Source organism: Paramormyrops kingsleyae, chromosome 17 (genome assembly GCF_048594095.1).
Source record: "Paramormyrops kingsleyae isolate MSU_618 chromosome 17, PKINGS_0.4, whole genome shotgun sequence".
In the NCBI taxonomy this organism is placed as follows: Eukaryota; Metazoa; Chordata; class Actinopteri; order Osteoglossiformes; family Mormyridae; genus Paramormyrops; species Paramormyrops kingsleyae.
The window spans coordinates 14,178,971-14,249,317 of NC_132813.1; the positions used below are offsets into that span (position 1 = coordinate 14,178,971).

At 47.0% G+C, this 70,347-nt stretch overlaps 10 protein-coding genes and 1 pseudogene across 10 annotated transcripts; all 11 read left to right on the forward strand.

Annotated features, from left to right (window-relative positions):
- LOC111841439 (olfactory receptor 8A1-like) overlaps nt 1–1,707 on the forward strand; it is a 5,876-nt pseudogene extending 4,169 nt beyond the window's left edge.
- Nucleotides 1,708–3,423: 1,716 nt separating this feature from the next.
- On the forward strand, nt 3,424–4,356 carry LOC111841438 (olfactory receptor 2G6-like). The gene has a single exon (XM_023807164.2). It carries the CDS (start codon nt 3,424–3,426, stop codon nt 4,354–4,356), a length of 933 nt encoding a protein of 310 aa, XP_023662932.2.
- Nucleotides 4,357–6,223: 1,867 nt separating this feature from the next.
- On the forward strand, nt 6,224–7,153 carry LOC140579149 (olfactory receptor 2C1-like). Its single transcript, XM_072701505.1, has one exon. It carries the CDS (start codon nt 6,224–6,226, stop codon nt 7,151–7,153), a length of 930 nt encoding a protein of 309 aa, XP_072557606.1.
- Nucleotides 7,154–16,327: 9,174 nt separating this feature from the next.
- On the forward strand, nt 16,328–17,341 carry LOC111841437 (olfactory receptor 1M1-like). The gene has a single exon (XM_023807163.2). It carries the CDS (start codon nt 16,328–16,330, stop codon nt 17,339–17,341), a length of 1,014 nt encoding a protein of 337 aa, XP_023662931.2.
- Nucleotides 17,342–20,050: 2,709 nt separating this feature from the next.
- Nucleotides 20,051–20,983, forward strand: LOC111841436 (olfactory receptor 1M1-like). The gene has a single exon (XM_023807162.2). The coding sequence runs from the start codon at nt 20,051–20,053 to the stop codon at nt 20,981–20,983; it is 933 nt and encodes a 310-aa protein (XP_023662930.2).
- A 6,420-nt stretch (nt 20,984–27,403) lies between these two features.
- On the forward strand, nt 27,404–28,336 carry LOC140579188 (olfactory receptor 1M1-like). The gene has a single exon (XM_072701585.1). It carries the CDS (start codon nt 27,404–27,406, stop codon nt 28,334–28,336), a length of 933 nt encoding a protein of 310 aa, XP_072557686.1.
- A 2,813-nt stretch (nt 28,337–31,149) lies between these two features.
- Nucleotides 31,150–32,082, forward strand: LOC140579175 (olfactory receptor 2A12-like). Its single transcript, XM_072701562.1, has one exon. The coding sequence runs from the start codon at nt 31,150–31,152 to the stop codon at nt 32,080–32,082; it is 933 nt and encodes a 310-aa protein (XP_072557663.1).
- Nucleotides 32,083–35,745: 3,663 nt separating this feature from the next.
- LOC111849664 (olfactory receptor 1M1-like) lies at nt 35,746–36,678 on the forward strand. Its single transcript, XM_072701617.1, has one exon. It carries the CDS (start codon nt 35,746–35,748, stop codon nt 36,676–36,678), a length of 933 nt encoding a protein of 310 aa, XP_072557718.1.
- A 21,356-nt stretch (nt 36,679–58,034) lies between these two features.
- Nucleotides 58,035–58,957, forward strand: LOC140579172 (olfactory receptor 7D4-like). The gene is given in 2 exon segments (XM_072701559.1): nt 58,035–58,794; nt 58,797–58,957. Coding segments are annotated over 2 exon segments (921 nt in total).
- A 2,808-nt stretch (nt 58,958–61,765) lies between these two features.
- LOC140579087 (olfactory receptor 2G6-like) lies at nt 61,766–62,704 on the forward strand. Its single transcript, XM_072701428.1, has one exon. It carries the CDS (start codon nt 61,772–61,774, stop codon nt 62,702–62,704), a length of 933 nt encoding a protein of 310 aa, XP_072557529.1. The 5' UTR covers nt 61,766–61,771.
- A 4,989-nt stretch (nt 62,705–67,693) lies between these two features.
- LOC111841434 (olfactory receptor 1L4-like) lies at nt 67,694–68,665 on the forward strand. Its single transcript, XM_023807160.2, has one exon. The coding sequence runs from the start codon at nt 67,694–67,696 to the stop codon at nt 68,663–68,665; it is 972 nt and encodes a 323-aa protein (XP_023662928.2).
- The last annotated feature ends 1,682 nt before the right edge of the window (nt 68,666–70,347 follow it).

The following is a 70,347-nucleotide window of genomic DNA, read 5'->3' on the forward strand; positions in this document are numbered from 1 at the left end:
CCCTGTGACCCTGAACAGGATAAATGTTTAGATGTAATGACCAATAGTTTCTTTTTAATGCATGCATGATCTCAGAAATCCCTTTACTTTAGTCTGCTTTTTGCTATAACAGAAATGGCTAACTATTTTACATTGATCCACTGCAGTTTACCAGTGAAAATACTGTAAAAAAAAAAAAGTCTGATTGACCATAATTAATGTAAAAACCTACAAGATGCCTGCAGTTCATGAGTCAAAGTCAAAGACATTTATGCAACTCAGGTCCAAAGACTATGCTGAAAAAAAATATGCAAAACCCTTTTGTAGAGCTTTAATAAAGTCTGAAATCTGATGAGAACAGTATTATCTGTCTTTGCATTACTGACTTGCTGGCCACTAGGAGGGACCTGCCTTTTCCCTCATGTTCCAGTGCTGGATGAGCGAGTCTCCCGATGGCATCAGGAGATTGGAGACAGGCTTTAGCTGCTGAGGCCTGGGACCCCTGCTTCTGAATCCTCCATGTTCAGGCTTCTTGAGGCTCTCTGACAGGTTCACTACCATTCTTAGTGTTCTTTATGGTCTGCTTCATCTAGAAAGCAATATAACTGCTTTTTGCACAAGAGAAATTCCCCATCTGAAATTGTATTGTTTGCATTATTATGCAAACAGATTTGATTTCAATTCATGTTTTTCTTGCATATTAAATATACTGCACTACTGACACACTTTGCTGTTATCTGTTACAGAAGCTGTGTGCAGTGTTGGCCAGTTTACTTTTGTAATGTATTCAATTACAGTTTACTGAATACATGCTCTAAAATGTAATTTGTAGTACATTCCGTTACATTATCTATGCTTAGTAGCGTAATCTAAATACTTAACACTTGTTACTGCCCATCTGACCTTCCAGTTTTCTCCATAGCGTGACCCTAGCAAGCCACACCTGGTGCTTATTTCTTGCCTCTAGTTCCTGCCCTTGTGTTGCTCACACTCAGCTGCCTTCTGTTTATCAGTCTTTTTAAATAAATCTCTTTGGGTTGCTCCACCTCACCTGCTCTCTGTGTCTTTTGTCCCGGCACACATGACAGAGTGACAGATCTCCCAAACAACCTCAGGAGCCTGTCCGCCTGCTCCAGTTTCCATGCCTCCCTGCATTCCACAGATCAGATACCCCAAGTGCTTTAGTTTAGGGGGTTGACGGGGTTGCCGTACCCGGCCCAGGAGAGACCACTGCCCCACTCCAAACCCCTGGCCCAGAGAGGACCACTTCACTCATGATCTAGGCTCCCAGCCCAAAGAGGGTCCCTTCACTCATCCTCCAATTGTCCTGGTTCTGTCCTGTTTGCCTCCTGTCCTCCTGGCTGCACCTTGCTCACCTGCAGGTGTCCCAGCTTCACTCGGCTCATTTATCACTGACCCATCAGATCCATCCCTGTCCCCTGACATCCAGCCAAGACCCGCCTCACTGTCCCCAGCTGTCCAGTGCCCACCTCATCACCTCCTGTTATCACCCAGGCATCCACCTTGTCTTCTACTGAGGTCCTGTCAGTGCCCACCTCATCACCTCCTGTTATCACCCAGGCATCCACCTTGTCTTCTACTGAGGTCCTGTCAGTGCCCACCTCATCACCTCCTGTTATCACCCAGGCATCCACCTTGTCTTCTACTGAGGTCCTGTCAGTGCCCACCTCCTCACCTCCTGTTATCACCCAGGCACCCACCTTGTGACCTCCTGAGGTCCTGCCTTCGCCCACCTCACCCCCTCCTCAGCTCCCGTTGGCACCCACCTTGTCACCTCCAGGTCACTTGGCTAAGCTCCGCTCACCTTGCCGGGCCCTGTTGTCCAGTCGGTGCCCAGCTCATCGTCTCCTGAGGTCTTGTTGGTACCTACCACATCTATTCCTCTCATCACCCAGACACCCACCTCATCTTCTCCTTTCGTTGCCCAGGCGCCTGCCTTGTCTTCTCCTGTCGTCACCCAAGTACCCGCCTCATGGTCTGCTGTTATCACCCACACGCCCACCTTGTCTTCTCCTGTCATTGCCCAGCTGATACCTGACTGCCCGGCCACAGCCAGCTCAGACTGGGTCGACGTTGACGATGCCCGGCCAGAGAACCTGGAGTGGGACCCTCTATTTTCCACCAGTGCAAAATGTGATGCGAAGTGGTTTTACTAGTTTCATACCAGCCCACTGCTCATTTTCAAGCTATGTGTGCAGGTTGTCAAAATAGCAAATGATTTTGCACCCGCTTTCCACTTTTAAAAAAGGCGTGACCGGACGCATTGTCGGAATGTTGCTATTTTCAGGCAGCAAAATAACATTGCGCTTTTTACCAACAAAAACCACGTCTAAAATCAATGGTGCATTATTAAATGGTATTTAAGTGGTGTGTTTTAGAAACGTGTGGGTGCACAACAATCGTTATTGACACAGGTATGTGCTTGTGATGAGGTGACGTGCCATTCCGTGCATGTTACACCCAAATCACACCTCTGAATAAATAAGAGAGTTAGGACAACCTCTTTGTGCCTTGCGCCTTCAAAATATCCACATTGATTTAGAGATGCCTATAAATGATAGTTGCGCTTTGTGCTAGATTGCTAAAATAGAGCTCTGACACTGATACAGCATCCTGAACATAGGCTGGCAAGCCATTACACAATATAGGGGCCCTGTAGCAGAAGGCTTTACCGCCAACTATAACTTTATTTATATGTGGAATGACAAGGAAACCTGCTCCTCTTCTTGGTGACAATTCGAGCTGCTGCATTTTGCATATGCTGCAAGTGTTTAATGTACGATGGATAAATACAATTTTGTCAGAATCATGATTCCATACACTAATAGTTAGATTAGTGTCAGTCACCCAGTCTTATTTAAAAAATGAAACATCCTTGAAAATGACAAATTTGACAATAACATGGCATTGATGTGGGCATATGTTAATGATCCTGGTACATGATAATCAAATAAGTTGCAGTTCAGGCCTCATTCAGATCTCCTGAATGATCACACCTCTGCAATTTCCCTGTGGAGCTAATTAGGACTGTGATTGTCATGTTTTCCTGGGTTTAACTGAGAAGTCACGTCATTCTTGTGCAACCTACTGTAGTAATTATTGAAGGCAAACAACAGAATCTTGAAGCATATAAAGGCCTACAGGTCTGCTCAACTGATAGAGGCATCAAACAGCCATACAGAGGAGGACATGGTAATACGATGTAATCTGGCAGAGGTTAATGCATCAGACAATCAGAACAGGATCCTTCTGACTTAATCCTACAGGCAGTTAATATGATGAGACAAAAGAATGTATCCTGACTGTACAGCATTGTGGTTCTTCTGAGCAGGTCTGTTAGCCATGCTCACCCTGCAAGCCAGACCCAGACGCTCAGTTAAGAAGAAGCTCCGTGTCTGTGAACGCCACGTCAAGTCAGTGCAGATGGAGAACTCTTCCAGTGAGCTTGTTTTTATGCTCCATGGATTGAATGAGACTAAAACAAAGAGACAGATATTTTTTGGTCTTTCCCTTCTTGCCTATATTTTCACCATTTTTGTGAATTTAACACTGATTTTGACCATATTGCTGGAAAAAATTCTCCATGAGCCCATGTTCATCTTCCTGTGTAATCTGTGTGTAAACAGCATTTGTGGTTCTACAAGTTTCTATCCAAAGCTACTGATTGACCTTCTGTCAGACTCTCATGTGATCTCATACACTGCATGTATAATTCAAATATTTGGAATCTACATGTATCTCTTTTGTGAAACTGCTAATTTATCAGTAATGGCTTATGACAGGTATGTTGCGATATGCAAACCGTTGGAGTATCACTCTATTATGACGCCTCGAAGAGTAGGAACATTGCTGCAAATAACATGGTTCTTAACTTTCATTGAAACAATTGTTGGCATTGTGCTTATAGTCAGGCTGCCCTTGTGTGGATCTAGAATTGATAAGCTTTATTGTTTTGACTGGGATGTGGTGAAGCTGTCATGTATAGATACCACCTTAAACAATTTATATGCCTTCTTTATCTTGGTTTTTCATACATTTCAAGATATGCTAATAATCATCTCCTATGGCCTAATCATCAGGAAATGTGTTCAGTCTCAGGCAGAGCGTAATAAGTTCATGGAGACCTGCCTGCCTCATCTTATCACACTGGGCATCTTGGCCATTTCTGTTTCTTTTGATGTTGTTTCAGCACGTTTCAGCTCAGACACCTCACTGCAGGCTCTCAGAAACAGCCTTTCTATAATGTACCTCATTGTTCCTCCTGTCCTGAACCCTCTCATTTATGGTCTGAAACTGAAGCAGCTTCGTAGGATTGTGTGGAGAAGGTTCAACAGCAAAATTACTGCACTGAAATAACCAAGGGTGACATGGAGGTTCATGGGGTCAGACTGTCACCTCTCACCTCCACGGTTGGTGATTAGAATCTCTGTTATCTGCTCTTTGTGGCTGGAGTTTGAATTGTCTCCCTGTGTTGTGTGGTTTCCTCCCACAGTCCAAAACAAGCCCTCAGGGGAACTGGTGTCTGTAAATGGCCTAAAGATTATAACCCTGGGCATGAAAGTTGCCTGTGAGGGACGGTGTCCTGTCCAGGATGCACTCTGCCTTGTGCGCTGTGCTACATAGAATTGATTCCTGGTTTACCCCTGTGACCCTGAACAGAATACATGGTTAGATAAAATAACCAACAGTTTTTTTCCTGCTTGATGATTTCTGCCTTTGTGGTTGATATGATACCATTATCTTAGATTAGGTGCAGCTAGAAAATAAATGGCTAGATATTTCACACTGTCCCAGTTCACACCACCAATATGAACAGCAGATGAGGTTTAAAGGGCCAATGATCAATGTAAAAAGCAGCACGATGTCGTGCTTTTAATATGCATTTAAGCTTGCATGTGCCTTTTATAGGTGTTAGTTGAACTAAAAATAACATCACTGTACGAAAAACGAAATCTTTAAATATAATTCACCAGATGTAGAAAATAAAAGTATTTCATATTTTATTCCCTAACCATATTTCTGTCTTCTACTTTTCTTAACTATGCCAAACAACACTTACTGCACTAGGATGCATTTGGACAGAGGGGCATCAGCTGGTGAGTCAAGATTAGGGCCGCAGAAAATGCTGTGAAATGCTTTTCTGAGTTTTTAATGCAGTGTAGCACCCTATAAGAGCATTATTACCAGTCTTTGCATCACTGACTTGCTGGCCACTAGGAGGGACCTGCCTTTTCCCTCATGTTCCAGTGCTGGATGAGCGAGTCTCCCGATGGCATCAGGAGATTGGAGACAGGCTTTAGCTGCTTCTGAATCCTCCATGATCAGGGTTCTTGAGGCTCTCTGACAGGCTCACTGCCATGCTGACAGTGTGGTCTTTGTGTTTTGCTGCATTTATAAAGTAATGTAACTGCTTTTTGCACAAGAGAAATTCAGGGTCTAGAAACGTGTTATGCAAATATTTTATGGTTATTGTTCATGATTTTCTTGCTTATTAAATATGTTACTCTCCCACTAAATTCTATCCTGTCCTCTGTTCTAGCAAGTTCAAATAGTGCAGTACTTAAAAAATTGCCATTTAATTTAGAAATTAAACAAAACATTGTCAGAGAGAAGACTGCATATTCAAATCGTTAGATGAAGTAATTTACTGGCACTGTTGTTTACTAAAGATGGATTCTTGTTGAAAAGTACACATTGATATTAACGTCACATTAGTGTAAATTATTAAATAAATGATCGTAGTACTTCATGATTAAATCAGCTGTGGTTCAGTTCCATCTCCTAATGACCACATCTATGCAAATTCCCTACTGAGCTCATTAGGGCTGTGATTGTCATGTTTTCCTGGGAGTTAATGTGGAGCCAGGTCATTCTTGTGTAACCGTGTAGTAGATACAGAAGCCAAACAACAGAATCCAGAAGCATATAAAGGCCTACAGGTCTGCTGAACTGACAGAGGCATCAAACAGCCATACAGAGGAGGACATGGTAATACTGTGTAATCTGACAGAGGTTAATGCATCAGACAATTAGAACAGGATCCTTCTAACTCAGTCCTACAGGCAGATAATATGATGACACAAATGTCAGCATTTATCCTGAATGTACAGCATTGTGGTTCTTCTGAGCAGGTCTGTTAGCCATGCTCACCGTGCAAGCCAGACCCAGACGCTCAGTTAGGAAGAAGTTCAACGCCTGTGAATGTCACATCAACTCAGCTCAGATGGAGAACTCTTCCAGTGAACTTGTTTTTGTGCTCCATGGATTGAATGAGACTACAACAAACAGACAGATCTTTTTTGCCCTTTCCATTCTTGCCTATGTTTTCACCATTATTGTCAATTTAACTCTGATTTTGACCATATTGCTGGAAAAAATTCTTCATGAGCCCATGTTCATCTTCCTGTGTAATCTGTGTGTAAACAGCATTTGTGGCTCTACAAGTTTCTATCCAAAGCTACTGATTGACCTTCTGTCAGACTCTCATGTGATCTCATACTCTGCATGTATAATCCAAATATTTGGAATCTACACGTATCTCATTTGTGAAACTACTAATTTATCAGTAATGGCTTATGACAGGTATGTCGCAATATGCAAACCGTTGGAGTATCACTCCATTATGACACCTCAGAAGGTAGGAATGTTGGTGCAGATGACGTGGTTCTTATCTTTCATTGAGACAGTTGTCGGTATTGTATTCACAGCCAGGCTGCCCTTGTGTGGATCCAGAATTGATAAGCTTTATTGTTTTAATTGGGACTTAGTTAAGCTGGCCTGTGTAGATACCACATTAAATAATGTATATGGCTACTTTTTTACTGTTTTTCACATATTTCAAGTTGTACTTATCGTAACCTCTTATATCCAAATCACCAGGACATGTATAGAGTCTCAGACAGAGCGTAATAAGTTCATGGAGACCTGCCTGCCCCATCTCATCACAATGAGTACCTTTGCCATTTCTGCGACTTTCGATGTTGTATCAGCACGTTTCAGCTCAGACTCCTCCCTGCAGGCTCTCAGAAACAGCCTTTCTATAATGTACCTCATTGTTCCTCCTGTCCTGAACCCTCTCATTTATGGTCTGAAACTGAAGCAGCTTCGCAGGATTGTGTGGAGAAGGTTCAACAAAATTACTGCACTAAAATAACTAAGGGTGGCGTGGTGGTTCGGGGGGGGGGGGGGTCACACTGTCGCCTCACACCTCCAGGGTTGGGGATTAGAATCTGTCCTCTGCTCTCTGTGTGTGTAGTTTGCATTTTCCCCCTGTGTTTTGTGGTTATTGTCCCACAGTCAAAGAGCAACGTTTAGGCTAACTGCTGTCTTTCAGTTGCCCATATGTTCTTTTGATTTTACGTTTTAATTTTCATATGTACATTTATCTTTCTGCATTTTATTTTTTATTGCATTTTCTGTAAAGTATTTTGAATTACCTTTGTGTTTGAAAATATGTCATACAGATAACTTGATTCGACAGAGATAATGAGCTTGTGCTTGTATGTGCACTGTGAGGGACTGTTGTCCTATCTAGGGAGTACCCCAGCCCTGTGCCCAATACTGCCTATGATAGGTTCCTGCCCCCCCCCTCCCTCCCCATGATGCTAATCAGAATAAGTGGTTAGAAGAAATAAACAAGTTCCTTCTTCTTCTGCGTGATGATTTCGGCCTGCATGGTCTCCATAATGCCATTAGCTTAGCATTGCGTTACCTAGAAAAGAAGGAGGAGCCAGACATGTTACAGTGTCCCAGTGCTGATATACAGCAGAAATGGCATATGAGGAATGAAGGGACAGTAATCCATGCTAAAGCCAGCAAGATGCCTTATGTTCTGTGTGCATTTGAGATTTGATATGCCTTATACACTCACCTAAAGGATTATTAGGAACACCTGTTCAATTTCTCATTAATGCAATTATCTAATCAACCAATCACATGGCAGTTGCTTCAATGCATTTAGGGGTGTGGTCCTGGTGAAGACAATCTCCTGAACTCCAAACTGAATGTCAGAATGGGAAAGAAAGGTGATTTAAGCAATTTTGAGCGTGGCATGGTTGTTGGTGCCAGACGGGCGGGTCTGAGTATTTCACAATCTGCTCAGTTACTGGGATTTTCATGCACAACCATTTCTAGGGTTTACAAAGAATGGTGTGCAAAGGGAAAAACATCCAGTATGCGGCAGTCCTGTGGGCGAAAATGCCTTGTTGATGCTAGAGGTCAGAGGAGAATGGGCCGACTGATTCAAACTGATAGAAGAGCAACTTCGACTGAAATAACCACTCGTTACAACCGAGGTATTCAGCAAAGCATTTGTGAAGCCACAACACGCACAACCTTGAGGCGGATGGGCTACAACAGCAGAAGGCCCCACCGGGTACCACTCATCTCCACTACAAATAGGAAAAAGAGGCTACAATTTGCACGAGCTCACCAAAATTGGACAGTTGAAGACTGGAAAAATGTTGCCTGGTCTGATGAGTCTCGATTTCTGTTGAGACATTCAAATGGTAGAGTCAGAATTTTGCGTAAACAGAATGAGAACATGGATCCATCATGCCTTGTTACCACTGTGCAGGCTGGTGGTGGTGGTGTAATGGTGTGGGGGATATTTTCTTGGCACACTTTAGGCTCCTTAGTGCCAATTGGGCATCGTTTAAATGCCACGGCCTACCTGAGCATTGTTTCTGACCATGTCCATCCCTTTATGACCACCATGTACCCATCCTCTGATGGCTACTTCCAGCAGGATAATGCACCATGTCACAAAGCTCGAATCATTTCAAATTGGTTTCTCGAACATGACAATGAGTTCACTGTACTACAATGGCCCCCACAGTCACCAGATCTCAACCCAATAGAGCATCTTTGGGATGTGGTGGAACAGGAGCTTCGTGCCCTGGATGTGCATCCCACAAATCTCCATCAACTGCAAGATGCTATCCTATCAATATGGGCCAACATTTCTAGAGAATGCTTTCAGCACCTTGTTGAATCAATGCCACGTAGAATTAAGGCAGTTCTGAAGGCGAAAGGGGGTCAAACACCGTATTAGTATGGTGTTCCTAATAATCCTTTAGGTGAGTGTATTTCTGCTTAGAGAATATTTACAAAATGTAATTCATCAGTCTACTAGAAATGTTTTGAAAATGTCTTTTATCTGATGGAGAAAATGAAACAAGTTTATATTATATTCCCTCACCATGTTCCTGTCCTTCTTGCGTATGCAGTACTATGTTTAATTGGGTAACTGCATTTAGGCAGAGTCTCTTTAAGAGACTGACTGCTTTGATGAATATTTGTTAATTATATTCTGCCTAGTGCTTTTTCCACATTATAAATTTAGTGCCTGGAATCCTTTTAGCCGAACTGATTTGTCTTAAAGGTTTTGTTACTGTTCATGTTTTTCTTGCTCATTAAATATATTGATCACTCACTGTAATTGTCACATCCAGCTCCGTCCGATCCTCGTGTGTGCCACGCCCACCTCATTACCTTGTGTCAATTCCTGATTGTCATCACCTGTTGCCTATTCCTTTAGCCTTGTCTTGTGTATTTAGTCCGAGTCTCAGTCAGTCTTCCCCAGATCAGTCATTGTGGTGTTATGTAGTGTCATGTATTGTTGTAAAGTGTGGTGTTTGATGCCAGTCCGACCATTAAACCCCTGATTACCCGTCAGTTCGGCTTACTCTCCTGCTTCCCTGCTCGCCTTCTTGCCGAATCGTGACAGTAATTTTGTCATCGGTTTTAGCACTAGCACAAATTGTTGTTTAATTCAGAAATTAAGTAACTCAATGGTTAGATTATGGAATATTGTGACCCTGTCATAACTCAAAAATGAAATGTCTTTGAAATGTACTGCATTTATGTCAGTGTGGCATTAATGTAAATGATCATAGTGCTTGACAATCAGTGATGGGAAACTTACTCAGGAAGTGTAATTAGTTACTTTTTACTTGTTGCTCCATTAAAAAGTAATAATATTACTGTACCTATTACTTGGTATAAAAAGCATTTAGTTACATTACTCATTATTAATTTTGCTACCCCCCTTTTCTGAAAAAGTGACATACACCCTATTTAGTCAACTTCATTTAATACTGAATCAACTTATTGGAACAATAATTAACCAACAATCAGCAAACCTGTGTAACTTCGAACACTTAATCCTCTTAAACCAAAAGAATACTGTATATCTATACATATGTCTTCATATATTTAAACATTAAAAAAATAAATAAAGCAACAATCTCTCCCACCTTTTTAACTAGTTTATATGAGGTTCTGAGGTCCCGGTACTCAAATGGGGTCACCGCTTCTGTCATCATCTGTGGGCTTTTGACAGGGAGTGTTAGTATCAAAAACAGTGGAGGGACCATGTTTTGAGTTATTTTTTTTAGCTATTTTTAGTATTGGCTTTATTTTGTGGTTAGTTATATGTGATGCCAGGCGAGGAAGGAGGAGGCAGACCCTGAAATGCAGTAGCCAACTGGTTTATTCAATAAACCGAGAGCAAACAAATCCAAAAGGGCGATCTAGGAGAATAGTCGAGAGGCAAGCGGAAGTCGGTCACCGGGGAGATCAGTCCTACACGTGACGGTCTGCATCATCCTATAATTCCATTAGCATAGTTGGGCTTTTGCTAGAAAATCATTGGCTAGATATTTTATGTTCCCTATGGGGGACTGATGGTGTGGTCTTGTTATTCTTCACGATTTTCTTGTTCGATTAAATATGTTACACACCTACTAAATCCCATCCTGTCCTCTGTTCTAGCATGTTGGCATAATGCAGTTCTTTTAAAATTGCCATTCAGTTTAGAAGTTACATAAAACATTGTCAGAGACAAGATTCCATAATCTAATGGTTAGATGAAGTAATATACCGACACTCTTGTTATCCAAAAAATGGATTCTCATTGAAAAGTCCATATTTGACATTAATGTGGCATTACTTTAAATGACTAAATTAATGATCGGAGTGCTTGGTGATTAAATCAGGTGTGGTTCAGGCCATTCTCATAAATTACCAGATCTATGCAAATTCCCTGCAGAGCTCATTAGGACTGTGATTGTCAAGATTTCCTGGGAGTTAACCCTAGGATGCACAAGTGGGTCAACTATGACCCAGTGAGGTCGTTTTCTTGCAATATCTTTGTAATGAAAAGTTTTTATCGTTTCATATTCCAGGTATTCCTCAAATAACATGTTTTTTTATATCATTCCATAAAAAAATTTAAGTTACCTGTTATACTTTTTAAGAAATTGTAATATTTGTATTACTACCCCAAGCTTCCATAAGTGGGTCAAACATGACCCACATGCATTTCCCATACAGTTTCATGGGAACCTGTGTTTCTTATCAGCTGTGGCTGTCAGGGATTTATTTACTATGGACCACACACCCTATGTCAGAAGTGTCACCGAACAGGAAGATTATTTTACACAGCAAGACCTGATGCATACATCCCATACGCAGTAGATGGGATTGTTTACACAGGGACACAACCAGGGGAAGAAGTTCAGAAGAATCTGGGGGAAAACATTGTCCGGCAGTTGTGCAGTAGATACAGAAGCCCAACAACAGAATCCAGAAACATTTAACGGCAAGTCTGCTGAACTGACAGAGGCATCAAACAGCCATACATTTCATACATTTCAATTACTGATGATCATAATTTCCTATGTCCTCATCATCAGGACATGTGTACAGTCTCAGGCGGAGTGTAATAAGTTCATGGAGACCTGCCTGCCCCATCTCATCACACTGTGTATCTTGGCTGTTTCTGTGTCTTTAGATTTTATATCAGCACGTTTCAGCTCAGACACCTCCCTGCAAGCTCTCAGAAACAGCCTTTCTATAATGTACCTCATTGTTCCTCCTATCCTGAACCCTGCCATTTATAGACTGAAACTGAAGCAGCTTCGAATGATTGTGTGGAGAAGGTTGAACAGCAAAACAACTGCGCTGAAATAACCAAGGGTGGCATGGAGTCTCAGGGGGGTCACACTGTCACCTCCCACCTCTAGGATTGGGGATTAGAATCTGTCCTCTGCTTTCTCTGCCTGCATTTTTTTCTCAGTGTTAAGTGGTGTTCCTTTCACAGTCCAAAACACACACTTGGAGTAACTGGTGTGTCTAAATTTCCCATAGATGTGCATCTGTGTGCCCTGTGAGGGTCTGCTGTCTTATGTAGAGAGAACCCCAGCCTTGTGCCCTTTGCTGCCTAGGATTGGTACCAGCCTCCCTGTTACCCTGAACAGGATAAGTGCTTAAATGTAATGACAGACAGTTAATATTTTTCCCACTTGATGATTTTGGCCTGCATGGTCGTATAATGCCATTAGCTTTGGTTAGCTCTTGATAGAAAATAAATGCCTATATATTTCACACTGTCCCAGTGCACCCCACCAATATGAACACCAGGTGAGGTTTTAAGGGCCAATAATAAATGTAAAATGCAGCACAATGCCGTTCCTTTAATATGCATTTAAGCTTGCATGTGCCTTTTATATGTGTTAGTTGAACTAAAAGAAAATGTACTGTAAGGCTGGAGGCCTTGCAGGCCCCGTCGGTCTGAGCTCTGGCAAGCCTGTAATGTTCCACCCAGGGTTCTGTGCAAAGGTCCACCGGCTCCGACAAGACTGGACCCAAATCACCAGATCACCACATCAAAAGGGACACCTCACCCCCACTGGGCGGCCAGAACCCCGCAGCCAAATTCCAGTGACAAGGCCTGGCTGCGTCAAGACACAGATGCATCCTACATTCACTAACTCACACTTACACAGGAGGTATACATTAGGGACACATACACCCATGTTTGGTCTCGTTTGAATGGTCACAGTACGACGGGCACAATACTCTCAACCTTAAAGCGGCATGTTTTCACATAAGAGAAATATAGAAAATAAGACTAAACCCACCAAAGTGGAGGATCTTATCACCTGGTAGAACAAAGGAATTGTCACATTCCTCCTAAAGCAATTTGATTGGCTGAGGACCTGAGAATTGATATGATCAGCAGTTCCCCAGAACATACATACAGGATCAAAGCAGACCCTAAAATAATCATTCACAACATCTGGTACAGCCTGTCACCTGGTTTGGAATACTTAAGGAAGAGCTCCAGAGTAGCACGGGGAGTCACTCTGTAATCAGAGCTCCCACATAGTGCTGTATGAATCTTCATCTGTAATCAGATATTTTCTGCAGTTACTATGTGTCTACTCAGCTGAGATATGGAACTGTTATATACTTTTAATTGGATTATATAGTTTAGGAATTGTGGCCACATGTTAGAATTACTATTATGTTATATTTGATAAAATTTATGTGATATATATTAATTGTGAATAAACTGTGTTTTGATTACTTCTTGGCTGTCTGACTTTGCTAAACCTCTGCATGTTCCTCAGAGACTGGGGTTATTCTAACACTCTCTTGCAGCCTCTGACTCGACCCCATTTCTCCGAGACCCAATGCGGCTGCCCAAGTTGAGTTGCGGTGAATGCCGGCTCAGCCTCTGAGGTGCGCACACGCTGGGTTACGGTAAAAGACCGGCTCAGCCTCTGAGGCGTGCACACGCTGAGTTACGGCACAAAGTCCGGCTCAGCCTCTGAGGTGCGCACACGCTGGGTTACGGTAATAGACCAGACCAGCCTCTGAGGCGTGCACACGCTGGGTTACGGTAATAGACCAGACCAGCCTCTGAGGCGTGCACACGCTGAGGTACGGCAGACATCGGCTTAACCTCTGTGGCCCTCACTAACTCAGATTCGGCAAGTGTCAGCTGAGCCTCTGGGGCGTTATGGGCCGCCGGGTCATGACGGGTATCTAGGCTGGCACTGTATCACATTGTAGTGGTTGTCTAACTTCTAAACCTACATACAGTAGCAGATCCACGGATCGCCTTATCGGCCGAGGCGAATCCGATGTGCCCCACCGTCCGGGATTAGTGGGAGTTCAGCAATAGAAGGCACAGCCCAGAAGTAATCTAAATAACAGAAATGTCATGACTAAAATTGCCATAAAGATCTTTAATTAAATTGGAGTCAGATATAATTTGGTCTTTACCTAAAACGGCTAAGTAACTTTACAGAAGCGCTCGGAAGGATCCACACGCATTTCAAGCCTTCGGCTGTCCAATTGGATTCTGCCACTGGGCCAGTGGACGGTTCCCCTACAAAAACATCAGTACATATTAAACTAAATCTTTAAATATAACTCACCTGATGTAGAAAATAAAACCATTTCTTTTTTATTTCCTAACCATATTTCTGTCTTTTACTTTTCTTAACTATGCTAAACAACACTGACTTCACTAGGTTTGCATCAGCTTGTGAGCCAAAGTCAGGGCCACTTCTCCACTGAAAGTTTTTAATGCAGTGTAACGCCCTATAAGAGCATTATTATTTCTTTGCATCACTGACTTGCTGGCCACTAGGAGGGACCTGCCTTTTCCCTCATGATCCAGTGCTGGATGAGTGAGTCTCCCGATGGCATCAGGATAATGGAGACAGGCTTTAGCTGCTGAGGCCTGGGACCCCTGCTTCCTAATCCTCCATCTTCAGGCTTCTCGAGGCTCTCTGCCATGCTGACAGTGTGCTCTTTATGTTCCGCTTTATTTACAAAGTACTATAACAATTTTTTGTGCAAGAGAAATTCAGTGTCTCTTTTGTGCAAGAGAAATTCAGGTTAAATTAAGATTTATCTGATCCTTTTTTTTTTTTTTTTTTTTACTCCCTCCACCACCCCCCCTCTGCGGAGGACTACTTTATTTATTTGTATTTATTTATTTATTTTTATTTTATTTATTCATTTATTTATTTATTTACTTACTTACTTCCTCAAGAGAAGGCGAGGGAGAGAGAAGGGGGGAAACAAAGGAGAAGAGGGGGGAAAGAGAGAGAGGGAGAGAGAGGAGAGAAAAGAAAAAAACAAAACAGATAATCTGCTTCCATGTCTGCTGAAAAGAGAAAGACAACATACAACATCTGTACTAATCACAACGACCACCAAACGTTAAATGTTGTTGAACAGCACACACAACCAGCCTTACAACACATGCCCAGAAGCAACAGCCGATCAAGACAGTGTGTGTCCGTGAGCACGCGTCCGAGAGCACCTGTGTGCACACCTGTGTGTGTCAGCGCGCTGGTGTTCCTAAGGTTTCTCCATGTAAATGTCTAGTAGTGTGTGTGGGGAGCCACAGCCCTGCCCACCCAGGACATGAAGTCGACACGGAGGAGACCCGGGCCCTAGACATCCAGAGGCCCCACAGGGCACGGGAACCCCAGGAGGACCACCGCAGGGACAATTGCAGCCCCCACCCAGAAAAGGGCAGAGGAGTGCTCCGGAGCGGGGCCATCCGGCAGCCACATCGCAGGCCCCAGCGGCGGCCGGCCACACCAGGGCAGACCGGACCCCGGGACCAGAGATCCAAGGGCCCCCCCACCCCCCAGCCGGGGCCCCAATAGAGCCGGAAGGGCCAGGCCCTGGCAGGCAACCGCCGAGAGTGAGCCAGCACACACCAGAGCATCCAGCCCCGGACATCAAGAACCCCCAACGCATCGGCAGCCGGGAGCCTCATCCACCGGCAGGGAGTGTGGGGGGGGGGGCAATAGAGCCTGAGATGTTATTCCAGGTGGAGTGTAAGACCCAACCTGACACATGCGTATAGACAAACAGACGTACACATACACAAGCATACGTTCCCACCCTCATGCGCACATAAATAAATATTCACACATGCGCCCAACATGGAGACACACAGAAATGAACGCTGTACACACATTCACACTCCCCATATATACTCTATAAGATTTAACTGATCCTGTCGTCATTCAGAAATTCATTCTTGGTGAAAAGTACACATTTGACATTAATGTGGCATTAGTGTAAATTAAATAGATCATGCTAGTGATACATGATTAAATCAGTTGTAGTTCAGGCTTTTCTCTTGAATGACCACACCAGTGCAATTTCCCTGCAGAGCTAATTATAACTCTGATTGTCATGTTCTCCTGGGTGTTACTGAGGAGTTATGTCATTCCTGTGTAGCATAGTGCAGTAATTATGGAAGGCAAACAACAGTATCTTGAAGCATATACTGTAAAGGCCTACAGGTCTGCTGAACTGACAGAGGCATCAAACAGCCATACAGAGGAGGACATGGTAATACTATGTAATCTGGCAGAAGTTAATGCATCAGACAATTAGAATGGGATCCTTCTGACTCAGTCCTACAGGCAGATGATATGATGAGACAAAAGTCAGTATTTATCCTGACTGTACAGCATTGTGGTTCTTCTGAGCAGGTCTGTTAGCCATGCTCACCCTGCAATCCAGACCCAGACGCTCAGTTAGAAAGAAGCTCCGTGTCTGTGAACGCCACGTCAAGTCAGAGCAGATGGAGAACTCTTCCAGTGAGCTTGTTTTTTTCCTAAGTGGCTTGAATGAAACTAGAACAAACAGACAGATCTTTTTTGGCCTTTCCCTTCTTGCCTATATTTTCACCATTTTTGCGAATTTGACTCTGATTTTCACCATATTGCTTGAAAAAATTCTCCATGAGCCCATGTTCATCTTACTGTGTAATCTGTGTGTAAATTGCATTTGTGGCTCTACAAGTTTCTATCCAAAGCTACTGATTGACCTTCTGTCAGACTCTCATGTGATCTCCTACAATGCATGTATAATTCAAATATTTGGAATCACCATATATCTTATCTGTGAAAATACCAATATATCAGTAATGGCTTATGACAGGTATGTTGCAATATGCAAACCATTGGAGTATCACTCTATTATGACTCCTGGCAGAGTAGGAATGTTGGTGCAAATAACGTGGTTATTGTCGTTCTTTGAGACAATTGTTGGCACTGTGCTTGTAGTCAGGCTGCCTTTGTGTGGATCCAGAATTAATAAGCTTTATTGTTTTGACTATGATGTGGTAAAGCTGTCCTGTATAGATACCACCTTAAACAATATATTTACCTTCTGCGTCATGCCTTTTCATATATTTCAACTCCTGCTAATTATAATCTCCTATGTCCTTATCATCAGGACATGTGTTCAGTCTCAGGCAGAGCGTAATAAGTTCATGGAGACCTGCCTGCCTCATCTTATCACCCTGGGTATCATGGCCATTTCTGCAACTTTTGATGTTGTGTCAGCACGTTTCAGCTCAGAAACCTCTATGCAGTCTCTCAGAAACAGCCTTTCTATATTGTACCTCATTGTTCCTCCTATCCTGAACCCTCTTGTTTATGGTCTGAAACTGAAGCAGCTTCGTCGGATTGTGTGGAGAAGGTTCAACAGCAAAATTACAGCCCTGAAATAACCAAAGGTGGCATGGAGGTTCAGGACATCACACTGTCACCTCTCACCTCCAGAGTTTGGGATTACAATTTGTCGTTTGCTCTTTTTGTGTGGAGTTTGCATTTTCGCCCTGTGTTCTGTGGCTTTCCTTCCACAGTCCAAAACATGCAATTAGGATAACTGGTGTCTTTACTGTATTTTGCCCATAGATAATGAGCTAGTGCAACTATGTCCCCTATGGGGGACTGGTGTCCTATCTAGCAAGTACCTCAGCCTTCTGCCCAATGTTGCCTAGGGTAGGCTGCAAGCCCATCCTTGCTGGATTGGGTCCTGTCTTGCCCTGTTCTGTCAATCTCCCTGTTTATGCCAGCAGGTGTCGCTACCATCCCCTTTCCCCTATTTTGGCATTCATTTTGTTCCCTAGTGTGTTCCCCTGCTCCCTGAGGTGTCACATGGCTGTGTTGGCTGAACATGCGTATGACTTCAGTGCTCCCCTATTGTCGAGGGTGCGAGAGTGGCCAGTCTCTGCTTCACTGGCCATTTTGAGTTTTGATTTCCTGCTCTCTGTTCACATTTATACATGTTTTTGTTCTTTTGTAATTTGTCCCTGTTTGTTTTTAGTTTTGTAGTATTTTCTGTAATCCCATTACCTTGTTCATCCTAGTGTTTGAGTCCTTAATGATTGTGACCCTCACCTGGTTCTTGTTACTCCTACTCTTTGGTTAATTGTCAGTTACCTGCATCTGCTTCATGTCTAGCCTTACATCCATAGCCAGTTTAGTTCTAGTTTTCTCTCCTGTCTTTGCTTTGACCTCTCATGGTCCCTTTTCTTCCTGCTAATGTGTATGTTCCCAGTAAAACCCCTTGTTGTCTCCAAGTCAGACTGTGGGTCGTTCCTTCCATCATGCCACGCCAAAACTCAACCCTTGACCCTGAACAGGATAAGTGTCTAGATGAAATGACTAACTGTTTAGGTCTTTTTTGCTTGATGATCTCGGCCTGCTTCATCCTATAATGCCATTAGCATAGTTTGGCTTTTGCCAGAAAACCATTGGCTAGATATTTCACATTGTCTAAGAACACAAAACCAATAAAAATTCCAGACAAGGTTATATTGGCCTATAATAAATGTAAAATTCAACAAGATGCCTTGCTTTTAAGATTTCTTGTGCCTTTTATATCTGTTGACTGAATGTAAATTACTCATCAGTGCAAAAAACACAAATCTTTAAAATGGCATTTATTAGAAGAAGAAAATAAAAACATTTCTTACTTTGTTGCCTTACTACACGTCTCCTATTGTTTCTTAACTACGCCATACGACACTTAATCCAGTAGGATGCTTAATGCATCTGGACAGTGGAGCAGCAGTTGGTGAACCAAGGTCAGGGCCAGTTACACATTGTCACTTGGAGGGACCTGGTTTTTCCCTCATGTTCCAGTGCTGGATGAGCGAGTCTCCCGATGGCATCAGGAGATTGGAGACAGGCTTTAGCTGCTTCTGAATCCTCCATGATCAGGCTTCTTGAGGCTCTCTGACAGGCTCACTGCCATGCTGACAGTGTGATCTTTGTGTTTTGCTGCATTTATAAAGCAATGTAACTGCTTTTTGCACAAGAGAAATTCAAGGTCTAGAAACCTATTATACAAACATTTTTCAGTTCTTGTTATTGTTCATGATTTTCTTGTCACAGACTTAGGGCATGAAAAAGGTTTTGATCCACCTGCGGCTCCACAAACAGGACTTTATTACAGATACTGAAAACACTACAAAACAAAAAATAAACCACAAGGGGTCAAAACTAAAACAGGAGAAGGATACAAACAGGTAACCGGGTCCAAAGTCACAACTACAGGGGTTACAGGCACACACTCAGCCCACAGAGCCATGCGGCAGTCAGGGGAGCTGGGGAAACACACTAAGGACTTGGACGACAGGGAGGACAGGGCAGTCAGCGACACCTGCTGGCCAAAAGGGGAGGATACACAAAAGATTGGGGGAGACGGGTGCAGACCGTGACATTTCTTGCTTATTAAATATGTTACAAACCAATTTGATCCTGTCCTGTTCTCTGTTCTAACACAGTCACATAATCCAGTTCTTTTAAAATTGCCATTTAAGTAAAAATTTTTATAAAACATTGTCAGAGACAAGATTTCGTAATATAATGATTAGAGGAAGTAACACACTGACAGTGTTTTTAACTTCAAATGGATTCTCGTTGAAAGGTTTACATTTTGACATTAATGTGGCATCATTTTAAATGATTAAATAAATGATCCTATTATTTCACGATAAAATCAGCTGTGGTTCAGGCTCTTCTCCTAAATGACACATCTATGCAAATTCCCTGCGGAGCTAATTAGGATTGTGATTGTCATTCTTCTGTAACAATGTACTAGATACAGAAGCCAAACAACAGAATCCAGAAGCATATAAAGACCTACAGGTCTGCTGAACTGACAGAGGCATCAAACAGCCATACAGAGGAGGACATGGTAATATTATGTAATCTGGCAGAGGTTAATGCATCAGACAATTAGAACGGGATCCTTCTGACTCAGTCCTACAGGCAGATAATATGATAAGACAAAATTTATTTATCCTGTCTGTACAGCATTGTGGTTCTTCTGAGCAGGTCTGTTAGCCATGCTCACCGTGCAAGCCAGACCCAGACGCTCAGTTAGGAAGAAGCTCCGTGTCTGTGAACGCCACGTCAAGTCAGCGCAGATGGAGAACTCTTCTAGAGAACTTGTTTTTGTGCTTAATGGCTTGAATGAGACTAAAACAAAGAGACAGATCTTTTTTGGTCTTTCCATTCTTGCCTATGTTTTCACCATTTTTGTGAATTTGACTCTGATTTTGACCATAGTGCTGGAAAAAATTCTTCATGAGCCCATGTTCATCTTCCTGTGCAATCTGTGTGTAAACAGCATTTGTGGCTCTACAAGTTTCTATCCAAAGCTACTGATTGACCTTCTGTCAGATTCTCATGTGATCTCATACACTGCATGTATAATTCAAATATTTGGAATCTGTACGTATCTCTTCTGTGAAAGTACCAATTTATCAGTAATGGCTTATGACAGGTATGTTGCAATATGCAAACCATTAGAGTATCACTCTATTATGACGCCTCGGAGAGTAGGAATGTTGCTGCAAATAACTTGGTTCTTAACTTTCATTGAGACAATTGTTAGCATTTTGCTTATAGTCAGGCTGCCCTTGTGTGGATCCAGAATTAATAAGCTTTATTGTTTTGAGTGGGATGTGGTGAAGCTGTCCTGTATTGATAACACCTTAAACAATGTATTTGACTTTGTTATTATGGTTTTTCATATATTTCAATTCCAGATAATCATAATTTCCTATGTCCTCATCATCCGGACATGTGTACGGTCTCAAGCAGAGCGTAATAAGTTCATGGAGACCTGCCTGCCTCATCTCATCATAATGGGTATCTTGGTTGCTTCTGCTACTCTTGATTTTATGTCAGCACGTTTAACCTCAGACACCTCTCTGCAGCCTCTCAGAAACAGCCTTTCTATAATGTACCTCATTGTTCCTCCTATCCTAAACCCTGTCATTTATGGACTGAAACTGAAGCAGCTTCGAAGGATTGTGTGGAAAAGGTTCAACAGCAAAATTACTGCACTGAAATAACCAAGGGTGGCATGGAGTCTCAGGGGGGTCACACTGTCACCTCCCACCTCTAGGATTGGGGATTAGAATCTGTCCTCTGCTTTGTCTGCATGCATTTTTTTCTCAGTGTTAAGTGGTGTTCCTTTCACAGTCCAAACACACACTTGGAGTAACTGGTGTGTCTAAATTTCCCATAGATGTGCATCTGTGTGCCCTGTGTGGGTCTGCTGTCTTATGTAGAGAGAACCCCAGCCTTGTGCCCTTTGCTGCCTTGGATTGGTACCAGGTCCCCTGTGACCCTGAACAGGATAAGTGCTTAGATGTTTTTTGTCACTGTATATATGTATCTGCCTGCACCGAGGTCCCCAGCTCAGTCATTAACGTGGTCTAAGTCCTGACAGTGGTTAGTGTTGCCTTTGCTCTGTTCCCCTTTATTTAGTCTGTAAGTGCGTCCATAGTCCTGATGCCCTGTACCTCACTCCCCTTGTTATCCAAGCCCCTAGACTCTCCTTATTGTCTCTCCCTGCTTTTGTTAGACCCCTCGTGGTCCTTTAGTTTCTTTTAGGTTGTGTGTCTGGACTCTCAATAAAGTCCTTCAGTTCGCCTGCATGCTGCATTTCAGGTCCTTTATCTATCCAGTTGTCACAATTCCGTAAGTTAATGGTTAGATTAAGAATTATACTGACCCTGTCGTCATTCAGAAATTCATTCTTGTTGAAAAGTACACATTTGAAATTAATCTGGCATTAGTGTAAATTAAATAAATGATGCTAGTGATACATGAATAAGTCAGTTGTAGTTCAGGGCTTTCTCATAAATGACCACACCTGTGCAATTTCCCTGCAGAGCTAGGACTTTTCCTATGCGTTAATATGAACGCAACGACAAGTGAGCACAGATGGAGAACTGTTCCACTGAACTTGTTTTTGTGCTCCATGACTTGAATGAGTCTAGAACAAAGAGACAGATCTTTTTTGGCCTTTCCCTTCTTGCCTGTATTTTTACCATTTTTGTGAATTGACACTAATTTTGACCATAGTGCTGGAAAAAATTCTCCATGAGCCCATTGTAACGGCAAGCCCGGGAAGGAAACACGGATCCAGAAGTGCAGGGCAAGTAGACGTTTAATAACGTGATTGGTATACGACAACAGGAGAAGGGGGTGAGCCGATGTCGAGTCCTGGTGGTAATCCCTACGGAGCGAACTCGAGGTGGGGCGAAGTCCCGGCCCCGGTGGAGCTGGTCGTAAGGGAGGTGATCGGCGCGCAGTAGTCGTTGTCGAGGTCCGGAAGCAAGGGTCGATGCCGGGGAAATCAGTCCAACGATGAGGCACACGACAGGAACACAGGGAAGCGGGCGGACGGGAGATGTCGGGCTGGACGGGATCGGTGGGTTAGTTGCGGGAACGGGACTGAAGAGGAAAGGTACACGGGTTAGGAGCAAACACAGGGCTAACTGGCAGGGCAAGGAGAATCGGGGAGACGGAGGACAAGAAGAGTGCTCGGTAAGGCGTGGATTCATCTGCGCAATACTTCGCATGGCAGAGCGGGTGCTTTTGCCTTTTGTAATGACGTTAATGACTTCCGGAAGGTTTGCACCTGTCTGTCTCCACCCCCAGTGACGTGACAGTACCCCCCCCCTGACGGCCGCCCCCTGGAGGCCGTCGACGTCGACGAGGGCGACCCCTAGGTCGAGGAGCCGGCATGTCGGGATGAGCTAGGTGGAAGGCGGTCGCCAAGGCGGGTTCGGAGAGGGAAGACGCCGGTACCCAGCTGCGTTCATCCGAACCAGCGCCCCCCCAGTCGACCAGGTATTGCAGCCGCCCTTGTCGCCTCCGGGAATCCAGAACGGATCGCTCCCGGGAAGCAGTCTCCTCGGCCACCGGAGGGGCCACGTCGTCAAGACGCTTGGGTGCCGGACGGAAGGAGCTGTATTTAACGGGTTTAAGGAGGGAAACATGAAAGGTAGGACAGATCCGATACATTCGAGGCAGCTGGAGTCTCACCGACACTGGTCCGATTCTTTTTTGTATACGGAACGGCCCGATGAAACGTGCAGACAGTTTACGGCACCCAGGGATCTTGAGGTTCTTCGTTGACAGCCACACGCATTGTCCCACTCGGTAAGGGAAACCAGGCTGCCGGTGTCGATCAGCATGAGTTTTCAGCCGATCAGCTTGGGTGTGCAGGGCTGTTTGGACTCGCCGCCAGGCTTGTTTGCTGTCTTGGTACCAGGCTTCTACACGAGGGACTGGTCCCGGAGGAGCATCCCAAGGGAACAAGGGAGGCTGGAAACCTAACACGCACTGAAAAGGGGTCAATTTCGTTATAGGACTTACCCGGGAATTCAAGGAATATTCCACCCACACCAGATGAGCAGACCACGCAGTCGGGTCGTTTCTACAGAGCAAGCGGAGGGCCTTCGAAATCTCCCGGTTGGTGCGTTCCGCCAACCCGTTTGACTGAGGATGGTAAGCCGACGTCAGACTGAGGGAGATGTTGAGCTTAGTGCAGAATTCCCGGAACACTCGAGATGCAAATTGTGGGCCCCGATCAGAGACGATGTCTTCGGGTATCCCCGTGAAGCGGAACAGCTCACGAACCAACACCTCCGCGAGATCAATCGCGGAGGGTAGTTTCGGTAGTGAAACGAGCCGACACATCTTCGAAAACCTGTCGACGATGGTGAGAATTATCGTTTTACCGGCCGAGTGAGGGAGGTCCGTAATGAAATCCATGGCGATGTGAGACCAGGGTCTGGAGGGCACAGGCAAGGGCTGTAGAAGGCCAGCAGGGCTGGAATTAGTGGATTTGCATCGGGCGCAATCGGGGCAGCTTTCAACAAAAGCCTGTACTTGCTGACGCCACTCAGGCCACCAATAGCGTCGGGCGATCAGGAGCTGGGTGGCCGATATCCCTGGATGGCAGGTACCAGGTATGGCGTGAACCCACTTCAGTAATCCAGACCTGTGGGAAGGAGGCACGAAGAACCTACCAGGTGGGCATTGAGGGGGGCGTTTCCGAAGCTCGTTCTCTGCCTTGATAGCTTCTTCGATCCCCCAGGAAATAGACGAGATGAAACAGGACGGGTTCAGAATGGGATAGGTTTTTTCTTCGTTGTCCGGGGGGTCATACTGACGTGACAAGGCGTCGGCTTTAACGTTTCTTTTACCCGGGAGATAACTCACCCTGAACGAAAAGCAAGCAAACCACTGTGCCCACCGAGCTTGACGAGAGGAGAGGCGCTTAGCTGAGTGGAGGTACTCCAGATTCCGATGATCGGTCAATATGAGGAAGGGGTGTCGCGCTCCTTCCAGCCAGTGTCTCCATTCCTCCAAAGCCAGTTTCATGGCTAACAGCTCTCTATCACCCACCTCGTAATGCCTTTCTGCTGCCGTCAATTTCCGGGAATAATAAGCGCAGGGGTGACGCCGTCCCGTATCAGGATCCCTCTGGATGAGGACCGCTCCTACTCCGGCTTCAGAGGCGTCTACCTCCACTTCAAAGGGAAGATCGGGTCGGGGTTGCGTTAGGACCGGTGCCGTGCAAAAGGCTCTTTTCAAACGGGAAAAGGCGAGCCCGGCTGCGTCTGTCCAGGTAAGACGAACCGGCTTTCCTTGAGTGAGAGAGCTGAGAGGTGCAGCAATACGACTGAAGTTCCTGATAAACCTGAGATAAAAGTTAGCGAAACCCAGAAACCTTTGCAGCTCTTTCAAGGTTCTAGGTTGAGGCCACTCACGTATAGCTTCGATCTTGTGAACATCCATAGCCACCGCCCCTGGTTGTACTACATAGCCTAGAAATTTCACTGTGGATCGGTGAAACTCACATTTTTCTCCTTTGGCGTACAGGTTATGATCCCGTAATCTCTGCAACACCTGCCGTACGTGTTGCCGGTGAACCTGCTTAGACGGAGAGTAAATCAGGATATCATCTATGTATACCACCACGAATTTATGAATCATGTCTCGGAAGACATGGTTCATAAACGACTGGAATATTGAAGGGCTGTTGGCTAATCCGTACGGCATAACTAAGTATTCGAACTGCCCCCTACTGGTGACGAAAGAGGTTTTCCATTCGTCACCGGCTCGTATTCTAACCAGATTGTAGGCACTGCGTAGATCTAATTTCGTGAAAATCACTGCGTCGCGTAACTGTTCCAAAGAGGAGGGGATTAAAGGAAGGGGTTCCCTTCTCTTGATGGTAATTGCGTTCGGGGAACGGTAATCCACCACCGGTCGCAGCCCCCCATCCTTCTTTTTTATGAAAAAGAATCCTGCCGTCACGGGTGACGTGGAGGGTTGAATTATGCCTTGTCTTAGACCGTCCCGAATGTACAGTAGGTCTCCAACGTCTCCTCTTCATGCAGTGAAACGGGGTACAATCGACCCCGAGGAAGGGTTGCGCCTTCCAGAAGATCGATGGCGCAGTCACAGTCTCTGTGGGGAGGAAGTTGGAAGGCTTTATCTTTACTGAAGACGTCTCGATATTCACTATATTCCGGAGGTATCATATCGAGATTTTCTGGTTCAGGACTTTCCACAGTAGTGGCTCTACAAGGTAGAAACATACACTCATGCAGACATCGGTCAGACCAGGCAGTGATATCCCCAGTCCTCCACTCGATTCGGGGGTTGTGCTTACGTAACCAGGGGAGCCCTAGAATTAGAGAATCCTTGGTCTGGGGTAACACAAAGACCTCGGCGGTCTCAATATGTAGAGCTCCCACCTGCATCACCAAAGGGTGGGTCCGATGTTGGATGGTTCCTTCCTGCATTGTTTCTCCCGTTACCCCCTGGACTGTAATGGGAGAAGCCAATCTCCGGAGAGGTAAGTGCAACCGGTGAGCTAGTTTGATGTCTATGAAGTTACCTGCTGCACCACTATCAATGAGAGCTTGTACCAAACATGTGCGCCCATGTCCTCCCAACATCACCGGTACCGTGAATTGTGACAAACTGGTAAGCGGTAAGGATGAAACACCTACCGGTACACAGGCTTCTTCGTGTTGGGGTCGAAGGGGGCAAGCGGAAATGGAATGAAAAAGCTGTAGAGCTTTAATAAAGTCTGAAATCTGATGAGAGCATTATTATCTGTCTTTGCATCACTGACTTGCTGGCCACTAGGAGGGACCTGCCTTTTCCCTCATGTTCCAGTGCTGGATGAGCGAGTCTCCCGATGGCATCAGGAGATTGGAGACAGGCTTTAGCTGCTTCTGAATCCTCCATGATCAGGCTTCTTGAGGCTCTCTGACAGGCTCACTGCCATGCTGACAGTGTGATCTTTGTGTTTTGCTGCATTTATAAAGTAATGTAACTGCTTTTTGCACAAGAGAAATTCAGGGTCTAGAAACCTGTTATACAAACATTTTTCAGTTCTTGTTATTGTTCATGATTTTCTTGTCACAGACTCAGGGCATGAAAAAGGTTTTGATCCACTTGAGGCTCCACAAACAGGAGTTTATTACAGATACTGAAAACACTACAAAACAAAAAAACACCACAAGGGGTCAAAACTAAAACAGGAGAAGGATACAAACAGGTAACCGGGTCCAAAGTCACAACTACAGGGGTTACAGGCACACACTCAGCCCACAGAGTCATGCAGCAGTCGGGGGAGCTGGGGAAACACACTAAGGACTTGGAGGACAGGGCAGTCAGCGACACCTGCTGGCCAAAAGGAGAGGATACAGAAAAGGTGGGGGCAGACGGGTGCAGACCGTGACATTTCTTGCTTATTAAATATGTTACAAACCAATTATATCCTGTCCTGTTCTCTGTTCTAACACAGTCACATAATCCAGTTCTTTTAAAATTGCCATTTAATAAAAAAATTTAATAAAACATTGTCGGAGACAAGATTCCGTAATATAATGGTTAGAGGAAGTAACACACTGACAGTGTTTCTAACTTAAAATGGATTCTCGTTGAAAGGTTTACATTTTGACATTAATGTGGCAACATTTTAAATGATTAAATAAATGATCCTATTATTTCACGATAAAATCAGCTGTGGTTCAGACTCTTCTCCTAAATGACCACATCTATGCAAATTCCCTGTGGAGCTAATTAGGATTGTGATTGTCATTCTTCTGTAACAATGTAGTAGATACAGAAGCCAAACAACAGAATCCAGAAGCATATAAAGGCCTACAGGTCTGCTGAACTGACAGAGGCGTCAAACAGCCATACAGAGGAGGACATGGTAATACTATGTAATCTGGCAGAGGTTAATGCATCAGACAATTAGAACGGGATCCTTCTGACTCAGTCCTACAGGCAGATAATATCATGAGACAAAAGTCTGTATTTATCCTGACTGTACAGCATTGTGGTTCTTCTGAGCAGGTCTGTTAGCCATGCTCACCGTGCAAGCCAGACCCAGACGCTCAGTTAAGAAGAAGCTCCGTGTCTGTGAACGCCACGTCAAGTCAGCGCAGATGGAGAACTCTTCCAGGGAACTTGTTTTTGTGCTAAATGGCTTGAATGAAACTAGAACAAACAGACAGATCTTTTTTGGTCTTTCCATTCTTGCCTATGTTTTCACAATTTTTGTGAATTTAACTCTGATTTTGACCATATTGCTGGAAAAAATTCTCCATGAGCCCATGTTCATCTTCCTGTGTAATCTGTGTGTAAACAGCATTTGTGGCTCTACAAGTTTCTATCCAAAGCTACTGATTGACCTTCTGTCAGACTCTCATGTGATCTCATACACTGCATGTATAATTCAAATATTTGGAATCTGCATGTATCTCTTCTGTGAAAATACCAATTTATCAGTAATGGCTTATGACAGGTATGTTGCGATATGCAAACCGTTGGAGTATCACTCCATTATGACTCCTGGCAGAGTAGGAATGTTGGTGCAAATAACGTGGTTATTGACGTTCTTTGAGACAATTGTTGGCATTGTGCTTATAGTCAGGCTGCCCTTGTGTGGATCCAGAATTAATAAGCTTTATTGTTTTGACTGGGATGTGGCAAAGCTGTCCTGTATAGATACCACCTTAAACAATTTATTTACCTTCGTTATCATGGCTTTTCATATATTTCAAGTCCTGCTAATTATAATCTCCTATGTCCTAATCATCAGGACATGTGTTCAGTCTCAGGCAGAGCGTAATAAGTTCATGGAGACCTGCCTGCCTCATCTTATCACCCTGGGTATCTTGGCCATTTCTGCAACTTTTGATGTTGTGTCAGCACGTTTCAGCTCAGACACCTCTCTGCAGGCTCTCAGAAACAGCCTTTCTATAATGTACCTCATTGTTCCTCCTATCATGAACCCTCTTGTTTATGGTCTGAAACTGAAGCAGCTTCGTCAGATTGTGTGGAGAAGGTTCACCAACAAAATTACAGCAGTGAAATAACCAAGGGTGGCATGGAGGTTCAGGACATCACACTGTCACCTCTCACCTCCAGAGTTTGGGATTACAATTTGTCCTTTGCTGTTTTTGTGTGGAGTTTGCATTTTCGCCCTGTGTTCTGTGGCTTTCCTTCCACAGTCCAAAACATGCAATTAGGATAACTGGTGTCTTTATTTTGCTCATAGATAATGAGCTAGCGCAACTATGTCCCCTGTGGGGGACTGGTGTCCTATCTAGCAAGTACCTCAGCCTTCTGCCCAATGTTGCCTAGAGTAGGCTGCAAGTCCATCCTTTCAGAATTGGGTCCTGTCTTGCCCTGTTCTGTCAATCTCCCTGTTTTTGCCAGCAGGTGTCGCTACCATCCCCTTTCCCCTATTTTGGCATTCATTTTGTTCCCTAGTATGTTCCCCTGCTCCCTGAGGTGTCACATGGCTGTGTTGGCTGAACATGAGTATGACTTCAGTGCTCCCCTATTGTCGAGGGTGCGAGAGTGGCCAGTCTCTGCTTCACTGGACATTTTGAGTTTTGATTTCCTGGTCTCTGTTCACATTTATACATGTTTTTGTGCTTTTGTAATTTGTCCCTGTTTGTTTTTAGTTTTGTAGTATTTTCTGTAATCCCATTAGCTTGTTCTTCCTAGTGTTTGAGTCCTTAGTGATTGTGATCCTCACCTGGTTCTTGTTACTCCTACTCTTTGGTTAATTGTCAGTTACCTGCATCTGCTTCATGTCTAGCCTTACATCCTGTGTATATGTATGCCTGCCCCTGCTTCTTTCTCGGTTATTGCATGTGCTGCATTGTGTTTGGTTCTGTGTTTTCCTTGCTTGTGTTTTTTTTTTCCGTGTCTTTAGTTATAGCCAGTTTAGTTCTAGTTTTCTCTCCTGTCTTTGCTTTGACCTCTCATGGTCCCTTTTCTTCCTGCTAATGTGTATGTTCCCAGTAAAACCCCTTGTTGTCTCCAAGTCAGACTGTGGGTCGTTCCATCCATCATGCCACGCCAAAACTCACCCTTGACCCTGAACAGGATAAGTGTCTAGATGAAATGACTAACTGTTTAGGTCTTTTTTACTTGATGATCTCGGCCTGCTTCATCCTATAATGCCATTAGCATAGTTGGGCTTTTGCTAGAATATCATTGGCTAGATGTTTCACATTTTCTGACAACACATAACCAATAAAAATACCAGACAAGGTTTTATTGGCCAATAATAAATGAAAAATTCAGCAAGATGCCTTGCTTTTAAGATTTCTTGTGTTTATTATATATGTGGATTGAATGTAAATTACTCATCAGTGCAAAAAACACAAATCTTTAAAATGGCATTTATTAGAAGAAGTAAATAAAAACATTTCTTACTTTGTTGCCTTACTACACGTCTCTTCTCATATCTTAACTACGCCATACGGCACTTAATTCAGTAGGATGCTTAATGCATCTGGACAGTGGAGCAGCAGTTGGTGAACCAAGGTCAGGGCCAGTTACACATTATCACTTGGAGGGACCTGTTTTTTCCCCTCATGTTCCAGTGCTGGATGAGCGAGTCTCCCGATGGCATCAGGAGATTGGAGACAGGCTTTAGTTGCTTCTGAATCCTCCATGATCAGGCTTCTTGAGGCTCTCGGACAGGCTCACTGCCATGCTGACAGTGTGGTCTTTGTGTTTTGCTGCATTTATAAAGCAATGTAACTGCTTTTTGCACAAGAGAAATTCAGGGTCTAGAAACGTGTTATGCAAATATTTTTCAGTTCTTGTTATTGTTCATGATTTTCTTGTCACAGACTCAGGGCATGAAAAAGGTGTTGATCCACCTGCGGCTCCACAAACAGGAGTTTATTACAGATACTGAAAACACTACAAAACAAAAAAACACCACAAGGGGTCAAAACTAAAACAGGAGAAGGATACAAACAGGTAACCGGGTTCAAAGTCACAAGTAAAGGGGTTAAAGGCACAAACTCAGCCCACAGAGCCATGCAGCAGTCGGGGGAGCTGGGGAAACACACTAAGGACTTGGAGGACAGGGAGGACAGGGCAGTCAGTGACACCTGCTGGCCAAAAGGAGAGGATACAGAAAAGGTGGGGGCAGACGGGTGCAGATCGTGACATTTCTTGCTTATTAAATATGTTACAAACCAATTAAATCCTGTCCCGTTCTCTGTTCTAGCACAGTCACATAATCCAGTTCTTTTAAAATTGCCATTTAATTAAAAATTTTTATAAAACATTGTCAGAGGCAAGATTCCGTAATATAATGGTTAGAGGAAGTAACAGACTGACAGTGTTTCTAACTTAAAATGGATTCTCGTTGAAAGGTTTACATTTTGACATTAATGTGGCATCATTTTAAATGATTAAATAAATGATCCTATTATTTCACGTTAAAATCAGCTGTGGTTCAGGCTCTTCTCCTAAATGACCACATCTATGCAAATTCCCTGTGGAGCTAATTAGGATTGTGATTGTCATTCTTCTGTAACAATGTAGTAGATACAGAAGCCAAACAACAGAATCCAGAAGCATATAAAGGCCTACAGGTCTGCTGAACTGACAGAGGCATCAAACAGCCATACAGAGGAGGACATGGTAATACTATGTAATCTGGCAGAGGTTAATGCATCAGACAATTAGAACGGGATCCTTCTGACTCAGTCCTACAGGCAGATAATATGATAAGACAAAATTTATTTATCCTGTCTGTACAGCATTGTGGTTCTTCTGAGCAGGTCTGTTAGCCATGCTCACCGTGCAAGCCAGACCCAGACGCTCAGTTAGGAAGAAGCTCCGTGTCTGTGAACGCCACGTCAAGTCAGCGCCGATGGAGAACTCTTCCAGTGAGCTTGTTTTTGTGCTTAACGGCTTGAATGAGACTAAAACAAAGAGACAGATCTTTTTTGGTTTTTCCATTCTTGCCTATGTTTTCACCATTTTTGCGAATTTGACTCTGATTTTGACCATATTACTGGAAAAAATTCTCCATGAGCCCATGTTCATCTTCCTCTGTAATCTGTGTGTGAACAGCATTTGTGGCTCTACAAGTTTCTATCCAAAGCTACTGATTGACCTTCTGTCAGACTCTCATGTGATCTCATACACTGCCTGTATAATTCAAATATTTGGAATCTGTACGTATCTCTTCTGTGAAAGTACCAATTTATCAGTAATGGCTTATGACAGGTATGTTGCAATATGCAAACCATTAGAGTATCACTCTCTTATGACGCCTCGGAGAGTAGGAACGTTGCTGCAAATAACGTGGTTCATAACTTTCATTGAGACAATTGTTGGCATTGTGCTTATAGTCAGGCTGCCCTTGTGTGGATCCAGAATTAATAAGCTTTATTGTGTTGACTGGGATGTGGTGAAGCTGTCCTGTATTGATAACACCTTAAACAATGTATTTGCTTTTGTTATCATGGTTTTTCATATATTTCAAGTCCTGATAATCATGATTTCTTATGTCCTCATCATCCAGACATGTGTACGATCTCAGGCAGAGCGTAATAAGTTCATGGAGACCTGCTTGCCTCATCTCATCACACTGGGTATCTTGGTTGCTTCTGCTTCTATTGATTTTATATCAGCACGTTTAAGCTCAGACACCTCTCTGCAGGCTCTCAGAAACAGCCTTTCTATAATGTACCTCATTGTTCCTCCTATCCTAAACCCTGTCATTTACGGACTGAAACTGAAGCAGCTTCGAAGGATTTTGTGGAAAAGGTTCAACAGCAAAATTACTGCACTGAAATAACCAAGGGTGGCATGGAGTCTCAGGGGGGGTCACACTGTTACCTCCCACCTCTAGGATTGGGGATTAGAATCTCCTCTGCTTTGTCTGCATGCATTTTTTCTCAGTGTTAAGTGGTGTTCCTTTCACAGTCCAAACACACACTTGGAGTAACTGGCGTGTCTAAATTTGCCATAGATGTGCATGTATGTGCCCTGTGAGGGTCTGCTGTCTTATGTAGAGAGAACCCCAGCCTTGTGCCCTTTGCTGCCTTGGATTGGTACCAGGTCCCCTCTGACCCTGAACAGGATAAGTGCTTAGATGTTTTTTTGTCACTGTATATATGTATCTGCCTGCACCGAGGTCCCCAGCTCAGTCATTAACGTGGTCTAAGTCCTGACAGTGGTTAGTGTTGCCTTTGCTCTGTTCCCCTTTATTTAGTCCACACAACCCATAATCCGTCCCTGGTCCTGATGCCCTGTACCTCACTCCCCTTGTTATCCAAGCCCCTAGACTCTCCTTATTGTCTCTTCCTGCTTTTGTTAGACCCTCCTGGTCCTTTAGTTTCTTTTAGGTTGTGTGTCTGGACTCTCAATAAAGTCCTTCAGTTCGCCTGCATGCTGCATTCCAGGTCCTTTATCTATCCAGTTGTCACAATTCCGTAAGTTAATGGTTAGATTAATAATTATACTGACCCTGTCGTCATTCAGAAATTCATTCTTGTTGAAAATTACACATTTGAAATTAATCTGGCATTAGTGTAAATTAAATAAATGATGCTAGTGATACATGAATAAGTCAGTTGTAGTTCAGGGCTTTCTCATAAATGACCACACCTGTGCAATTTCCCTGCAGAGCTAAGACTTTTCCTAGGCGTTAATATGAACGCAACATCAAGTGAGCACAGATGGAGAACTGTTCCACTGAACTTGTTTTTGTGCTCCATGACTTGAATGAGTCTAGAACAAAGAGACAGATCTTTTTTGGCCTTTTCCTTCTTGCCTGTATTTTTACCATTTTTGTGAATTGACACTAATTTTGACCATATTGCTGGAAAAAATTCTCCATGAGCCCATGTTCATATTCCTGTGTAATCTGTGTGTAAACAGCATTTGTGGCTCTACAAGTTTCTATCCAAAGCTATTGATTGACCTTCTGTCAGACTCTCATGTGATCTCATACACTGCATGTATAATCCAAATATTTGGAATGTACACATATATCTTCTGTGAAATTACAAATTTATCAGTAATGGCTTATGACAGGTATGTTGCAATATGCAAGCTGCTGGAGTATCACTCTATTATGATTCCTCGGAGGGTTGGACTGTTGGTACAGATGACGTGGTTCTTATCTTTGATTGAAACAGTTGTCGGGATTATATTGGCAGTCAGGCTGCCTTTGTGTGGATTCAGAATTAATAAGCTTTATTGTTTTACCTGGGACATGTTGAAGCTATCCTGTATAGATGCCACCTTATACAATCTATGTGCCTTCTTTCTCTTGGTTTTCCACATATTTCTATTCTTGCTAATTATTACCACCTATATCCTAATCATCAGGACGTGTACAATCTTAGACAGAGCAGAATAAGTTCATGGAGACCTGCCTGCCCCATCTTTTCACATTGGGTAACTTTGTCATTTCTGTGTCTTTTGATGTTGTATCAGCACGTTTCAGCTCAGACACCTCCCTGCAGGCTCTCAGAAACAGCCTTTCTATAATGTACCTCATTGTTCCTCCTGTCCTGAACCCTCTCATTTATGGTCTGAAACTTAAAAGGATTGTGTGGAGAAGGTTCAACAGCAAAATTACTGCACTGAAATAACCAAGGGTGACATGGAGGTTCATGGGGTCAGACTGTCACCTCTCACCTCCACGGTTGGTGATTAGAATCTCTGTTATCTGCTCTTTGTGGGTGGAGTTTGAATTGTCTCCCTGTGTTGTGTGGTTTCCTCCCACAGTCCAAAACAAGCCCTCAGGGGAACTGGTGTCTGTAAATGGCCTAAAGATTATAACCTTGTGCATGAAAGTTGCCTGTGAGGGACGGTGTCCTGTCCAGGATGCACTCTGCCTTGTGTGCTGTGCTACATAGAATTGGTTCCTGGTTTACCCCTGTGACCCTGAACAGAATACATGGTTAGATAAAATAACCAACAGTTTTTTTCCTGCTTGATGATTTCAACCTTTGTGGTTGATATGATACCATTAGCTTAGATTAGGTGCAGCTAGAAAATAAATGGCTAGATTTTTCACACTGTCCCAGTTCACACCACCAATATGAACACCTGATGAGGTTTAAAGGGCCAATGATCAATATAAAAAGCAGCACGATGTCGTGCTTTTAATATGCATTTAAGCTTGCATGTGCCTTTTATAGGTGTTAGTTGAACTAAAAATAACATCACTGTACGAAAAACTAAATCTTTAAATATAATTCACCAGATGTAGAAAATAAAAGTATTTCATATTTTATTCCCTAACCATATTTCTGTCTTCTACTTTTCTTAACTATGCCAAACAACACGTACTGCACTAGGATGCATTTGGACAGAGGGGCATCAGCTGGTGAGTCAAGATTAGGGCCGCAGAAAATGCTGTGAAATGCTTTTCTGAGTTTTTAATGCAGTGTAACACCCTATAAGAGCATTATTACCAGTCTTTGCATCACTGACTTGCTGGCCACTAGGAGGGACCTGCCTTTTCCCTCATGTTCCAGTGCTGGATGAGCGAGTCTCCCGATGGCATCAGGAGATTGGAGACAGGCTTTAGCTGCTTCTGAATCCTCCATGATCAGGCTTCTTGAGGCTCTCTGACAGGCTCACTGCCATGCTGACAGTGTGATCTTTGTGTTTTGCTGCATTTATAAAGTAATGTAACTGCTTTTTGCACAAGAGAAATTCAGGGTCTAGAAACGTGTTATGCAAATATTTTATGGTTACTGTTCATGATTTTCTTGCTTATTAAATATGTTACTCTCCCACTAAATTCTATCCTGTCCTCTGTTCTAGCACGTTCAAATAATGCAGTACTTTAAAAATTGCCATTTAATTTAGAAATTAAACAAAACATTGTCAGAGAGAAGACTGCATAATCAAATCGTTAGATGAAGTAATATACTGGCACTGTTGTTTACTAAAGATGGATTCTTGTTGAAAAGTACACATTGATATTAACGTCACATTAGTGTAAATTATTAAATAAATGATCGTAGTACTTCATGATTAAATCAGCTGTGGTTCAGTTCCATCTCCTAATGACCACATCTATGCAAATTCCCTACTGAGCTCATTAGGGCTGTGATTGTCATGTTTTCCTGGGAGTTAATGTGGAGCCAGGTCATTCTTGTGTAACCGTGTAGTAGATACAGAAGCCAAACAACAGAATCCAGAAGCATATAAAGGCCTACAGGTCTGCTGAACTGACAGAGGCATCAAACAGAGGAGGACATGGTAATACTATGTAATCTGGCAGAGATTAATGCATCAGACAATTAGAACGGGATCCTTCTGAATCAATCCTACAGGCAGTTAATATGATGAGACAAAAGGCAGTATTTATCCTGAATGTACAGCATTGTGGTTCTTTTGAGCAGGTCTGTTAGCCATGCTCACCCTGCAAGCCAGACCCAGACGCTCAGTTAGGAAGAAGCTCCGTGTCTGTGAACGCCACGTCAAGTCAGCGCAGATGGAGAACTCTTCCAGTGAACTTGTTTTTGTGCTCCATGGATTGAATGAGACTACAACAAACAGACAGATCTTTTTTGCCCTTTCCATTCTTGCCTATGTTTTCACCATTTTTGTGAATTTGACTCTGATTTTGAGCATATTGCTGGAAAAAATTCTCCATGAGCCCATGTTCATCTTCCTGTGTAATCTGTGTGTAAACAGCATTTGTGGCTCTACAAGTTTCTATCCAAAGCTACTGATTGACCTTCTGTCAGACTCTCATGTGATCTCATACACTGCATGTATAATTCAAATATTTGGAATCTACATATATGTCTTCTGTGAAAGTACCAATTTATCAGTAATGGCTTATGACAGGTATGTTGCGATATGCAAACCGTTGGAGTATCACTCTATTATGACTCCTGGCAGAGTAGGATTGTTGGTGCAAATAACTTGGTTCTTAACTTTCATTGAGACAATTGTTGGCATTGTGCTTATAGTCAGGCTGCCTTTGTGTGGATCCAGAATTAATAAGCTTTATTGTGTTGACTGGGATGTGGTGAAGCTGTCCTGTATTGATAATACCTTAAACAATGTATTTGCCTTCATTATCCTGGTTTTTCATACATTTCAAGTCCTGATAATCATAATCTCCTATGTCCTTATCATCAGGACATGTGCACAGTCTCAGGCAGAGCGTAATAAGTTCATGGAGACCTGCCTGCCTCATATTATCACCCTGGGTATCTTGTCTATTTCTGTGTCTTTAGATTTTATATCAGCACGTTTAAGCTCAGACACCTCCCTGCAGGCTCTCAGAAACAGTCTTTCTATAATGTACCTCATTGTTCCTCCTATCCTGAACCCTCTCATTTATGGTATGAAACTGAAGCAGCTTCGTACGATTGTTTGCAGAAGGTTCAACAGGAAAATCACTACACTAAAATAACTCAGGCTGGCATGGAGGTTCAGAGGTCACATTGTCGCCTCAGACCTCCGGGATTGGGGAATAGAATCTATCCTCTGCCCTCTGTGTTTGCAGTTTGCGTTTTTTTCTCTGTTTTTCTCTTGGTGTTCCTTTAACAGTCCAAAACACACAATTGGAGTAACTGGTGTGTCTAAATTTCTCATAGATGTGCATATATGTGCCCTGTGAGGGTCTGGTGTCTTATGTAGAGAGAACCCCAGTCTTGTGCCCTTTGCTGCTTGGGATAGGTACCAGCCTCCCTGTTACCCTGAACAGGATAAGTGCTTAGATGTAATGACAGACAGTAATATTTTTCCTGCGTGATGATTTTGGCCTGCATGGTCATATAATGCCATTAGCTTAGGTTAGCTTTAGCTAGAAAATAAAAGGTTAGATATTTCACACTGTCCCAGTTCACACCACCAATATGAACACCAGATGAGGTTTTAAGGGCCAATAATCAATGTAAAATGCAGCACGATGTCGTGCCTTTAATATGCATTTAAGCTTGCATGTGCCTTTTATAGGTGTTAGCTGAACTAAATAAAACATCCGTGCACGAAAAAACAAAATCTTTAAATGTAATGTAAAATAAAAACATTTAATATTTTATTGCCTAACCATATTTCTGTCTTCTACTTTTCTTAACTATGCCAAACAACACTTACTGCACTAGGATGCATTTGGACAGAGGGGCATCAGCTGGTGAGTCAAGGTCAGGGTCACTTCTCCATTGCAAAAAAAATGCTACAAAATCCTTTTTAAGTTTTTAATGCAGTGTAACACCCTATAAGAGCATTATTACCTGTCTTTCCATCACTGCCTTGCTGGCCACTTGGGGGGACCTGCTCATGATCCAGTGCTGGATGAGCGAGTCTCCCGATGGCATCAGGACATAGGAGACGGGCTTTAGCTGGTGAGGCCTGGGACCCCTGCTTCTGAATCCTCCATGTTAAGGCTTTACAATTTACAGTATCAGTCAAAAGTTTGGACACGCCCAGCCACCCACAAAGGAGAGTGATAGCATGTCACGTCACATGACCTGGTCGTCTGACCTAAACACAGCAGAAATAGTTTTGGAGGAGTTTGACTGAAGAGAGAAAGAAAACTGGCCAATGAGTTATTGTACTAATATTATAATAATTATTTGAATAAAAATTAATATCCTATACACTCACCTAAAGGATTATTAGGAACACCTGTTCAATTTCTCATTAATGCAATTATCTAATCAACCAATCACATGGCAGTTGCTTCAATGCATTTAGGGGTGTGGTCCTGGTCAAGACAATCTCCTGAACTCCAAACTGAATGTCAGAATGGGAAAGAAAGGTGATTTAAGCAATTTTGAGCGTGTCATGATTGTTGGTGCCAGACGGGCTGGTCTGAGTATTTCACAATCTGCTCAGTTACTGGGATTTTCACGCACAACCATTTCTAGGGTTTACAAAGAATGGTGTGCAAAGGGAAAAACATCCAGTATGCAGCAGTCCTGTGGGCGAAAATGCCTTGTTGATGCTAGAGGTCAGAGGAGAATGGGCCGACTGATTCAAGCTGATAGAAGAGCAACTTTGACTGAAATAACCACTCGTTACAACCGAGGTATGCAGCAAAGCATTTGTGAAGTCACAACACGCACAACCTTGAGGCGGATGGGCTACAACAGCAGAAGACCCCACCGGGTACCACTCTTCTCCACTACAAATAGGAAAAAGAGGCTACAATTTGCACGAGCTCACCAAAATTGGACCGTTGAAGACTCGAAAAATGTTGCCTGGTCTGATGAGTCTCGATTTCTGTTGAGACATTCAAATGGTAGAGTCAGAATTTGGCATAAACAGAATGAGAACATGGATCCATCATGCCTTGTTACCACTGTGCAGGCTGGTGGTGGTGTAATGGTGTGGGGGATGCTTTCTTGGCACACTTTAGGCCCCTTAGTGCCAATTGGGCATCGTTTAAATGCCACGGCCTACCTGAGCATTGTTTCTGACCATGTCCATCCCTTTATGACCACCATGTACCCATCCTCTGATGGCTACTTCCAGCAGGATAATGCACCATGTCACAAAGCTCGAATCATTTCAAATTGGTTTCTTGAACATGACAATGAGTTCACTGTACTACAATGGTAGTACCCCATAGTCACCAGATCTCAACCCAATAGAGCATCTTTGGGATGTGGTGGAACGGGAGCTTCGTGCCCTGGATGTGCACCCACAAATCTCCATCAACTGCAAGATGCTATCCTATCAATATGGGCCAACATTTCTAAAGAATGCTTTCAGCACCTTGTTGAATCAATGCCACGTAGAATTAAGGCAGTTCTGAAGGCGAAAGGGGGTGAAACACTGTATTAGTATGGTGTTCCTAATAATCCTTTAGGTGAGTGTATTTTACAATAGTTTGGCATAGTGGTGGTCTAATGGTTATGGAAGCGCACTTGTGATTGAAAGGTTGCTGGTTTGAATCACCGACCAACAACATACTACCCCCAAGCACTGCTCCCTGGCTGCTCAATTAGCTGTTACCTGCCACCTGACATCACATGTGGGTTATATGCAGAGGACAGATTTAATTTTTGTGTGGTGTGTCACCAATGAGAAGTTTTCACTTCACTTAATTTCACCTCTGTCCCTGAAACTTGCAAACCATCATGTCTGGGCCAGGAGTGGAGTTCATGTGATTTCTGGCCCCACAGTGGAGGTCATATGATTTCCAGTCCTGTGTTGGACATCCTCTCGTTCTGCAGACAGATCTTTCTCATCATAAACCAAAATAGAATGTCTTTGAATAGTATTCTTTTGACATTAATGTGGCATTAGTGTAAATTATTAAATAAATGATCCCAGTACTTCATGATTAAATCAGCTGTGGTTCAGGCCCGTCTCCTAATGACCACATCTATGCAAATTCCCTGCAGAGCTCATTAGGACTGTGATTGTCATGATTTCCTGGGAGTTAATGTGGAGCCAGGTCATTCTTATGTAACAGTGTAGTAGACACAGAAGCTAAACAACAGAATCCAGAAGCATTTAAAGGTACAGAGGCATTTAAAGAAGCCTTTAAAGGCACATTTAAACTGACAGACGCATCAATCAGCCATACATTTCATACATTTCAAGTCCTGCTGATCATAATTTCCTATGTCCTCATCATCAGGACATGTGTACAGTCTCAGGCGGAGTGTAATAAGTTCATGGAGACCTGCCTGCCCCATCTCATCACATTGGGTATCTTTGCTGTTTCTGTGTCTTTAGATTTTATATCAGCACGTTTCAGCTCAGACTCCTCCCTGCAGGCTCTCAGAAACAGCCTTTCTATAATGTACCTCATTGTTCCTCCTATCCTGAACCCTCATTTATGGTCTGAAACTGAAGCAGCTTCGAAGGATTGTGTGGAGAAGGTTCAACAGCAACAAGGTTTTAAGATGACTGAAGGGTTCTTGCCAGCACTCAGGAAGGATGTCAAAGGTGTGGCTACTGTGCAGAAGCCACAGATGAACTGAAAAAGTTGAAGAATCCAAGGAAATGCTGCAGTTCCTTCACTGTCTTGGGTTGAGGCCACTCAGTCACCCATCAGACCTTCTCCTCATCCATTTCGACTCCTCTGGGATGAATGTGGTAACCGAGGAATTTAATTGTGGGCCAATGGAATTTGTACTTCTCACCAAAAAGTTGGTGATCTTGGAGTTTCTGCAGCTCTTTCCGGACATGTTGGATGTGTTGATCAAGGAACTTGGGGTGTATCAGAATATCATCTCTGCAGAATATCACACAGTGGTTAAACATGTCTGAAACCACTTTATTCATGAAAGTTTAAAAAACTGTGGGGCTATTAGTTTAGTCGTAAGGCATCAAAAGACACTCAAACTGTCCTTCCCTTTTGGTGATGAACAAAGTCTTCCTTTTGCCTAGAGTGCGAATTACCCCTCCATAATTGGGGGGTACTGCCTTCATAACACTTCTATGACCATTATGGTCCGCTACCGCGTCAATACGAATAGTCGCCACCAGGATCAATGTTAAGAGTGCAAGATGCGCTAGGGGTGTTTACTAACATGTATACAACACACGGTCATGGTCTGGACATGCGACACAATGAGAATCAATACAGAAGATCTCATTATCCTTATTCCTATCCAAAAGAATTTGGTTTTGATAACTCCCAGGAATTATCCTAGAAGAAGTATACTAATAAAAGTAATAAGCCTATACATTTACAAACAGCCTGGTCTGGTCCAGCAGTCTGGTGATATTCCTGCCCTCTCAGTCCCCCGCAGCTCCAACAGCCTTCAGAAATGAATATTTGCCTATTAGGCTAATATCTGTCTTGATTATACAGTAGATCTTAAAGTACAGCCTAATTTCTAACTCACCTCTTGGTCTTGCGCTCTGTCCTCATCCTGCCATCTTCCTGCTGCCTGCACACTGTCCTCATCCTGCCATCTCCCTGCTGCCTGCACACTGTCCTCATCCTGCCATCTCCCTGCTGCCTGCACACTGTCCTCATCCTGCCATCTTCCTGCTCTCTGTCCTCATCCTGCCATCTTCCTGCTCTCTGTCCTCATCCTGCCATCTTCCTGCTCACTGTGCTCATCCTGCCATCTTCCTGCTCTCTGTCCTCATCCTGCCATCTCCCTGCTGCCTGCACACTGTCCTCATCCTGCCATCTCCCTGCTGCCTGCTCACTGTCCTGCACACTGTCCTCATCATGCCATCTTCCTGCTCACTGTCCTCATCCTGCCATCTTCCTGCTCTCTGTCCTCATCCTGCCATATTCCTGCACACTGTCCTCATCCAGCCATCTTCCTGCTCACTGTCCTCATCCTGCCATCTTCCTGCTCTCTGTCCTCATCCTGCCATCTTCCTGCTCTCTGTCCTCATCCTGCCATATTGCTGCACACTGTCCTCATCCTGCCATCTTCCTGCTCACTGTCCTCATCCTGCCATCTTCCTGCTCTCTGTCCTCATCCTGCCATATTCCTGCACACTGTCCTCATCCTGCCATCTTCCTGCTCACTGTCCTCATCCTGCCATCTTCCTGCTCTCTGTCCTCATCCTGCCATCTTCCTGCTCACTGTCCTCATCCTGCCATCTTCCTGCTCTCTGTCCTCATCCTGCCATCTCCCTGCTGCCTGCACACTGTCCTCATCCTGCCATCTCCCTGCTGCCTGCTCACTGTCCTCATCCTGCCATCTCCCTGCTGCCTGCTCACTGTCCTCATCCTGCCATCTTCCTGCTGCCTGCTCACTGTCCTCATCCTGCCATCTCCCTGCTGCCTGCACACTGTCCTCATCCTGCCATCTCCCTGCTGCCTGCTCACTGTCCTCATCCTGCCATCTCCCTGCTGCCTGCTCACTGTCCTCATCCTGCCATCTCCCTGCTGCCTGCTCACTGTCCTGATCCTGCCATCTCCCTGCTGCCTGCACACTGTCCTCATCCTGCCATCTACCTGCTGCCTGCACACTGTCCTCATCCTGCCATCTCCCTGCTGCCTGCACACTGTCCTCATCCTGCCATCTCCCTGCTGCCTGCTCACTGTCCTCATCCTGCCATCTCCCTGCTGCCTGCACACTGTCCTCATCCTGCCATCTCCCTGCTGCCTGCACACTGTCCTCATCCTGCCATCTCCCTGCTGCCTGCACACTGTCCTCATCCTGCCATCTCCCTGCTGCCTGCACACTGTCCTCATCCTGCCATCTCCCTGCTGCCTGCACACTGTCCTCATCCTGCCATCTCCCTGCTGCCTGCACACTGTCCTCATCCTGCCATCTCCCTGCTGCCTGCTCACTGTCCTCATCCTGCCATCTTCCTGCTGCCTGCTCACTGTCCTCATCCTGCCATCTCCCTGCTGCCTGCACACTGTCCTCATCCTGCCATCTTCCTGCTGCCTGCTCACTGTCCTGCACACTGTCCTCATCCTGCCATCTCCCTGCTGCCTGCACACTGTCCTCATCCTGCCATCTCCCTGCTGCCTGCTCACTGTCCTGATCCTGCCATCTCCCTGCTGCCTGCTCACTGTCCTCATCCTGCCATCTCCCTGCTGCCTGCACACTGTCCTCATCCTGCCATCTACCTGCTGCCTGCACACTGTCCTCATCCTGCCATCTCCCTGCTGCCTGCTCACTGTCCTCATCCTGCCATCTCCCTGCTGCCTGCTCACTGTCCTGCGCACTGTCCTCATCCTGCCATCTCCCTGCTGCCTGCTCACTGTCCTGCTCACTGTCCTCATCCTGCCATCTCCCTGCTGCCTGCTCACTGTCCTGCACACTGTCCTCATCCTGCCATCTCCCTGCTGCCTGCACACTGTCCTGCACACTGTCCTCATCCTGCCATCTCCCTGCTGCCTGCACACTGTCCTGCTCACTGTCCTCATCCTGCCATCTCCCTGCTGCCTGCTCACTGTCCTGCACACTGTCCTCATCCTGCCATCTCCCTGCTGCCTGCACACTGTCCTCATCCTGCCATCTCCCTGCTGCCTGCACACTGTCCTCATCCTGCCATCTCCCTGCTGCCTGCACACTGTCCTCATCCTGCCATCTCCCTGCTGCCTGCAGACTGTCCTCATCCTGCCATCTCCCTGCTGCCTGCACACTGTCCTCATCCTGCCATCTCCCTGCTGCCTGCACACTGTCCTCATCCTGCCATCTGCCTGCTGCCTGCACACTGTCCTCATCCTGCCATCTCCCTGCTGCCTGCTCACTGTCCTCATCCTGCCATCTCCCTGCTGCCTGCACACTGTCCTCATCCTGCCATCTCCCTGCTGCCTGCACACTGTCCTCATCCTGCCATCTTCCTGCTGCCTGCTCACTGTCCTCATCCTGCCATCTCCCTGCTGCCTGCTCACTGTCCTCATCCTGCCATCTCCCTGCTGCCTGTTCACTGTCCTCATCCTGCCATCTCCCTGCTGCCTGCTCACTGTCCTCATCCTGCCATCGCCCTGCTGCCTGCTCACTGTCCTCATCCTGCCATCTCCCTGCTGCCTGCACACTGTCCTCATCCTACCATCTTCCTGCTGCCTGCTCACTGTCCTCATCCTGCCATCTCCCTGCTGCCTGCTCACTGTCCTCATCCTGCCATCGCCCTGCTGCCTGCTCACTGTCCTCATCCTGCCATCTCCCTGCTGCCTGCTCACTGTCCTCATCCTGCCATCTTCCTGCTGCCTGCTCACTGTCCTCATCCTGCCATCTCCCTGCTGTCTGCACACTGTCCTCATCCTGCCATCTTCCTGCTGCCTGCTCACTGTCCTGCGCACTGTCCTCATCCTGCCATCTTCCTGCTGCCTGCTCACTGTCCTCATCCTGCCATCTTCCTGCTGCCTGCTCACTGTCCTGCGCACTGTCCTCATCCTGCCATCTTCCTGCTGCCTGCTCACTGTCCTCATCCTGCCATATTCCTGCTGCCTGCTCACTGTCCTCATCCTGCCATCTCCCTGCTGCCAGCACACTGTCCTCATCCTGCCATCTCCCTGCTGCCAGCACACTGTCCTCATCCTGCCATCTCCCTGCTGCCAGCACACTGTCCTCATCCTGCCATCTTCCTGCTGCCTGCTCACTGTCCTCATCCTGCCATCTTCCTGCTGCCTGCTCACTGTCCTCATACTGCCATCTTGCTGCTGCCAGCACACTGTCCTCATCCTGCCATCTCCCTGCTGCCAGCACACTGTCCTCATCCTGCCATCTCCCTGCTGCCAGCACACTGTCCTCATCCTGCCATCTTCCTGCTGCCTGCTCACTGTCCTCATCCTGCCATCTTCCTGCTGCCTGCTCACTGTCCTCATCCTGCCATCTTCCTGCTGCCTGCTCACTGTCCTGCGCACTGTCCTTATCCTGCCATCTTCCTGCTGCCTGCTCACTGTCCTCATCCTGCCATCTTCCTGCTGCCTGCTCACTGTCCTGCTCACTGTCCTGATCCTGCCATCTCCCTGCTGCCTGCGCTCTGTCCTCATCCTGCCATCTCCCTGCTGCCTGCACACTGTCCTCATCCTGCCATCTTCCTGCTGCCTGCTCACTGTCCTCATCCTGCCATCTCCCTGCTGCCTGCACACTGTCCTCATCCTGCCATCTCCCTGCTGCCTGAACACTGTCCTCATCCTACCATCTTCCTGCTGCCTGCACACTGTCCTCATCCTGCCATCTCCCTGCTCACTGTCCTCATCCTGCCATCTTCCTGCTCTCTGTCTTCATCCTGCCATATTCCTGCACACTGTCCTCATCCTGCCATCTTCCTGCTCACTGTCCTCATCCTGCCATCTTCCTGCTCTCTGTCCTCATCCTGCCATCTTCCTGCTCTCTGTCCTCATCCTGCCATATTCCTGCACACTGTCCTCATCCTGCCATCTTCCTGCTCACTGTCCTCATCCTGCCATCTTCCTGCTCTCTGTCCTCATCCTGCCATATTCCTGCACACTGTCCTCATCCTGCCATCTTCCTGCTCACTGTCCTCATCCTGCCATCTTCCTGCTCTCTGTCCTCATCCTGCCATCTTCCTGCTCACTGTCCTCATCCTGCCATCTTCCTGCTCTCTGTCCTCATCCTGCCATCTCCCTGCTGCCTGCGCTCTGTCCTCATCCTGCCATCTTCCTGCTGCCTGCTCACTGTCCTCATCCTGCCATCTCCCTGCTGCCTGCACACTGTCCTCATCCTGCCATCTCCCTGCTGCCTGCACACTGTCCTCATCCTGCCATCTCCCTGCTGCCTGCACACTGTCCTCATCCTGCCATCTCCCTGCTGCCTGCACACTGTCCTCATCCTGCCATCTCCCTGCTCACTGTCCTCATCCTGCCATCTTCCTGCTCTCTGTCCTCATCCTGCCATCTTCCTGCTCTCTGTCCTCATCCTGCCATATTCCTGCACACTGTCCTCATCCTGCCATCTTCCTGCTCACTGTCCTCATCCTGCCATCTTCCTGCTCTCTGTCCTCATCCTGCCATATTCCTGCACACTGTCCTCATCCTGCCATCTTCCTGCTCACTGTCCTCATCCTGCCATCTTCCTGCTCTCTGTCCTCATCCTGCCATCTTCCTGCTCTCTGTCCTCATCCTGCCATATTCCTGCACACTGTCCTCATCCTGCCATCTTCCTGCTCACTGTCCTCATCCTGCCATCTTCCTGCTCTCTGTCCTCATCCTGCCATATTCCTGCACACTGTCCTCATCCTGCCATCTTCCTGCTCACTGTCCTCATCCTGCCATCTTCCTGCTCTCTGTCCTCATCCTGCCATCTTCCTGCTCACTGTCCTCATCCTGCCATCTTCCTGCTCTCTGTCCTCATCCTGCCATCTCCCTGCTGCCTGCGCTCTGTCCTCATCCTGCCATCTTCCTGCTGCCTGCTCACTGTCCTCATCCTGCCATCTCCCTGCTGCCTGCACACTGTCCTCATCCTGCCATCTCCCTGCTGCCTGCACACTGTCCTCATCCTGCCATCTCCCTGCTGCCTGCACACTGTCCTCATCCTACCATCTTCCTGCTGCCTGCTCACTATCCTGCGCACTATCCTCATCCTGCCATCTCCCTGCTGCCTGTTCACTGTCCTCATCCTACCATCTTCCTGCTGCCTGCTCACTGTCCTGCGCACTGTCCTCATCCTGCCATCTTCCTGCTGCCTGCTCACTGTCCTCATCCTGCCATCTCCCTGCTGCCTGTTCACTGTCCTCATCCTGCCATCTTCCTGCTGCCTGCTCACTGTCCTCATCCTGCCATCTCCCTGCTGTCTGCACACTGTCCTCATCCTGCCATCTTCCTGCTGCCTGCTCACTGTCCTGCGCACTGTCCTCATCCTGCCATCTTCCTGCTGCCTGCTCACTGTCCTCATCCTGCCATCTTCCTGCTGCCTGCTCACTGTCCTGCGCACTGTCCTCATCCTGCCATCTTCCTGCTGCCTGCTCACTGTCCTCATCCTGCCATCTTCCTGCTGCCTGCTCACTGTCCTCATCCTGCCATCTCCCTGCTGCCAGCACACTGTCCTCATCCTGCCATCTCCCTGCTGCCAGCACACTGTCCTCATCCTGCCATCTCCCTGCTGCCAGCACACTGTCCTCATCCTGCCATCTTCCTGCTGCCTGCTCACTGTCCTCATCCTGCCATCTTCCTGCTGCCTGCTCACTATCCTCATCCTGCCATCTTGCTGCTGCCAGCACACAGTCCTCATCCTGCCATCTCCCTGCTGCCAGCACACTGTCCTCATCCTGCCATCTTCCTGCTGCCTGCTCACTGTCCTCATCCTGCCATCTTCCTGCTGCCTGCTCACTGTCCTCATCCTGCCATCTTCCTGCTGCCTGCACACTGTCCTGCGCACTGTCCTTATCCTGCCATCTTCCTGCTGCCTGCTCACTGTCCTCATCCTGCCATCTTCCTGCTGCCTGCTCACTGTCCTGCTCACTGTCCTGATCCTGCCATCTCCCTGCTGCCTGCGCTCTGTCCTCATCCTGCCATCTCCCTGCTGCCTGCACACTGTCCTCATCCTGCCATCTTCCTGCTGCCTGCTCACTGTCCTCATCCTGCCATCTCCCTGCTGCCTGCACACTGTCCTCATCCTGCCATCTCCCTGCTGCCTGAACACTGTCCTCATCCTACCATCTTCCTGCTGCCTGCACACTGTCCTCATCCTGCCATCTCCCTGCTCAATGTCCTCATCCTGCCATCTTCCTGCTCTCTGTCTTCATCCTGCCATATTCCTGCACACTGTCCTCATCCTGCCATCTTCCTGCTCACTGTCCTCATCCTGCCATCTTCCTGCTCTCTGTCCTCATCCTGCCATCTTCCTGCTCTCTGTCCTCATCCTGCCATATTCCTGCACACTGTCCTCATCCTGCCATCTTCCTGCTCACTGTCCTCATCCTGCCATCTTCCTGCTCTCTGTCCTCATCCTGCCATATTCCTGCACACTGTCCTCATCCTGCCATCTTCCTGCTCACTGTCCTCATCCTGCCATCTTCCTGCTCTCTGTCCTCATCCTGCCATCTTCCTGCTCACTGTCCTCATCCTGCCATCTTCCTGCTCTCTGTCCTCATCCTGCCATCTCCCTGCTGCCTGCGCTCTGTCCTCATCCTGCCATCTTCCTGCTGCCTGCTCACTGTCCTCATCCTGCCATCTCCCTGCTGCCTGCACACTGTCCTCATCCTGCCATCTCCCTGCTGCCTGCACACTGTCCTCATCCTGCCATCTCCCTGCTGCCTGCACACTGTCCTCATCCTGCCATCTCCCTGCTGCCTGCACACTGTCCTCATCCTGCCATCTCCCTGCTCACTGTCCTCATCCTGCCATCTTCCTGCTCTCTGTCCTCATCCTGCCATCTTCCTGCTCTCTGTCCTCATCCTGCCATATTCCTGCACACTGTCCTCATCCTGCCATCTTCCTGCTCACTGTCCTCATCCTGCCATCTTCCTGCTCTCTGTCCTCATCCTGCCATATTCCTGCACACTGTCCTCATCCTGCCATCTTCCTGCTCACTGTCCTCATCCTGCCATCTTCCTGCTCTCTGTCCTCATCCTGCCATCTTCCTGCTCTCTGTCCTCATCCTGCCATATTCCTGCACACTGTCCTCATCCTGCCATCTTCCTGCTCACTGTCCTCATCCTGCCATCTTCCTGCTCTCTGTCCTCATCCTGCCATATTCCTGCACACTGTCCTCATCCTGCCATCTTCCTGCTCACTGTCCTCATCCTGCCATCTTCCTGCTCTCTGTCCTCATCCTGCCATCTTCCTGCTCACTGTCCTCATCCTGCCATCTTCCTGCTCTCTGTCCTCATCCTGCCATCTCCCTGCTGCCTGCGCTCTGTCCTCATCCTGCCATCTTCCTGCTGCCTGCTCACTGTCCTCATCCTGCCATCTCCCTGCTGCCTGCACACTGTCCTCATCCTGCCATCTCCCTGCTGCCTGCACACTGTCCTCATCCTGCCATCTCCCTGCTGCCTGCACACTGTCCTCATCCTACCATCTTCCTGCTGCCTGCTCACTATCCTGCGCACTATCCTCATCCTGCCATCTCCCTGCTGCCTGTTCACTGTCCTCATCCTACCATCTTCCTGCTGCCTGCTCACTGTCCTGCGCACTGTCCTCATCCTGCCATCTTCCTGCTGCCTGCTCACTGTCCTCATCCTGCCATCTCCCTGCTGCCTGTTCACTGTCCTCATCCTGCCATCTTCCTGCTGCCTGCTCACTGTCCTCATCCTGCCATCTCCCTGCTGTCTGCACACTGTCCTCATCCTGCCATCTTCCTGCTGCCTGCTCACTGTCCTGCGCACTGTCCTCATCCTGCCATCTTCCTGCTGCCTGCTCACTGTCCTCATCCTGCCATCTTCCTGCTGCCTGCTCACTGTCCTGCGCACTGTCCTCATCCTGCCATCTTCCTGCTGCCTGCTCACTGTCCTCATCCTGCCATCTTCCTGCTGCCTGCTCACTGTCCTCATCCTGCCATCTCCCTGCTGCCAGCACACTGTCCTCATCCTGCCATCTCCCTGCTGCCAGCACACTGTCCTCATCCTGCCATCTCCCTGCTGCCAGCACACTGTCCTCATCCTGCCATCTTCCTGCTGCCTGCTCACTGTCCTCATCCTGCCATCTTCCTGCTGCCTGCTCACTATCCTCATCCTGCCATCTTGCTGCTGCCAGCACACTGTCCTCATCCTGCCATCTCCCTGCTGCCAGCACACTGTCCTCATCCTGCCATATTCCTGCTGCCTGCTCACTGTCCTGCGCACTGTCCTCATCCTGCCATCTTCCTGCTGCCTGCTCACTGTCCTCATCCTGCCATCTTCCTGCTGCCTGCTCACTGTCCTGCGCACTGTCCTTATCCTGCCATCTTCCTGCTGCCTGCTCACTGTCCTGATCCTGCCATCTTCCTGCTGCCTGCTCACTGTCCTCATCCTGCCATCTCCCTGCTGCCTGCACACTGTCCTCATCCTGCCATCTCCCTGCTGCCTGAACACTGTCCTCATCCTACCATCTTCCTGCTGCCTGCACACTGTCCTCATCCTGCCATCTCCCTGCTGCCTGCACACTGTCCTCATCCTGCCATCTCCCTGCTGCCTGCTCACTGTCCTCATCCTGCCATCTCCCTGCTGCCTGCACACTGTTCTCATCCTGCCATCTCCCTGCTGCCTGTTCACTGTCCTCATCCTACCATCTTCCTGCTGCCTGCTCACTGTCCTGCGCACTGTCCTCATCCTGCCATCTTCCTGCTGCCTGCTCACTGTCCTCATCCTGCCATCTCCCTGCTGCCTGTTCACTGTCCTCATCCTGCCATCTTCCTGCTGCCTGTTCACTGTCCTCATCCTGCCATCTCCCTGCTGTCTGCACACTGTCCTCATCCTGCCATCTTCCTGCTGCCTGCTCACTGTCCTGCGCACTGTCCTCATCCTGCCATCTTCCTGCTGCCTGCTCACTGTCCTCATCCTGCCATCTTCCTGCTGCCTGCTCACTGTCCTGCGCACTGTCCTCATCCTGCCATCTTCCTGCTGCCTGCTCACTGTCCTCATCCTGCCATCTTCCTGCTGCCTGCTCACTGTCCTCATCCTGCCATCTCCCTGCTGCCAGCACACTGTCCTCATCCTGCCATCTCCCTGCTGCCAGCACACTGTCCTCATCCTGCCATCTCCCTGCTGCCAGCACACTGTCCTCATCCTGCCATCTTCCTGCTGCCTGCTCACTGTCCTCATCCTGCCATCTTCCTGCTGCCTGCTCACTGTCCTCATCCTGCCATCTTGCTGCTGCCAGCACACTGTCCTCATCCTGCCATCTCCCTGCTGCCAGCACACTGTCCTCATCCTGCCATATTCCTGCTGCCTGCTCACTGTCCTGCGCACTGTCCTCATCCTGCCATCTTCCTGCTGCCTGCTCACTGTCCTCATCCTGCCATCTTCCTGCTGCCTGCTCACTGTCCTGCGCACTGTCCTTATCCTGCCATCTTCCTGCTGCCTGCTCACTGTCCTGATCCTGCCATCTTCCTGCTGCCTGCTCACTGTCCTCATCCTGCCATCTCCCTGCTGCCTGCACACTGTCCTCATCCTGCCATCTCCCTGCTGCCTGAACACTGTCCTCATCCTACCATCTTCCTGCTGCCTGCACACTGTCCTCATCCTGCCATCTCCCTGCTGCCTGCACACTGTCCTCATCCTGCCATCTCCCTGCTGCCTGCTCACTGTCCTCATCCTGCCATCTCCCTGCTGCCTGCACACTGTCCTCATCCTACCATCTCCCTGCTGCCTGCTCACTGTCCTCATCCTGCCATCTCCCTGCTGCCTGCACACTGTCCTCATCCTGCCATCTCCCTGCTGCCTGCACACTGTCCTCATCCTGCCATCTCCCTGCTGCCTGCTCACTGTCCTGCACACTGTCCTCATCCTGCCATCTTCCTGCTCACTGTCCTCATCCTGCCATCTTCCTGCTCTCTGTCCTCATCCTGCCATATTCCTGCACACTGTCCGCATCCTGCCATCTTCCTGCTCACTGTCCTCATCCTGCCATCTTCCTGCTCTCTGTCCTCATCCTGCCATCTTCCTGCTCTCTGTCCTCATCCTGCCATATTCCTGCACACTGTCCTCATCCTGCCATCTTCCTGCTCACTGTCCTCATCCTGCCATCTTCCTGCTCTCTGTCCTCATCCTGCCATATTCCTGCACACTGTCCTCATCCTGCCATCTTCCTGCTCACTGTCCTCATCCTGCCATCTTCCTGCTCTCTGTCCTCATCCTGCCATCTTCCTGCTCACTGTCCTCATCCTGCCATCTTCCTGCTCTCTGTCCTCATCCTGCCATCTCCCTGCTGCCTGCGCTCTGTCCTCATCCTGCCATCTCCCTGCTGCCTGCTCACTGTCCTCATCCTGCCATCTCCCTGCTGCCTGCACACTGTCCTCATCCTGCCATCTCCCTGCTGCCTGCACACTGTCCTCATCCTGCCATCTCCCTGCTGCCTGCACACTGTCCTCATCCTGCCATCTCCCTGCTGCCTGCTCACTGTCCTCATCCTGCCATCTCCCTGCTGCCTGCACACTGTCCTCATCCTGCCATCTCCCTGCTGCCTGCACACTGTCCTCATCCTGCCATCTCCCTGCTGCCTGCACACTGTCCTCATCCTGCCATCTCCCTGCTGCCTGCACACTGTCCTCATCCTGCCATCTCCCTGCTGCCTGCACACTGTCCTCATCCTGCCATCTCCCTGCTGCCTGCACACTGTCCTCATCCTGCCATCTCCCTGCTGCCTGCACACTGTCCTCATCCTGCCATCTCCCTGCTGCCTGCACACTGTCCTCATCCTGCCATCTCCCTGCTGCCTGCACACTGTCCTCATCCTGCCATCTCCCTGCTGCCTGCTCACTGTCCTCATCCTGCCATCTCCCTGCTGCCTGCACACTGTCCTCATCCTGCCATCTCCCTGCTGCCTGCTCACTGTCCTCATCCTGCCATCTACCTGCTGCCTGCACACTGTCCTCATCCTGCCATCTCCCTGCTGCCTGCTCACTGTCCTCATCCTGCCATCTCCCTGCTGCCTGCTCACTGTCCTCATCCTGCCATCTCCCTGCTGCCTGCTCACTGTCCTCATCCTGCCATCTCCCTGCTGCCTGCTCACTGTCCTCATCCTGCCATCTCCCTGCTGCCTGCACACTGTCCTCATCCTGCCATCTCCCTGCTGCCTGCTCACTGTCCTCATCCTGCCATCTCCCTGCTGCCTGCACACTGTCCTCATCCTGCCATCTCCCTGCTGCCTGCTCACTGTCCTCATCCTGCCATCTCCCTGCTGCCTGCTCACTGTCCTCATCCTGCCATCTCCCTGCTGCCTGCTCACTGTCCTCATCCTGCCATCTCCCTGCTGCCTGCACACTGTCCTCATCCTGCCATCTTCCTGCTGCCTGCACACTGTCCTCATCCTGCCATCTCCCTGCTGCCTGCTCACTGTCCTCATCCTGCCATCTCCCTGCTGCCTGCACACTGTCCTCATCCTGCCATCTCCCTGCTGCCTGCACACTGTCCTCATCCTGCCATCTCCCTGCTGCCTGCACACTGTCCTCATCCTGCCATCTCCCTGCTGCCTGCACACTGTCCTCATCCTGCCATCTCCCTGCTGCCTGCACACTGTCCTCATCCTGCCATCTCCCTGCTGCCTGCTCACTGTCCTCATCCTGCCATCTCCCTGCTGCCTGCTCACTGTCCTCATCCTGCCATCTCCCTGCTGCCTGCTCACTGTCCTCATCCTGCCATCTCCCTGCTGCCTGCACACTGTCCTCATCCTGCCATCTCCCTGCTGCCTGCACACTGTCCTCATCCTGCCATCTCCCTGCTGCCTGCACACTGTCCTCATCCTGCCATCTCCCTGCTGCCTGCTCACTGTCCTCATCCTGCCATCTCCCTGCTGCCTGCTCACTGTCCTCATCCTGCCATCTCCCTGCTGCCTGCTCACTGTCCTCATCCTGCCATCTCCCTGCTGCCTGCACACTGTCCTCATCCTGCCATCTCCCTGCTGCCTGCTCACTGTCCTCATCCTGCCATCTTCCTGCTGCCTGCTCACTGTCCTCATCCTGCCATCTCCCTGCTGCCTGCTCACTGTCCTCATCCTGCCATCTCCCTGCTGCCTGCACGCTGTCCTCATCCTGCCATCTGCCTGCTGCCTGCACGCTGTCCTCATCCTGCCATCTCCCTGCTGCCTGCTCGCTGTCCTCATCCTGCCATCTCCCTGCTGCCTGCACACTGTCCTCATCCTGCCATCGCCCTGCTGCCTGCACACTGTCCTCATCCTGCCATCTCCCTGCTGCCTGCTCACTGTCCTCATCCTGCCATCTCCCTGCTGCCTGCACACTGTCCTCATCCTGCCATCGCCCTGCTGCCTGCACACTGTCCTCATCCTGCCATCTCCCTGCTGCCTGCTCACTGTCCTCATCCTGCCATCTCCCTGCTGCCTGCACACTGTCCTCATCCTGCCATCGCCCTGCTGCCTGCACACTGTCCTCATCCTGCCATCTCCCTGCTGCCTGCACACTGTCCTCATCCTACCATCTTCCTGCTGCCTGCTCACTGTCCTGCGCACTGTCCTCATCCTGCCATCTCCCTGCTGCCTGTTCACTGTCCTCATCCTACCATCTTCCTGCTGCCTGCTCACTGTCCTGCGCACTGTCCTCATCCTGCCATCTTCCTGCTGCCTGCTCACTGTCCTCATCCTGCCATCTCCCTGCTGCCTGTTCACTGTCCTCATCCTGCCATCTTCCTGCTGCCTGCTCACTGTCCTCATCCTGCCATCTCCCTGCTGTCTGCACACTGTCCTCATCCTGCCATCTTCCTGCTGCCTGCTCACTGTCCTGCGCACTGTCCTCATCCTGCCATCTTCCTGCTGCCTGCTCACTGTCCTCATCCTGCCATCTTCCTGCTGCCTGCTCACTGTCCTGCGCACTGTCCTCATCCTGCCATCTTCCTGCTGCCTGCTCACTGTCCTCATCCTGCCATCTTCCTGCTGCCTGCTCACTGTCCTCATCCTGCCATCTCCCTGCTGCCTGCACACTGTCCTCATCCTGCCATCTCCCTGCTGCCTGCACACTGTCCTCATCCTACCATCTTCCTGCTGCCTGCACACTGTCCTCATCCTGCCATCTCCCTGCTCACTGTCCTCATCCTGCCATCTTCCTGCTCTCTGTCTTCATCCTGCCATATTCCTGCACACTGTCCTCATCCTGCCATCTTCCTGCTCACTGTCCTCATCCTGCCATCTTCCTGCTCTCTGTCCTCATCCTGCCATCTTCCTGCTCTCTGTCCTCATCCTGCCATATTCCTGCACACTGTCCTCATCCTGCCATCTTCCTGCTCACTGTCCTCATCCTGCCATCTTCCTGCTCTCTGTCCTCATCCTGCCATATTCCTGCACACTGTCCTCATCCTGCCATCTTCCTGCTGCCTGCACACTGTCCTCATCCTGCCATCTTCCTGCTGCCTGCACACTGTCCTCATCCTGCCATCTCCCTGCTGCCTGCACACTGTCCTCATCCTGCCATCTCCCTGCTGCCTGCACACTGTCCAGCACACTGTCCTCATCCTGCCATCTTCCTGCTGCCTGCTCGCTGTCCTCATCCTGCCATCTCCCTGCTGCCTGCACACTGTCCTCATCCTGCCATCTTCCTGCTGCCTGCACACTGTCCTCATCCTGCCATCTCCCTGCTGCCTGCACACTGTCCTCATCCTGCCATCTTCCTGCTGCCTGCTCACTGACCTCATCCTGCCATCTTGCTGCTGCCAGCACACTGTCCTCATCCTGCCATCTCCCTGCTGCCAGCTCACTGTCCTGCGCACTGTCCTCATCCTGCCATCTTCCTGCTGCCTGCTCACTGTCCTCATCCTGCCATCTTCCTGCTGCCTGCTCACTGTCCTCATCCTGCCATCTTCCTGCTGCCTGCTCACTGTCCTGCGCACTGTCCTTATCCTGCCATCTTCCTGCTGCCTGCTCACTGTCCTGCTCACTGTCCTGATCCTGCCATCTTCCTGCTGCCTGCTCACTGTCCTGCTCACTGTCCTGATCCTGCCATCTTCCTGCTGCCTGCTCACTGTCCTCATCCTGCCATCTCCCTGCTGCCTGCACACTGTCCTCATCCTGCCATCTCCCTGCTGCCTGAACACTGTCCTCATCCTGCCATCTCCCTGCTGCCTGAACACTGTCCTCATCCTGCCATCTCCCTGCTGCCTGAACACTGTCCTCATCCTGCCATCTTCCTGCTGCCTGCACACTGTCCTCATCCTGCCATCTCCCTGCTGCCTGCACACTGTCCTCATCCTGCCATCTCCCTGCTGCCTGAACACTATCCTCATCCTACCATCTTCCTGCTGCCTGCACACTGTCCTCATCCTGCCATCTCCCTGCTGCCTGCACACTGTCCTCATCCTGCCATCTCCCTGCTGCCTGCTCACTGTCCTCATCCTGCCATCTCCCTGCTGCCTGCACACTGTCCTCATCCTGCCATCTCCCTGCTGCCTGAACACTATCCTCATCCTACCATCTTCCTGCTGCCTGCACACTGTCCTCATCCTGCCATCTCCCTGCTGCCTGCTCACTGTCCTCATCCTGCCATCTCCCTGCTGCCTGCTCACTGTCCTCATCCTGCCATCTCCCTGCTGCCTGCTCACTGTCCTCATCCTGCCATCTCCCTGCTGCCTGCTCACTGTCCTCATCCTGCCATCTCCCTGCTGCCTGCACACTGTCCTCATCCTGCCATCTCCCTGCTGCCTGCTCACTGTCCTCATCCTGCCATCTCCCTGCTGCCTGCTCACTGTCCTCATCCTGCCATCTCCCTGCTGCCTGCACACTGTCCTCATCCTGCCATCTCCCTGCTGCCTGCACACTGTCCTCATCCTGCCATCTTCCTGCTGCCTGCACACTGTCCTCATCCTGCCATCTCCCTGCTGCCTGCACACTGTCCTCATCCTGCCATCTCCCTGCTGCCTGCACACTGTCCTCATCCTGCCATCTCCCTGCTGCCTGCTCACTGTCCTGCTCACTGTCCTGATCCTGCCATCTTCCTGCTGCCTGCTCACTGTCCTCATCCTGCCATCTCCCTGCTGCCTGCACACTGTCCTCATCCTGCCATCTCCCTGCTGCCTGCACACTGTCCTCATCCTGCCATCTCCCTGCTGCCTGAACACTGTCCTCATCCTGCCATCTCCCTGCTGCCTGAACACTGTCCTCATCCTGCCATCTTCCTGCTGCCTGCACACTGTCCTCATCCTGCCATCTTCCTGCTGCCTGCACACTGTCCTCATCCTGCCATCTCCCTGCTGCCTGCACACTGTCCTCATCCTGCCATCTCCCTGCTGCCTGAACACTATCCTCATCCTACCATCTTCCTGCTGCCTGCACACTGTCCTCATCCTGCCATCTCCCTGCTGCCTGCACACTGTCCTCATCCTGCCATCTCCCTGCTGCCTGCTCACTGTCCTCATCCTGCCATCTCCCTGCTGCCTGCACACTGTCCTCATCCTGCCATCTCCCTGCTGCCTGAACACTATCCTCATCCTACCATCTTCCTGCTGCCTGCACACTGTCCTCATCCTGCCATCTCCCTGCTGCCTGCTCACTGTCCTCATCCTGCCATCTCCCTGCTGCCTGCTCACTGTCCTCATCCTGCCATCTCCCTGCTGCCTGCTCACTGTCCTCATCCTGCCATCTCCCTGCTGCCTGCTCACTGTCCTCATCCTGCCATCTCCCTGCTGCCTGCACACTGTCCTCATCCTGCCATCTCCCTGCTGCCTGCTCACTGTCCTCATCCTGCCATCTCCCTGCTGCCTGCTCACTGTCCTCATCCTGCCATCTCCCTGCTGCCTGCACACTGTCCTCATCCTGCCATCTCCCTGCTGCCTGCACACTGTCCTCATCCTGCCATCTTCCTGCTGCCTGCACACTGTCCTCATCCTGCCATCTCCCTGCTGCCTGCACACTGTCCTCATCCTGCCATCTCCCTGCTGCCTGCACACTGTCCTCATCCTGCCATCTCCCTGCTGCCTGCACACTGTCCTCATCCTGCCATCTCCCTGCTTCCTGCTCCTGTGCCTCTCCTGCCTTCTGCTGATCACCACTTTCCTTCATACACATTAACAGTTTGTAAAACTGCACCTATACTTTTGGTGTAATGTTCTGTAGCTCTTAACACTAATATTTCCTACTTACTCTTCTTTTACCACCAAAAAAGTGCCTGATGTCTCCATCTTTCCTTTTCCTCATAGTGTGTCTGTGAATAAAATCTAATCTATGTTTAACAAAACAGTATCTGGGCTATCAGATGCTTCTGAAAATGTCTATAAATGTGAAATTGTGGAATAAGGATTCTCATTGAAAAGTCCATATTTGACATTAATGTGCCATTAGTGTAAATCACTCAATAAATGATCCAAGTGCTTGATGATTAATCAGGTGTGGTTCAGGCCATTATCATAAATTAACAGATCTATGCAAATTCCCTGCAGAGCTAATTATTTTTGATTATCATGTTTTCCTGGGTGTTATTGTGACGTCACATCATTCTTCTGTAACAGTGCAGTAATTACTGAAGCCAAACAACAGAATCCAGAAGCATATAAAGGCCTACAGGTCTGCTGAACAGATAGAGGCATCAAACAGCCATACAGAGGAGGACATGGTAATACTATGTAATCTGGCAGAGGTTAATGCATCAGACAATTAGAATGGGATCCTTCTGACTCAGTCCTACAGGCAGATAATATCATGAGACAAAAGTCTGTATTTATCCTGACTGTACAGCATTGTGGTTCTTCTGAGCAGGTCTGTTAGCCATGCTCACCCTGCAAGCCAGACCCAGACGCTCAGTTAGGAAGAAGCTCCGTGTCTGTGAACGCCACGTCAAGTCAGAGCAGATGGAGAACTCTTCCAGTGAACTTGTTTTTTTGCTCCATGGTTTGAATGAAACTAGAACAAACAGACAGATCATTTTTGGTCTTTCCATTCTTGCCTATGTTTTCACAATTTTTGTGAATTTAACTCTGATTTTGACCATATTGCTGGAAAAAATTCTCCATGAGCCCATGTTCATCTTCCTGTGTAATCTGTGTGTAAACAGCATCTGTGGCTCTACAAGTTTCTATCCAAAGCTACTGATTGACCTTCTGTCAGACTCTCATGTGATCTCATACACTGCATGTATAATTCAAATATTTGGAATCTGCATGTATCTCTTCTGTGAAAATACCAATTTATCAGTAATGGCTTATGACAGGTATGTTGCGATATGCAAACCGTTGGAGTATCACTCCATTATGACTCCTGGCAGAGTAGGAATGTTGGTGCAAATAACTTGGTTCTTAACTTTCACTGAGACAATTGTTGGCATTGTGCTTATAGTCAGGCTGCCCTTGTGTGGATCCAGAATTAATAAGCTTTATTGTTTTGACTGGGATGTGGCAAAGCTGTCCTGTATAGATACCACCTTAAACAATGTATATACCTTCGTTATCATGGCTTTTCATATATTTCAAGTCCTGCTAATTATAATCTCCTATGTCCTAATCATCAGGACATGTGTTCAGTCTCAGGCAGAGCGTAATAAGTTCATGGAGACCTGCCTGCCTCATCTTATCACCCTAGGTATATTGGTCATTTCTGCATCTTTTGATGGTGTGTCAGCTCAGACTCCTCCCTGCAGGCTCTCAGAAATAGCCTTTCTATAATGTACCTCATTGTTCCTCCTATCATGAACCCTCTTGTTTATGGTCTGAAACTGAAGCAGCTTCGTCGGATTGTGTGGAGAAGGTTCAACAGCAAAATTACAGCCCTGAAATAACCAAGGGTGACATGGAGGTTCAGGACATCACACTGTCACCTCTCACCTCCAGAGTTTGGGATTACAATTTGTCCTTTGCTGTTTTTGTGTGGAGCTTGCATTTTCGCCCTGTGTTCTGTGGCTTTCCTTCCACAGTCCAAAACATGCAATTAGGATAACTGGTGTCTTTATTTTGCCCATAGATAATGAGCTAGTGCAACTATGTCCCCTATGGGGGACTGGTGTCCTATCTAGCAAGTACCCCAGCCTTCTGCCCAATGTTGCCTAGAGTAGGCTGCAAGCCCATCCTTGCAGGATTGGGTTCTGTCTCGCCCTGTTTTGTCAATCTCCTCGTTTTTGCCAGCAGGTGTCACTACCATCCCCTTTCCCCTATTTTGGCATTCATTTTGTTCCCTAGTGTGTTCCCCTGCTCCCTGAGGTGTCACATGGCTGTGTTGGCTGAACATGCGTATGACTTCAGTGCTCCCCTATTGTCGAGGGTGCGAGAGTGGCCACTCTCTGCTTCACTGGCCATTTTGAGTTTTGATTTCCTGCTCTCTGTTCACATTTATACATGTTTTTGTGCTTTTGTAATTTGTCCCTGTTTGTTTTTAGTTTTGTAGTATTTTCTGTAATCCCATTACCTTGTTCTTCCTAGTGTTTGAGTCCTTAGTGATTGTGACCCTCACCTGGTTCTTGTTACTCCTACTCTTTGGTTAATTGTCAGTTACCTGCATCTGCTTCATGTATAGCCTTACATCCTGTGTATATGTATGCCTGCCCCTGCTTCTTTCTCAGTTATTGCATGTGCTGCATTGTGTTTGGTTCTGTGTTTTCCTTGCCAGTGTTTTTTTTTCCGTGTCTTTAGTTATAGCCAGTTTAGTTCTAGTTTTCTCTCCTGTCTTTGCTTTGACCTCTCATGGTCCCTTTTCTTCCTGCTAATGTGTATGTTCCCAGTAAAACCCCTTGTTGTCTCCAAGTCAGACTGTGGGTCATTCCTTCCATCATTCCACGCCAAAACTCACCCTTGACCCTGAACAGGATAAGTGTCTAGATGAAGTGACTAACTGTTTAGGTCTTTTTTGCTTGATGATCTCGGCCTGCTTCATCCTATAATGCCATTAGCATAGTTGGGCTTTTGCCAGAAAACCATTGGCTAGATATTTCACATTGTCTAAGAACACAAAACCAATAAAAATTCCAGACAAGGTTATATTGGCCTATAATAAATGTAAAATTCAACAAGATGCCTTGCTTTTAAGATTTCTTGTGCCTTTTATATCTGTTGACTGAATGTAAATTACTCATCAGTGCAAAAAACACAAATCTTTAAAATGGCATTTATTAGAAGAAGAAAATAAAAACATTTCTTACTTTGTTGCCTTACTACACGTCTCCTATTGTTTCTTAACTACGCCATACGACACTTAATCCAGTAGGATGCTTAATGCATCTGGACAGTGGAGCAGCAGTTGGTGAACCAAGGTCAGGGCCAGTTACACATTGTCACTTGGAGGGACCTGTTTTTCCCCTCATGTTCCAGTGCTGGATGAGCGAGTCTCCCGATGGCATCAGGAGATTGGAGACAGGCTTTAGTTGCTTCTGAATCCTCCATGATCAGGCTTCTTGAGGCTCTCTGACAGGCTCACTGCCATGCTGACAGTGTGGTCTTTGTGTTTTGCTGCATTTATAAAGCAATGTAACTGCTTTTTGCACAAGAGAAATTCAGGGTCTAGAAACGTGTTATGCAAATATTTTTCAGTTCTTGTTATTGTTCATGATTTTCTTGTCACAGACTCAGGGCATGAAAAAGGTTTTGATCCACCTGCGGCTCCACAAACAGGAGTTTATTACAGATACTGAAAACACTACAAAACAAAAAAACACCACAAGGGGTCAAAACTAAAACAGGAGAAGGATACAAACAGGTAACCGGGTTCAAAGTCACAAGTAAAGGGGTTAAAGGCACAAACTCAGCCCACAGAGCCATGCAGCAGTCGGGGGAGCTGGGGAAACACACTAAGGACTTGGAGGACAGGGAGGACAGGGCAGTCAGCGACACCTGTTGGCCAAAAGGAGAGGATACAGAAAAGGTGGGGGCAGACGGGTGCAGATCGTGACATTTCTTGCTTATTAAATATGTTACAAACCAATTATATCCTGTCCTGTTTTCTGTTCTAACACAGTCACATAATCCAGTTCTTTTAAAATTGCCATTTAATAAAAAATTTTTATAAAACATTGTCAGAGACAAGATTTCGTAAAATAATTGTTAGAGGAAGTAACACACTGACAGTGTTTCTAACTTAAAATGGATTCTCGTTGAAAGGTTTACATTTTGACATTAATGTGGCATCATTTTAAATGATTAAATAAATTATTCTATTATTTCACGATAAAATCAGCTGTGGTTCAGGCTCTTCTCCTAAATGACCACATCTATGCAAATTCCCTGCGGAGCTAATTAGGATTGTGATTGTCATTCTTCTGTAACAATGTAGTGGATACAGAAGCCAAACAACAGAATCCAGAAGCATATAAAGGCCTACAGGTCTGCTGAACTGACAGAGGCGTCAAACAGCCATACAGAGGAGGACATGGTAATACTATGTAATCTGGCAGAGGTTAATGCATCAGACAATTAGAACGGGATCCTTTTGACTCAGTCCTACAGGAAGATAATATGATGAGACAAAATTCAACATTTATCTTGACTGTACAGCATTGTGGTTCTTCTGAGCAGGTCTGTTAGCCATGCTCACCGTGCAAGCCAGACCCAGACGCTCAATTAGGAAGAAGCTCCGTGTCTGTGAACGCCACGTCAAGTCAGAGCAGATGGAGAATTCTTCCAGTGAGCTTGTTTTTGTGCTCCATGGATTGAATGAGACTAAAACAAACAGACAGATCTTTTTTGGCCTTTCTCTTCTTGCCTATGTTTTCACTATTTTTGTGAATTTAACTCTGATTTTGACCATATTGCTGGAAAAAAATCTCCATGAGCCCATGTTCATCTTCCTGTGTAATCTGTGTGTAAACAGCATTTGTGGCTCGACAAGTTTCTATCCAAAGCTACTGATTGACCTTCTGTCAGACTCTCATGTGATCTCATACACTGCATGTATAATTCAGCTATTTGGAATCTACATGTATCTCTTTTGTGAATTCACTAATTTGACAGTAATGGCTTATGACAGGTATGTCGCAATATGCAAACCGTTGGAGTATCACTCTATTATGACGCCTCACAGAGTAAGAATGTTGGTGCAGATGACGTGGTTCTTATCATTCATTGAGACAACTGTTGGTATTGTATTGACAGTCAGGCTGCCATTGTGTGGATCCAGAATTGATAAGCTTTATTGTTTTAATTGGGACTTAGTTAAGCTGGCCTGTGTAGATACCACATTAAATAATATATATGGCTACTTTTTCATCGTTTTCAACATATTTGAAGTTGTACTTATCATAACCTCCTATGTCCTAATCACCAGGGCGTGTGTTCAGTCTCAGGCAGAGCGTAATAAGTTCATGGAGACCTGCCTGCCTCATCTTCTCACCCTGGGTATCTTGGCCATTTCTCTTTCTTTCGATGTTGTATCAGCACGTTTAACCTCAGACACCTCCCTGCAGGCTCTCAGAAACAGCCTTTCTATAATGTACCTCATTGTTCCTCCTATCCTGAACCCTCTCATTTATGGTCTGAAACTGAAGCAGCTTCGTAGGATTGTGTTGAAAAGGTTCGCCACCAAAATTACTGCACTGAAATAACCAAGGGTGGCATGGAGGGTTGGGGGGGGGGGGGGGTCACACCTCCAGGACTGGTGATTAGAATCTGTCTTCTGCTCTTTGTGTGTGGTGTTTGCATTTTTTCCATGTGATTCAGGGCTAATTGTTGCATCTAAATTGCCAATAAATAATGAGCTTGTGCAGGTTTATGCCCTGTGAGTGACTGGAGCCCAGTCTGTGGTCTATCCCAACCTGGTGTCCTGTGCTGCCAGAAGAGGCTCCAGGGAGGTAAAGGCTCAGATGACACCAGCAGCAGTTATTTTTTCCTGTCTTTTTTTTTTTTTTTCCGTAGTAATGTCAGCCTGCATGGTCCCTGTAATGCTCTCAGCTTAGGTTAGCTTGTGCAAGAACACAAATAGCCTGATATATTATAGCGCCCCAGTGCACACAACCAGCAGAAATTCCAGGTGAGTCATGAAGGGCCAATAAGCCAGCAAGATCCCAGGCACTTGATGATTTGAGGCGTTTAAGATTTAATTTGCCTTGCATATCTGCAAAATGATTACTTTAAAAATAAACCTCATCTGTGCCTCTGATTGAGACTAGACACTGTATTGATGATCTCATCATATTTCTCTCCTCTGGAGTCTCCTCACATGTACAGTAGTACTAGTTTTAATTCACTATGTTACCTTCTGCCTGAAAGAGTTCAGGATTAAAAACAAAATAACAGGAATTCTAATTCAATATTTTTGCCCAACATTAGAAAACGTTTAAATTTTTATTGATAAATCTGTGTACTACTAATGGAAACCCAGTTAAAATGTATTTTAAATAGTGATAATTCGACCTTTGAAACATTGCCTTTAGCCAAATGTCACTGTGTATTCAGTCCTTAATAATATACTGTACACATTTCCTGTTATATTTTTATTTTTTAAAGAGAGATAACTGTTTTGTGCTTTAGTCCATTATAGATGTATCCAAACACCTGACCCTATACACAAGCAAGGTACAGTATCTGCCCTCAAATCAGCACATGTGAATAATGTTACTATATGTAGGACACATGGATGGCTGTACCCATAATGAAGCTTATTACTGCAGTACAACTTTGAGGATAATTGGTCATGTGACCAGAAACAATCAGCAAATCAGAGGCACACACATCTTTAGTCAAAGAACCAATCACAAGGGACATAGGAGTATCTTGGCAAGACTGAAATCCCATTTTATATAGAAACCCTCCAGAAAGATCCAAAAGTTTAGTGTGGATCATGTGTTGCATTTACGGCTGCAGTGACGTGGTAAACCAGAGTCAGCCCCTCTGCTCTCCCCACATGCTGTGGTTGGTAAATAAGATTTATCCTGTTCAAATTATGAATACGACTGCCAGCCTGAGGCTAAAAAAAGGCTTTGGCTAAGCAGCAAATTCACCAGTAAGTGCCACTTGCGACTGGCATTTACATTAAATTCACGTCATTCTGTGATAGACAGTTCAGTGTTTAAGGCCTCCAGCGGCCTTACAAGGTGCCTGTTTCTATAATGTTGGTAATGTCTAGCAGCAGTTCCCCTGCCATTGTAGATGCCCATGTGTCAAAATTTTGAAAAACAAATTTTGAACAAGTACCATTAGTCTAATTTCTATGCCATTTTGTAAGAGCCATAATAAATTTCATATGGAGAAACTAATCAATGCAACTGCTGGGGCCACTGCCTCATCGCTGTTCTTCAGACCATTGCCAGCTGGGGGCCAGGGTTCACTTTTTGGCACAACTCAGGGAAATGATTTTTGAATAATTGTCAGAGTTGTATGGCCCTCACCATAACAGGTGCACCTGGTTGACACACATCTGGCAGAACCTCCCATGTAACAACAGACGCAAAGTTAAGCAGATAGAAGGTCCTTGAAGCCAGAAGCCCTTCTAAGGCAAGCCCGGACTACCCAGTTGCTGCATCTGCATCGCCCAACTCCCCAGCTGCCATGCCCGCAGTGCCCAGCTCTCTGATTGCCATGCCCATGTTGTCTGGCTCGCCAGCTGCTGTGTCTGCAATGCCCGATTCTTCAGCTGCCATGCCCTCAGTGCCTGACCCCCCGGCTGCCTCACCTGCAACCCTGACTCTCTGGCTGCTTGCAGTGTCCAACTTCCTGGCTGCAATGCCCATGTCACCCGACCCCCCCCCAGCTGCCATGCCCTCAGTGTCTGACTCCCCGGCTGGCTTGCCTGTGTCGCACAACTCCCCCGCTGCCATGCTCACATTGCCCAACTGCCCCAGTTACCGCACCCATAGCACCTATCTCCCATACTGCCATGCCCTTGTCACCCAACCCCCTGGCTGCCATGCCCACATTGTCCGAATGCCCCAGCTACTACACCAGCAGTGCCTAACTTCCTGGCTGCAATGCCCACGTCACCCAACCCCCCAGTTGCCATGTCCACGTCGCCTGCCTCACCCGCAGCCCCGACGCTCTTTCTGCCCACATCGGCCTATTCCCTGGCTGCTGTACCCACATTGCCCGAGACTCTGACTGTCGCACCTGCAGTGCCCCACTCTCCGGCTGTAGTGCCCACAGCTCCCAGCCTTGAAGAGACTATATCGCCAATCCCAGACTTAGATGCAGGCATGAGTATTGTGCCTGACTCTCGTAACAAGAAGAAAATATGGAGGAAGCTGTTCCTGCAGTTTCCCCAGAACCCGGTTCACCAGTGCCAGACTTGCCAAGGCTCGCCGCATCTGCTGTCACGCCGGCGTTCGCCTAACCTGCTTTCAGGTGGATGCTCACCTCACTGTTAACGCCTGTCTTTCCTGCTGTGACATCGGTGCCCACCTCACCTACTGTCAGGTGAGTGCTAGCCTTACTGCCAACGCTTCTTTTTCCTGCGGTCTTGCCAGCATACGCCTCACCTGCAGTCTTCCCAATGCCCGCCTCACCCAAGCCTCCAAGTGCCTGACTAAGGTTCACCCACGCCCATCTCGCCCAAGTGTCCAGTGCCTGACTAAGGTTCACCCACGCCCATCTCGCCCAAGTGTCCAGTGCCTGACTAAGGTTCACCCATGCCCATCTCGCCCAAGTGTCCAGTGCCTGACTAAGGTTTGACAGTGCCCGTCTTGCCTGACTAAAGTTCACTGGCGCCTGTCACTTGACCCTGGGTCACTGACACCCATGTCGCCTATCCGGCCTGCTACCACTTCACTGCCAGCACCTGTCCCATCTGTGGTCACCTCTTCAAGAATCCAGTTTCCCTGCAGTGCACCTGGAACCTGGTTCCCATGCAGTTGCAACACCACTGCCAATCTCACCAGTAAGCCCCGTACTGTTCCCGCCTAAACTGTCACCCTGCTGCTGGCGGCAGCTGAGTCTCGCCTCTCCAGGTTCCGGACGGGTCACTGAGGTCAGGAACTCCACTGGAGGTAGCCCAGTTTACTGTTAGTGTCTCAGTGGATTTGTCAGGGGTATGGGCACCATCAGCATGGTCCAGATCTCCTGTTGCTGGGATTCTTGACACAGTTCAGTTCTTCACAAGACCCCAATGTGCTGGTGGCAAAGGCTTCCACCGGTTCAGTTCCACTCACATCACCTTGGGACATAACCATCTAAGACCATGTCAGACCAGATGAAAGCATAACAAGCCTTTGTTTAGCAGGCAGAATGGCATCATAGAATGCTTGTGAATAGCACTGGCCAGGGTTCTGGGTTCACGTCCCTGCAACTCTAAGTGTGAGTGTGCGAGGACTCTACTCCTTTTACTCGTGCTGAGATGGGTTTTATTAGTAGTTATACAGCTGGCTTTAGCTCTGGTTCTGTGCTCCTTCTCCTTATGCCCAGCAAAGTAGTATAAAACCATTTCCAGCTAAGGCCGTGGTGTTGAGGTTGACATGAGGCCTTAGCCACACAGAGGCCTGGTCCAGCTACAGACGGAGGCGACGGCTTGAAGGTGCTCCCTGGGCAACGTCAGTGTGCGTGGGGATGTGTGGCACTGGGTTTGCATGGCTTGGCACTTTCATGGCAGTCAGGGAGGGGAGTTGCTGACATTTTTATATTTGTATTGAGACTATAGGGACAGAAGAATATGGCACACTGAAGGCGAAAGGATCACCCCTGGCTGCCCAGTTTTTGAAGCATTCGTGTGTAATTCAAGAATCACGTTTTTTGCCTAGTAGGTTGTGTAACTGATGATAATGTGTCTTACACATGCTTGGTTCCCTATTTGCTACTTTGTCTTAATACAGCCTGTAAAAGCCGATAGTATTGCATTCAAGCATACAGATGGGTCATGCTTTGCGAGCATGTAGTAGAGGCCTGTTCACCCAGTAGCAAGTGGTGATACATCTTCACCTGTTCACCAGTGTTTTCCCTCTATTTCACTAGCACACTTAGTGGACCCCATCCTCAATGGTATCCACACCAATGCAGGAGGGCACTTTTGAGCCTCCACTGCCCTTTCAGAAGATAATAATATCTTCTTTTTTATCACCAGTAGACAGGGGGTGTACACCTGCAGGTAACTGCCTGAGACTCAAACGATATTTACACAAAGCTTCCCTAGTTTCACCTGTAGGGGCAGGGCTGTTCATTACAATATTCCTATTCTAGCAAATACAGTACAAAGATTCTGATCTCCTTAATTATACACAGGTGGTTCATGTCTACAGAGGGCATTGTTAAGGAGTCAATAACAGCGGCCTGACAGGTATATATAAAGGGTAGTGGATAGTTCACACTCACCACTTTTTATGGGACTTGGACCTGCACAGGATCTGATGAAACTCAATGATCACACCACATTAATCACCAAAGGCTGCTGCTCTTATATTTTTTTTCCAAGGGTTTGAAGTGTTTGCTTTCAAAAATCTCTGTGAGGGAAGAGCACTTTTTTCTAGTCAGTGGCAGGTGATGCAAGCTTTTGTTTTATTTAGAAGCTTCCCGACCAATGGGGCGGCCTAGGTATGCTGGCGCTGGATGGAAAAAGGAGAAGATGTTTTAAAAAGAAAATCCATGTGTGTCCATGTCTTATAAACACAGCTAAAATGGAAAATTCATCTAGTGAAATTGTGTTTGTGCTCAGTGGATTGAACGAGACAAAGACAACCAAGCAGGTTTATTTTGCATTCGCTCTTCTTGCCTACATTTTTACCTTGTTTGTAAACGTGACTCTTGTTTTGGCAATTTTTTTCGAAAGAATTCTCCATGAGCCCATGTACATCTTCCTGTGTAATCTCTGTGTTAATGGCATTTTTGGCGCTACTGGTTTCTACCCCAAGATTCTTATTGACCTCTTATCTGACTCTCACATTATTTCATACAGGGCATGTTTGACTCAGATTTACATGATCTACAATTATGTTTTCTGTGAATTTGTAAATCTGGCAGTGATGGCTTATGACAGGTATGTCGCAATATGTAAACCATTGGAGTATCACTCCATCATGACGCCTTGGAAGGTTGGAAAATTACTGCTGGTGATTTGGCTTATCCCGTTTTGTGAGACATCAGTCGGCATGATCATGACAGCTAGACTAACGCTCTGCGGATCAAGGATTGATAAGCTCTACTGTACCAACTGGGAGGTGGTGAAGCTCTCCTGTAGAGACACTACACTGAATAATTTATACGGCTATATTCTTATGTTTATGCATGTTTTTCAAGCATTTTTATTGATCTTAATCTCTTACATCCAAATCATCAGGACGTGTCTGAGATCCCGAGCAGAAAGGAGTAAATTCATGGAGACCTGCCTGCCGCACCTCATCACCTTAATTAATTTCACTCTTTCCTTCACTTTTGACGTTATGTATGCACGCTACGGGTCTCAGGGCTCTCTCCAGTCTCTCCGTAATATTCTCACTGTAGAGTATCTGGTCGTTCCTCCTCTCCTGAACCCCCTCATCTATGGCCTGAAGCTGAAGCAGATTCGTAGGAGTATATGGAGAAGGTTTCAGCCCAAAAACTGTCACGCTAAAGTAAAGCCCAAAATAAGTAAAAACATTTTAGCTCACTAAAGCTTACGGTTCTTTTAATCATGTTAAATGCCTTGGGGGTAGAGTTACTTATGTTAAATTTCAGCACATGCTGTACAAGTGTATAAGTGCTGTGATTAATGTCCTATTTTCCCTTTAAATTAATGTAAAAGTCTGCTTGTCTCTGTCTCAGAGCCACAAGCCACAGTTCACCTCATTCCCCAGAAGAATATGTGAAATTACATCCCATGTGGCCAACCACAGACTTTCTTTCTTGGGTTAAAGTGCTATGTCTAAGGTGATACAGCTCTAATTGTAATTTGGTTACTTAGCAAGGCCTTTTCTCTGAATCGCCTTACTTTGAAAATGATTACTTTTCCCTAATTGTGTCCCTGAAGGAGATTTTATGTGTCAGTAATTCTGTGTTTGTGTGAATATGGTAGTAACAATCATGTTCACTTTATATACTGTAATTTTATTCATATAAAAAAAGTGAAGCAAATCACGATTTGCATCCAGTTTCTCTCTCTCTCTCTCTCCCTTCCCCTCCTGCCCTCTCTCCCCCCTTCCCTCCATCTCTCTCTCTCTCTCACACACACACTGTCTCTGTCTCATTTACTTTAACATTCTATCATTTTATTCATATTAAAAATCATGGTTTGCATCCAGTCTCTCTCTTTCTCTCTCTCTCTCTCTCTATCTCTTCCTCCCTTCCCCTTCCACCTTCTCTCCCCCCTCCCTCCCCCTTTCTCTCTCTCTCTCTCTCTCTCTCTCTCTCACACACACACACAGTCTCTCTCATTCTGATTTCAAATCTTCAAATTACAGGTTATGCATATTACCCAGTCTACTGAAACATTATCGTATCGCGTTTACTGTAAACATGCAGAAAAGTAGAAATAATTGCAGGGACATCAAACACCATTTTGGGAGACTTAGACCACGGTCACTGTGACTCCATTGCTCTCAAACTGACAGGATATAGTAACTTACCCAATTACAAACAGTTCCATTTTTATGCAGTTTTATTTCATTTAGGCCCCTGTAACTGGAATAATTGTTTAATGCTTTTATTGCTGTCCTGGGGGCTTAAAATGCTGACACACTGGTCTACCATCATCTTCCTCCAATTAGCATGTTTATACACTTATGTTGGGGCATAGTTTAAGATGAATGGATAGGGGGTTGAATCTTTATTGGGGGGCAATGGCAAACTTATATACAATATAAAAAGCCAATAAATACACATTTATTTGTGGGGCTAAAAACATTTTAGGGCGGCTAAATCCCCCCTAAAACAGGCCTAATGATGCCCCTGCTGGGAACATATGAACGCTGAAATATCATCAGTGCTTAATGCAAAGAGTCAGTATGAAGGCAGCAGCAGATACAGAGCTACCCTCAAGAAGGACACGCTGTGGAGAATCCTGAAGGCCAGGCCTTTCCCGACAAGCACTCAGGCACATGTCGGACATCCATGGGAAAAAGGTTCTGGCCCCATAGCATCTTGCATGTACAAATCACTCATTTGTGAATTGAGTTTGAAACTGGACAAAACTCACGAAAGAAGGAGGAAAAATCAAACTTATGGTCATACAGGTGCTAGGCCGTAATGCAGCCCTCTAAGATCAAGTCCAGCGGAGACGGTCCTAACCTGACGAAGGTCTTATGAAACGTTCTGGTCTCCCTTCATCTGTACCTGGAGAGGAAAACAAGCCCAGACT

What these genes read in the sequence shown, in the direction of transcription:
- LOC111841437 (XM_023807163.2), top strand. Translation starts at nt 16,328, where the DNA reads ATGCTCACCCTGCAATCCAGACCCAGACGCTCAGTTAGAAAGAAGCTC.
- LOC111841438 (XM_023807164.2), top strand. Translation starts at nt 3,424, where the DNA reads ATGGAGAACTCTTCCAGTGAGCTTGTTTTTATGCTCCATGGATTGAAT.
- LOC140579175 (XM_072701562.1), top strand. Translation starts at nt 31,150, where the DNA reads ATGGAGAACTCTTCCAGTGAGCTTGTTTTTGTGCTTAACGGCTTGAAT.
- LOC111849664 (XM_072701617.1), top strand. Translation starts at nt 35,746, where the DNA reads ATGGAGAACTCTTCCAGTGAACTTGTTTTTGTGCTCCATGGATTGAAT.
- LOC140579149 (XM_072701505.1), top strand. Translation starts at nt 6,224, where the DNA reads ATGGAGAACTCTTCCAGTGAACTTGTTTTTGTGCTCCATGGATTGAAT.
- LOC140579188 (XM_072701585.1), top strand. Translation starts at nt 27,404, where the DNA reads ATGGAGAACTCTTCCAGGGAACTTGTTTTTGTGCTAAATGGCTTGAAT.
- LOC140579087 (XM_072701428.1), top strand. Translation starts at nt 61,772, where the DNA reads ATGGAGAATTCTTCCAGTGAGCTTGTTTTTGTGCTCCATGGATTGAAT.
- LOC111841436 (XM_023807162.2), top strand. Translation starts at nt 20,051, where the DNA reads ATGGAGAACTCTTCTAGAGAACTTGTTTTTGTGCTTAATGGCTTGAAT.
- LOC111841434 (XM_023807160.2), top strand. Translation starts at nt 67,694, where the DNA reads ATGGAAAATTCATCTAGTGAAATTGTGTTTGTGCTCAGTGGATTGAAC.